The sequence below is a fragment of the Hyla sarda genome, chromosome 2 (assembly GCF_029499605.1).
Source record: "Hyla sarda isolate aHylSar1 chromosome 2, aHylSar1.hap1, whole genome shotgun sequence".
Lineage (NCBI taxonomy): Eukaryota > Metazoa > Chordata > Amphibia > Anura > Hylidae > Hyla > Hyla sarda.
Genome location: NC_079190.1, coordinates 497,350,498 through 497,422,586, shown reverse-complemented (window position 1 = coordinate 497,422,586; position 72,089 = coordinate 497,350,498). Strand labels below are relative to the sequence as shown.

Below are 72,089 nucleotides of genomic sequence, written 5' to 3'. Positions count from 1 at the left end.
TTAAGGACGGAGGGCGTATCCATACGCCCGTGGGAATTCCGGTCCCCACCGCTAGCCAGTTGGGGACCGGAGCCGGATGCCTGCTGAAATCGTTCAGCAGTCATCCCGGCATATCGCCCATGGGGGTCATTATGCCCCCCCATGTCGGCGATCGCTGCAGATCGCTGGACAATTCAGTCCAGCGATCTGCGGCGATTCTGGGTCAATCGGGTCTCCAGTGACCCTGAATTACTGGCTGTTCGGGCCAGAGCCTGCAGGGGTGAGGAGGCACTGGTGCCACCTCACTATCGCCCTGATTCGCCCTGCTGGTTGCATAACTACAACTCCCAGCATGCCCGTTGGCTGTCGGTGACTGCTGAGAGTTGTAGTTTTGCAACAGCTGAAGGCACACTGGTTGTGAAACTTGAGTTTTTTTTTTTTTACCTAACTCAGTGTTTCACGACCGGTGTGCCTCCAGCTGTTGCAAACTCCAACTCTCAGCAGTCAATGTACACCATGCTCCGTACATGCTGGGAGTTGTAGTTTTGCAACAGCTGGAGGCACACTGGTTGTGAAACACCGAGTTAGGTCACAAACTCAGTGATACATAACCAGTGAGCCTACAGCTGTTGCAAAACTAAAACTCTCAGCATGTACAGTCTGTCAGCGCATGCTGGGAGTTGTAGTTTTGCAACAGCTGGATGTCCCACCCCCCCCAATGTGAATGTACAGGGTACACTCACATGGGCGGAGGTTTACAGCAAGTATCTGGCTGCAAGTTTGAGCTGCGGCAAGTTTTCTGTCGCAGCTCAAACTGCCAGCGAGAAACTACTGTGAACCCCCGCCCGTGTGACTGTACCCTAAAAACACTACACTACACTAACAAAAAATAAAATAAAAAGTAAAAAAACACTACATATACACATACCCCTACACAGCCCCCCTCCCCAATAAAAATGAAAAACGTCTGGTACTCCACTGTTTCCAAAACGGAGCCTCCAGCTGTTGCAAAACAACAACTCCCAGTATTGTCGGACAGCCGTTGACTGTCCAGGCATGCTGGGAGTTTTGCAACAGCTGGAGGCACCCTGTTTGGGAATCACTGGCGTAGAATACCCCTATGTCCACCCCTATGCAAATCCCTAATTTAGGCCTCAAATGCGCATCGCGCTCTCACTTTGGAGATTTCAAGGCAACAGTTTAGGGTCACATATGGGGTATCGCCGTACTCGGGAGAAATTGTGTTACAAATTTTACGGGGTATTTTCTGCTTTTGCCCTTTTTAAAAATGTTAAATTTTTGGGAAAACAAGCATTTTAGGTAAAAAAAATTTTTTTTTTTTTTTTTTTTTACATATGCAAAAGTCGTGAAACACCTATGGGGTATAAAGGTTCACTTAACCCCTTGTTACGTTCCCCCAGGGGTCTAGTTTCCAAAATGGTATGCCATGTGGGTTTTTTTTTTGCTGTCCTGGCACCATAGGGGCTTCCTAAATGCGGCATGCCCCCAGAGCAAAATTTGCTTTCAGAAAGCCAAATGTGACTCCTTCTCTTCCGAGACCTGTAGTGCGCCAGCAGAGCATTTTTCACCCCCATATGGGGTGTTTTCTGAATCGGGAGAAATTGGGCTTAAAATTTTTAGGGGTATTTTCTGCTATTACCCTTTTTAAAAATGTAAAACTTTTGGGAAAACAAGCATTTTAGGTAAAAAATTTTGTTTTTTTTACATTTGCAAAAGTCGTAAAACACCTGTGGGGTATTAAGGCTCACTTTATCCCATGTTCCATTCCCCTAGGGGTCTAGTTTCCAAAATGGTATGCCATGTGTTTTTTTTTTTTTTTCTGTTCTGGCACCATAAGGGCTTCCTAAATGCAACATGCCCCCCAAAAACCATTTCAGAAAAACGTACTCTCCAAAATCCCCTTGTCGCTCCTTCCCTTCTGAGCCCTCTACTGCGCCCGCCGAACACTTTACATAGACATATGAGGTATGTCCTTACTCGAGAGAAATTGGGCTATAAATACAAGTATAAATTTTGTCCTTTTACCCCTTGTAAAAATTCATAAATTGGGTCTACAAAAACATGTGAGTGTAAAAAATGAAGATTGTGAATTTTCTCCTTCACTTTGCTGCTATTCCTGTGAAACACCTAAAGGGTTAAAACACTTATTGAATGTCATTTTGAATACTTTGAGGGGGTGTAGTTTTATAATGGGGTCTTTTATGGGGTATTTCTAATATGAAGACCCTTCAAATCCACTTCAAACCTGAACTGGTCCCTGAAAAATATCGAGTTTGAAAATTTTGTGAAAAATCGGAAAATTGCTGCGGAACTTTGAAGCCCTCTGGTGTCTTCCAAAAGTAAAAACTCATCAATTTTATGATGCAAACATAAAGTGGACATATTGTATATGTGAATAAAAAAAATGTATTCGTAATATCCATTTTCCTTACAAGCAGAGAGCTTCAAAGTTAGAAAAATGCAAAATTTTCAAATTTTTCATCAAATTTACGGATTTTTCACCAAGAAAGGATGCAAGTATCGACTAAATTTTACCACTATGTTAAAGTAGAATATGTCACGAAAAAACAATCTCGGAATCAGAATGATAACTAAAAGCATTCCAGAGTTATTAATGTTTAAAGTGACAGTGGTCAGATGTGCCAAAAACGCTCCGGTCCTTAAGGCCAAAATGGGCTCCGTCCTGAAGGGGTTAAAAGTTTGAATCATCCTCCATTAAAAAAATAAATAAATAAAAATGTGGTAAATGTCCGAACTATAAACATATACCGTTAAATAAACCGCTTGGTCAATGGTGTATATGTCCCATCAAAATAACCATCTGACTAGAGATAAAAAATGTAAAATAAAAAAATGTTATAGGGGTCAGAAGAGGACAATATTTATACGTACTAATTTTAGTGCAAAAATTTTTTACATTTTTTTAACAGAAGTAAAACAAAATAAAACCTATATAAGTTGGGTATCATTTTAATCATATGGACCTACAGAATAAGCCCTTATTTACTAAGAGTGTTGTGTAGGTTTCTTTGTGGGTTTTAATTCCCTACAATTTATTTTCCACGGTATTTACTAAGGTTTCCCTACATTTTCCACTTTCCCTACATTTTGCTTTTTTTACACCTGTTCTGATCTGTCGGGTTTTCCTCAGCTCAAATCCCCCACATTTTCTGTGGAAACCTTAGTAAATATGTTGTTTTTTTGTGAAAATGTCGGGAACACGCCCCTTTTTGGAGACTACGCCCCTTTTTCGGGGTTTCTTAGCAAAATGAAGATTTAGTCGGCTTTTTTTATATTCTAGCGCAGACAGAACTTCTGCCGCAATGCGACAGATTCTGGCGCACAACCTGACAAAACAATAGTAAATGAGGGCCATTGTGTCATTTTTACCGAAAAGTGCGCTGTGTAGAAACAGAAGCCCCCAAAAGTTACAAAATGTTTTTTTTTTTCTTTACTTTGTCCCACAAATAATGTATTTTCTTTTGTCGTAGATTTTGTGGTGAAATGATTAATGTCATTACAAAGTACAATTTGGCGCTGCAAAAAAAAAAAAAAAAACCCCATATGGGTCTGCAGGTGGGAAATTAAATGTTCTGATTTTTAGAAGGTGAGGAGGAAAAAACGAAAGTGCAAACAATTAAAAACCCTTCGTCTTTAAGGGGTTGTCACGCCCCCTTACCATAGACTTGCAGTGAGGGGGCGGGGCTATGACATCACGAGCTCCCGGCGCCGACTCCAGCATTCGGAACAGTTTGTTCCAAACGCTGAGCAACGGAGTACCCCTTTAAGCAATAGCAATTTAAAATGCAGAATGCTCTTCTTTCTGTATAACTTTGTTTCCTTCTTATTTGTTCGTAGTGAAGAGCGGGATGTGCGTCTGGCGCCAAAGGCTTCGTAAATTCTCTCCTCTCGGGTTCATTGCGTTTTTTTTTATTTTTTTAGATTTTAACTTTTGATCGGTGAATAGGAAGTTTTTTTTTTTTTTTTTTTACATATACATCTGGAATACTATCTGAGCCGACGGCAGTTTCACAGGAGTGCGATTATGGATGTATTTTTGGGTCCACTTAACAGCCCGACCGTGGATCACATGATCCCAATTAAATTAGCAGCATGATAGAGCTGTCCGGGTCACCTGACCTGCCGTCAGGCCCCAAGATGGGCACAAAAAAAAAAATGCATCTGTATTTACGCACAAACAGTTTCCCCAACCAGTGTGCCTCCAGCTGTTGCAAAACTACAACTCCCAACAGCTGTCAGGGCATGCTGGGAGTTGTGGTTTTGCACAACTATGGAGGTCCGTAGTTGAAAGACCAAACTATCTGGTGCTAAATGCCAACCTTATCATATCCCTTGGTGGCACAGCACATCAACATCACCACTTGCATCCTCCAGCCTATTGTTTCCCAACCAGGATGCCTCCAGCTGTTGCAAAACTACAACTCCCAGTATGCCTGGACAGCCTTTGGCTGGAGGTCTGGAGGTCTACAGTGTGGAGGCCACTGTGCTGCTTTAATATGATGAGTTAATCTGCTAGGGGTGGACAAAGCTGCTCGTAACCAAATGTCATCCGGGCATGCTGGCCGTTGTAGTTTTCGGGAGGTTTGGAAACACTGCTCCAGCCTGAGGCTATTCCAGGACCCATGGCGGTACCTTCACCTCTTCTTGTTGCTGATTGCCCAGAGGACTCTCATTCCTCATTTGTTGGCTGTCCAGGCATACTGGGAGTTGTAGTTTTTCAACAGCAGGAGGCATCCTGGTTAGGGACCACTGCTCCAGCCTTAGGCTATTCCAGGACCCATGGCAGTACCTTCACCTCTTCTTGTTGCTGACCGCCCAGAGGACTCTCATTTCTCATTCGTCGTCTGTCTGGGCATGCTGGGAGTTGTAGTTGTGCAACAGCTGGAGGCACAATAGTTGGGGGAACACTGCTCTCAACAGCTCAATACAACATTAAAGGAGATATTCAGGAATGGAGAATCAGGTCCTTTTTACCTCCTCATCAATTAAATTATTAATTTACATTTTTACATTGTAAGTAAATAGTAAACGGATTAGGATGTAGGGCATGATGTATGGTCAGCCTAGAAAGAACTACACAACTTCCTGTGGAGCATACAGCCGCTGATAAGTACTGGAAGGATTAAGATTTTTTATATAGAAGTAATTTACAATCTGTTTAACTTGATAGCACTAGAGATGAGCGAACTTACAGTAAATTCGATTCGTCACGAACTTCTCGGCTCGGCAGTTGATGACTTATCCTCCATAAATTAGTTCAGCTTTCAGGTGCTCCCGTGGGCTTGAAAAGGTGGATACAGTCCTAGGAGACTCTTTCCTAGGAATGTATCCACCTTTTCCAACCCACCAGGGCACCGGAAAGCTGAACTAATTTATGCAGGATAAGACATCAACTGCCGAGCCGAGAAGTTCGTGACGAATCGAATTTACTGTAAGTTCGCTCATCTCTAGATAGCACCCGTCAACACCAGCGCCTGTTTACGGGAACAGATTTTTTTTTTTCCTGAAAAATAAATATATTGAATTGGAGGCAATAACGCCATATGAGCGGAAAAAAAAAAAATGGAGAATTTGGCGGCCAGGTTCGATATCCACAGCGCTAATTAGCATATATAGAATTTATTTTTATTTTTTTCAACAATTAAAGTGGTCAGGTAATATAAGATTTTTATTGGGGACCAAGATTTCGGCAGGTCTGTGTCACAATATTTTGTTTTTAATATGACGCATGTTCAGGTGTAGATAATGTGCGTCCAAATCTCTGCATACAATCACAAAAATATTTTATTAAAAAATAATGTTTTGTGTTGCGCAAAAAATTACTCATTCTGTGCACCAAAATCTGCGTGCAACCCAATAAAAAAAAATGTATCTAGTAAATTGCTGTGCAGGACAAGAGCTGGATGTATGGACAACTAGAATAGTTAAGTAAGGGAAATTATAATTTAAAGGGGTACTCCGGCCCTAAGACCTCTTATCCCCTATCCAAAGGATAGGGGGTAAGATGTCTGACCGCGGGGCGGGACGTGACGTCACGATACTCCGACCCCGTGGTCGGCACCCAGCAGTTTGTGAGCTGGCAGCGCGGCGTGCAGCTCAAAGAGGTGGGTGCCGAATGCAAGATTGTGGGGGTCCCCCGCGGTTATACATCTTATCCCCTTGGATAGTGGATAAGATGTCTTAGGGCCGGAGTACCCCTTTAAAGGGGTACTACCGTGCTGACAACTTATCTCCTATCTAAAGGATAGGGGATAAGTTGCCTGATGGCGTGGGGTCCCGCTGCTGGGGACCCCCAGTGATCTCGCACGCAGCACCCCGCTCTCATCAGGCCCCGGAGCAAACATCTGCTCCGGGTCTGATGACTGCCGATGACGGGGCCGGAGTATCGTGACGTCACAGCTCTGCCTCCATGTGACGTGACGCTCCGCCCCCTCAATGTAAGTCTATGGCAGGGGCGAGACAGCTGTCTCGCCCCCTGCCATAGACTTACATTGAGGGGGCGGAGCTGTGACATCACGATACTCCGCCCCCGTGATCGGCAGTCATCAGACCCGGAGCAGATGTTCGCCCCGGGGCCTGATGAGAGCGGGGTGCTGCGTGCGAGATCGTGGGGGTCCCCAGCGGCTGGACCCCGTGCGATTAGGCAACTTATCTCCTAGCCTTTAGATAGGGGATAAGATGTCAGCACGGTAGTACCCCTTTAACCCCCTTTTGCCTTGTTTAATTGCAGGCAGGGTTCTATAGCCCTTCATCCTCGTAACACTGTGAAGATTTGTTGATATTCTGCCTGAAAGCGAATATAAGAGAAGGGGAGGAGTTGGCAGCTTGTTCTTACCATGCGCTGTTAAAGGGGTATTCCGGGATTTTTATTTTATTTGACTATGCTACAGGAGCTGTAAAGGTAGTGTAGTTTATAATATAGTGTCTGTGCCTGTGTTTGATGGTGGTCTCGCGATTCTGTGATTTTTGCCCCAAGGTTTATGTTTAACAGCATACAAAATGAGTGTCAAGGTTTCACTGTGGCCCGAGACATTACATCACTAGTCAGGTGTTCAGACGGAGCCTGTCTGTGCTTCAATGGGTGGAGCCACCACTGGGGGTGGGTTACATCATTCTGCAGGGAAATTGTAGTTTTGCAACAGCCAGTTCACAAAAAGCTAGTCACAGTGTTATGGTAATCTCACAACATAGCCATCTAGCCCCAAGACAAGCGCAGATCCTTCCTAAGCATGTCCATTACTGTCTGCCAGGTACGTACTAAAATCACCTTATGGTGGAGAACCCCTTTAAATATATATATATATATATATATTTTTTACTATTTCAAAACATATTGGCAATTCCTTTTCTATCCAGTCACCTTCAGTTGTGATACAAGTCACATGATCCGCAAAACACACGACCAATGACCGCCGCCCCCCCCCCCCCCCCCCCCCTCACAGTTTCTAATGACAATATCAGTGTGGAAATGTTTTGAACGTCCCTCGTATATCCTGGGCTGTCTCCTATGGTGCCGGTTGTTGGATCATACTTTGATATAACCCACTGCCTGCCTAGTATATGCAACGGACGGAACTCTCGGGCGGCCGGGGAGTGGAAAGAAATGCCATCTGCTTACCCGCTAATCACGAAGGACGGGACCTGTCAAGAGGCCGACGCCCCCTCCCATAGACTTGAATGGAGGGGACGTGGGCACACGCTCTAAACGTTCTGAACAAAATGTTCAGAGTGCTAGGACATGGGAGTACCCCTTTAGGATTACTTATATTCTTGTACATTGGAGCAGTATTATCGTAGTTTTATTATACATAGGAGGCAGTATTATAGTAGTTATATTCTTGTATATAGGAGCAGTATTATAGTAGTTATATTCTTGTATATAGGAGGAGTATTATAGTAGTTATATTCTTGTATATAGGAGGCAGTATTATAGTAGATATATTCTTGTATATAGAAGCAGTATTATAGTAGTTATATTCTTGTATATAGGAGGAGTATTATAGTAGTTATATTCTTGTATATAGGAGCAGTATTATAGTAGTTATATTCTTGTATATAGGAGACAGTATTATAGTAGTTATATTCTTGTATATAGGAGCAGTATTATAGTAGTTATATTCTTGTATATAGGAGGCAGTATTATAGTAGTTATATTCTTGTATATAGGAGGCAGTATTATAGTAGTTATCTTCTTGTATATAGGAGGCAGTATTATAGTAGTTATATTCTTGTATATAGGAGCAGTATTATAGTAGTTATATTATTGTATATATGGGGCAGTATTATAGTGGTCATATTCTTGTATATAGGAGACAGTATTATAGTAGTTATATTCTTGTATATAGGAGCAGTATTATAGGAGTTATATTCTTGTATATAGGAGCAGTATTATAGTAGTTATATTCTTGTATATAGGAGCAGTATTATAGTAGTTATATTCTTGTATATAGGGAGCAGTATTATAGTAGTTATATTCTTGTATATAGGAGCAGTATTATAGTAGTTATATTCTTGTATATAGGAGCAGTATTATAGTAGTTATATTCTTGTATATAGGGAGCAGTATTATAGTAGTTATATTCTTGTATATAGGGAGCAGTATTATAGTAGTTATATTCTTGTACATAGGAGCAGTATTATAGTAGTTGTATTTTTGTACATAGGAGCAGTATTATAGTAGTTATACTCTTGTATATAGGAGCAGTATTATAGTAGTTATATTCTTGTATATAGGAGGCAGTATTATAGTAGTTATATTCTTGTATATAGGAGCAGTATTATAGTAGTTATATTCTTGTATATAGGAGCAGTATTATAGTAGTTATATTCTTATATAGGAGGCAGTATTATAGTAGTTATATTCTTGTATATAGGAAGCATCATTATAGTAGTTATATTCTTGTATATAGGAGCAGTATTATAGTAGTTATATTCTTGTATATAGGAGCAGTATTATAGTAGTTATATTCTTGTATATAGGGAGCAGTATTATAGTAGTTATATTTTTGTACATAGGAGCAGTATTATAGTAGTTATATTTTTGTACATAGGAGCAGTATTATAGTAGTTCTATTCTTGTATATAGGAACAGTATTATAGTAGTTATATTCTTGTATATAGGAGCAGTATTATAGTAGTTATATTCTTGTATATAGGAGCAGTATTATAGTAGTTATATTCTTGTATATAGGAGGCAGTATTATAGTATTATATTCTTGTATATAGGAGCAGTATTATAGTAGTTATATTCTTGTATATAGGAGGCAGTATTATAGTAGTTATATTCTTGTATTATAGTAGTTATATTCTTGTATATAGGAGCAGTATTATAGTAGTTATATTTTTGTACATAGGAGCAGTATTATAGTAGTTATATTCTTGTATATAGGAGCAGTATTATAGTAGTTATATTCTTGTATATAGGAGGCAGTATTATAGTAGTTATATTCTTGTATATAGGAGGCAGTATTATAGTAGTTATATTCTTGTATATAGGAGCAGTATTATAGTAGTTATATTCTTGTATATAGGAGGCAGTATTATAGTAGTTATATTCTTGTATATAGGAGCAGTATTATAGTAGTTATATTCTTGTATATAGGGAGCAGTATTATAGTAGTTATATTCTTGTATATAGGAGCAGTATTATAGTAGTTATATTCTTGTATATAGGAACAGTATTATAGTAGTTATATTCTTGTATATAGGGAGCAGTATTATAGTAGTTATATTCTTGTACATAGGAGCAGTATTATAGTAGTTATATTTTTGTACATAGGAGCAGTATTATAGTAGTTATATTCTTGTACATAGGGGGCAGTATTATAGTAGTTATATTCTTGTATATAGGAGCAGTATTATAGTAGTTATATTCTTGTATATAGGAGCAGTATTATAGTAGTTATATTCTTGTATATAGAAGCAGTATTATAGTAGTTATACTCTTGTATATAGGAGCAGTATTATAGTAGTTATATTCTTGTATATAGGAGCAGTATTATAGTAGTTATATTCTTGTATATAGGAGCAGTATTATAGTAGTTATATTCTTGTATATAGGGGGCAGTATTATAGTAGTTATATTCTTGTATATAGGGGGCAGTATTATAGTAGTTATATTCTTGTACATAGGAGCAGTATTATAGTAGTTATATTTTTGTACATAGGAGCAGTATTATAGTAGTTATATTCTTGTATATAGGGAGCAGTATTATAGTAGTTATATTCTTGTATATAGGAGCAGTATTATAGTAGTTATATTCTTGTATATAGGGGGCAGTATTATAGCAGTTATATTCTTGTATATAGGGGGCAGTATTATAGTAGTTATATTCTTGTATATAGGGGGCAGTATTATAGTAGTTATATTCTTGTATATAGATAAGGTGAGGGAAGAATCCTTATCTCCCACCACCCCCCACCAGCTCCTCTCTTGTATACTCTGTGTTGCAGTTGAATCCTATATGTTGGTTGGTTGAACCCATAATTCAATTTATCCTTTATTATAAAACCTCACACAACCACAACTTGAAAAATTGAGAGATTCAGATTTTTTCTTAAAATATTACCATTTTTATTGAATTATAAAATAACACAGCTTTACTCCATTTCACAGAAGATACAGATTGTGTCCCTGATCTCATCACTAAATACTTGTCCCTGAGGATCTGAGCAGCTCAGGATCATGGGATTGGGGTACAGTTTGGAGCACTAGATGGCGCCCTATAGTAAAATACGTCACTCGCATTCATTACAAGCAGCCATTCTGTGATCTACGCCCGGCATCCAGGGGATTGAGCCTTATAAGTCATTACATCTTACTTTTGACACAAAAAAAATTCTTTAAAAAGAACAAAAAATGTTTGCCTCCCTTGAGTATAAAGTTCACTGTACCCTGGTCACCGTGCCTGATCAGACCCGCGTTCTGATACTTTTTTTCTATTGGAACATGTACCGCCAGAGTAAAGCTCCGATTGCTGCACTGTTATATGGAATGCTACAGACATTACACTTTTTTGTCAGATTGTACATATAAGATCCCTTCAATATGGCAGATCAACGAAAGGAGATATTCAAGATTGGAAAAACAGATTTTTTTTTTCAAAAAACAGCATCACCCTTGTCCTCAGGTTGTGTGTGGTACTGCAGCTCATTTCCATTAAAGTGAATGGAGCCAAGTTGTAATACCGCAGACAACCTGAGGATAGGGGTGGTGCTGTTTTTTTGGGGGGGGAAAATTGCCATCTTTCTATTCCTGGATAACCCTTTCAAGGGGTACTCCGGTGGAAAATAGATATGAGCTAACTTACAGTAAATTCGATTCGTCACAAACTTCTGGGCTCGGCAGTTGATGACTTTTTCCTGCATAAATTAGTTCAGCTTTCCGGTGCTCCGGTGGGCTGGAAAAAGTGGATACAGTCCTAGGAAAGAGTCTCCTAGGACTGTATCCACCTTTTCCAGCCCACCGGAGCACCGGAAAGCTGAACTAATTTATGCAGGAAAAGTCAGCAACCGCCGAGCTGAGAAGTTCGTGACGAATCGAATTTACTGTAAGTTCGCTCATCTCTAGTGGAAAATAATTTTTCAAATCAACTGGTGTCAGAAAGTTATACAGATTTGTAAATTACTTCTATATAAAAATCTTAACCCTTCCAGTACTTATCAGCTGCTGTATGCTCCACAGAAAGTTCTTTTCTTTTAGATTTTTTTTTCTGTCTGACCACAGTGCTCTCTGCTGACACCTCTGTCCAGGTCAGGAACTGTCCAGAGCAGGAGAGGTTTGCTATGGGGATTTGCTCCTACTCTGGACAGTTCCTGACATGGACAGAGGTGTCAGCAGAGAGCACTGTGGTCAGACAGAAAATAAATTCAAAAAGAAAAGAACTTCCTGTGGAGCATACAGCAGCTGATAAGTACTGGAAGGATTAAGATTTTTATATAGAAGTAATTTACAAATCTGTTTAACTTGATAGCACCAGTCAATTTGCAAATTGGAGTTCCCCTTTAAGGTTGTTACACAGCTGCGTATACTATATTCTGTCCAGGACTGCAGGTTCATAGTAATTACTGATACATTGTAACAAACAGCAGCTATGTGAGCGGGAGGAGGTTCAGCCTGCAAAATACAAACAGGACGGTATAAGAGAAAGTTGACGATTTTTACTTCTAAAACAACAAAAAGTTTTATTTCGATAACACTAGATCAGTGTTTCCCAACCAGGGCGCCTCCAGCTGTTGCAAAACTACAACTCCCAGCTTGCCCGGACAGCTTAAAGGGGTATTCCAGGAAAAAAACGAATATATATATATATATATATATATATATATATCTCAACTGGCTCCAGAAAGATAAACAGATTTGTAAATTACTTCTATTAAAAAAATCTTAATCCTTTCAGTACTTATGAGCTTCTGAAGTTAAGGTTGTTCTTTTCTGTCTAAGTGCTCTCTGATGACACGTGTCTCGGGAAACGCTCAGTTTAGAAGAGGTTTGCTATGGGGATTTGCTTCTAAACTGGGCGTTTCCCGAGACACGTGTCATCAGAGAGGATTTAGAAAGAAAAGAACAACCTTAACTTCAGAAGCTCATAAGTACTGAAAGGATTAAGATTTTTTTTAATAGAAGTAATTTACAAATCTGTTTAACTTTCTGAAGCCAGTTGAGAGAGATATATAGATAGATATATATATATAAGTTTTTTTTTCCTGGAATACCCCTTTAAGGCTGTCTGGGCATTCTGGGAGTTGTAGTTTTGTAAAAGCTGGGAACACATTGGTTGGGAAACACTGATCTAGATAATTCCTTTCTTGTTAGATATATTATATATGCTTAAAAAAAAGGCTGCATGGGCAGCGGAAACGTTGCATTTTTTTTTTGATGGAATAAAAGCTACTTTTTTTTTACTTGTATATGTATATGTGTATATATATATATATATATATATATATATATATATATATATATATATATATATAAAATATATCCTGAGTTACAGCTTGTGTTGTACCCTCAGAGCTGCATTTGCAATTCTCTTGGTTATTATTGAAAACAGTCATCAAAGCTTGCTGTCAGACACACACACCTCCTGACAGCATATTTATGCTCCCATAATGCAAAGGGGGCACTTACTTTCTATGTGTAGAGAAGGCGCTACAATGTAAGTCTGCGCACAGACACTGAACTGAACCTGCAGCAGTAGAAAACAGAACCATGAATAATGAGAGCCAGCCATAAAATATGTCAGTATTTCCCCAACCAGGGTGCCTCCAGCTGTTGCAAAACTACAACTCCCAGCATGCCTGGACAGCCTTCGGCTGTCCAGGCATGCTGGGAGTTGCAGTTTTGCAACAGCTGGAGGTATACAGTTTGGAGGCCGCTGTGCTGCTTTAATCTGATGAGTTAATCTGCTAGGGGAGGACAAAGCTGCTTGTAACCAAATGCAGTCAGGGCAGGCTGGGAGTTGCAGTTTTGCAACAGCTGGAGGCAACCTGTTCGGGAAACACCGATATAAGTATTTAGAAGGTAAGTGGACTTGTGTAGACTCGAACAATGAGATGGTGGGAGGTTATTCCTTGGCCCGGTCATCAGTTTCCGTTTCAATAACGTTACACAGTGTCCTATGGTCTTCTGGACTAAGAGCAAACTCTGAGAGAGCATTGAGGAACTCATCGAGGGGGCACAGCCCGGTGCTGCAGCCTTTCACCACTTGTTCCTGGAAAACAGAAAACAGGTATTTATTATCGGTCAGGGTGGACATCCAGGACCACTGACCAACAGACAAGGACACAGGGACAAAAGTACCAGGGTTCCTCCATGTTCTACCTACAGGAGCCTGAGGACAACATTCTAAATCCATAGACATTAAAGGGGTACTCCAGCCCCCGAGACATCTTATCCCCTATCCAAAGGATAGGGGATAAGATGTCTGATCGCGGGGGTCCTGCCAATGGGGACCCCAGCAATCTAGCATGCAGCACCCACCTGTAAGCACTGGAGGCTCTCAGTGTTATGCCTCCGGACCACGGGGACGGAGTGTCATGACGTCACGACTCCGCCCTCGTGTGACATCACGCCCCGCCCTGCCCCCTCAATGCAAGTCTAGATTTGCATTGAGGGGGAGGGGCGTGACGTCCCGATACTCCGTCCCCGTGGTCCGGAGGCATAACACTGAGCATCCAGCTCTTCCTGCAGTGCTTACAGGTTGGTGCTGCATGCTAGATTGCTGGGGTCCCCAGCAGCGGGACCCCCGCAATCAGACATGTTATCCCCTATCCTTTGGATAGGGTATAAGATGTCTTGGGACCGGAGTACCCCTTTAATAACTTGCAGTAGAACAGCTTCCACCTGGTGGGCGGGATATGTGTTTACATTTCAGAGCCTAAGACAATTGCAATCTAAATGAAGACTTGTCCTGAAGACGTATTTGCCGGAAGTCTCATGGAAGTCTCATGGAAGTCTCATGGAAGCCTCATGGAAGCCTCATGGAAGCCTCATGGAAGGCTCATGGAAGGCTCATGGAAGCCTCATGGAAGGCTCATGGAAGCCTCATGGAAGCCTCATGGAAGTCTCATGGAAGCCTCATGGAAGCCTCATGGAAGCCTCATGGAAGCCTCATGGAAGCCTCATGGAAGTCTTTGAGCACAATGGTCCTGGGCTCTGAAATTTAAACACATATCCTCCTACCCACCAGATCCATCATCGGAGGTACGCTTGAAGGGATAAAAGGGGTATTCCACTGGAAAACTTTTTTTATTTTATTATTTTTTTTAAATCAACTGGTGCCAGAAAGATAAACAGATTTGTAAATTACTTCTATTAAAAAATCTTTACCCTTCCAGTACTTATCAACTGCTGTTATGATCCACAGGAAGTTCTTTTCTTTTTGAATTTCCTTTCTGTCTGACCACAGTGCTCTCTGCTGACACCTCTGTCCATGTAAAGGAACTGTCTAGAATTGGAGCAAATCCCCATAGAAAACCTCTCCTGCTCTGCACAGTTCCTGACATGGACAGAGGTGTCAGCAGAAAGGAAATTCAAAAAGAGAGTGGTCAGACAGAAAGGAAATTCAAAAAGAAAATAAGCCCCTTTGCTTATCCCTCCTGTGCGTCGCGGCGTGTGTCGTCATGCTCTGCTGTTCAAAAAAACTTTATTCAGATGTGCACCTTTATTATTACTGAATATATTATAGTGCCCGCGATCCTCTTCTTTCTTGCTGTGCTGGCGACCGGAGACGCATGCTCTGTTGCTTCTATTCCCAATGTTTAGAGGCAGAGGAAGCGCGGTCCCTGCCTCTAGTACTGGGCATGAGCACTGAGGAGGTAGGCAGTGGGAGCGAGCACTTGACGACACGCCGCGGCACACACAGGGGATAAGCGAAGGGGCGCATGCGCTGGGACCTGTGTGTCAATCACACAGCGGTCCCAGCGCTGACGTGCAGGGGATAGGCGTGGCGGCGGCAGGGCATTGCCAACCTTGCGCCACGCCTATCCGACTGTGTGCGGCTTCCATCAAAACAGTTTTTTAGTGTAATAAAGGACGGCGGACAGAAGGTAAAAACACTGCCTAATACACAATCCGCACACAGTACAGAGGCTGGGTGTAGGTTATATGGCCCAGATTTGATGACAGTTGCACTTTAAGGACCAGGACAATTTTCACTTTTGCGCTTTAATTTTTTCCTCCTCTCTTACTAAAAATCATAACGCTTTCAATTTTGCACCTACAGACCCATATAAGGGGTTGTTTTTTGCACCACCAATTGTACTTTGTAATGACATCAATCATTTAATAACAAAATATACCGCAAAACCAAAAAATAAAACGCCATCTTGTAACTTTTGGGGGCTTCCGTTTCTACACAGTGCGTCTTATACGGCGAATACACCCCTATTGCGGCGGTCCCTGCGGCCATAAACGGCCGGGACCCGTGGCTAATACAGGACATCACCGATCGCGGTGATGCCCTGTATTAACCCTTCAGACGCGGCGATCAAAGCTGACCGCCGTGTCTGAAGCGAAAATAACACTAACCCGGCTGTTCGGGACCGCTGCGGTGAAATCGCGGCGTCCCGAACAGCTTACAGGACACCGGGAGGGACCTTACCTGCCTCCTCTGTGTCTGCTCCGTGCCGGGATCCCCTGCATGGCCGGCGCTCTCCTTCGTCGTCGCGCACGCCGTCCCGTCATCCAATAGGAGCGGCGTGCGTAGCGACCTCATGGCGGCGACGGAGAGCGAGGATACCGGGCAGCAGAGACGTTCCGGAGCGACGGGGACGCGGCGTCAGCGATGGAGGGCGACATCCAGGGCAGCGGTGATGGGTCCGGAGCAGCGGGGACACGTGAATATTACCTCCTATACTAGTGGTCTTCAACCTGCGGACCTCCAGATGTTGCAAAACTACAACTCCCAGCATGCCCGGACAGCCAATGGCTGTCCGGGCATGCTGGGAGTTGTAGTTTTGCAACATCTGAAGGTCCGCAGGTTGAAGATCACTGTCCTATACTTTACATTGTATTTGGTTCAGAATCTTTATTTTCTAAATTTTTATCCTATAAAATTAGGTGCGTCTTATATGGCACAAAATACGGTACTGCATCCTTATTCTGTGGGTCCATACAGTTACAAGGATACCCAATTTATGTAGGTTTTTAATCCCCTTCCCTCTTGGGCCATTTTTCATTTTTCCACTTTTGTTTTTTCCTCCTCTCCTTCTAAAAATCATAAACACTTTACATTTTGCACCTACAGACCCATATAAGGGCTCGTGTTTTGCGCCACCAGTCATTTCAATCATTTCACCACAAAATCTACAGCGAAACTAGAAAAAATATATTTGTGCGGCAAAAATAACGCCATTTTGTAACTATTGGGGGCTTCCGTTTCTACGCAGTGCACTTTTCAGTACAAATGACACCTGTTATTTATTCTGTGGGTCCATACGGTTACAAGGATACCCAATTTATATAGGTTTTATTTTATTTTACTACTTATTATAACAACATGCACCAAAATTAGTATGTTTAAAATTGTCATCTTCTGACCCCCTAAAACGTTATTTTTATTTTTCCATATATAGGGATGTATGAGGGCTTATTTTTGCGCCGTGATCTGCAGTTTTTATCGGGACCATTTTTATTTTGATGGCACCTTTTGATCGCTTTTTATTTAGTTATTTTCTAGTATATGAAGTGACCAAAAATACGCATTTCTGGACTTTGGAAATTTTTTTTTTAACGCTTGCACCTTTGACTGTGCGGTTTAATTTACATTATATTTTAATAGTTCGGACATTTACGCACGCAGCAAAACCCATGCCAGGAAGCACTGAAGACCCATGCCATGAAGCCCTCTGCGGGCACAGGAGACCCATACCATAAAGCCCTCTGCGGGCACAGGAGACCCATACCATAAAGCCCTCTGCGGGCACAGGAGACCCATACCATAAAGCCCTCTGCGGGCACAGGAGACCCATACCATAAAGCCCTCTGCGGGCACAGGTGACCCATACCATAAAGCCCTCTGCGGGCACAGGTGACCCATACCATAAAGCCCTCTGCGGGCACAGGAGACCCATACCATAAAGCCCTCTGCGGGCACAGGAGACCCATACCATGAAGCCCTCTGCGGGCACAGGAGACCCATACCATAAAGCCCTCTGCGGGCACAGGAGACCCATACCATAAAGCCCTCTGCGGGAACAGGAGACCCATACCATAAAGCCCTCTGCGGGCACAGGAGACCCATACCATAAAGCCCTCTGCGGGCACAGGAGACCCATACCATGAAGCCCTCTGCGGGCACAGGAGACCCATACCATGAAGCCCTCTGCGGGCACAGGAGACCCATACAATGAAGCCCTCTGCGGGCACAGGAGACCCATACAATGAAGCCCTCTGCGGGCACAGGAGACCCATACCATGAAGCCCTCTGCGGGCACAGGAGACCCATACCATAAAGCCCTCTGCGGGCACAGGAGACCCATACCATAAAGCCCTCTGCGGGCACAGGAGACCCATACCATGAAGCCCCCAGCAAACACAGGAGACCCATGAAATGAAGCCTCAGGCGAGCACCAGAAACCCACGCCATGAAGGTCCTAACGCACACCAGAGACCCACGCCATGAAGTGCCGGCAGGCACAGTCAGTTTGTTGATTTTAATGCCAGATGAGGTTTGGTCATGAGTTATGGAGTCAAATTTAAATGTCTAACAGAAGGATCTAGGGACTAAATAAACTATGTAATAGAATTGGTAGAATATATATATATATATATATATATATATATATATATATATATATATCGGCCAGCACATACTGATACACAACTATTGCATGGACCCGGCATACAGGTGCACGCTGCCAGGCTAAATATACACAAGCAGGAGAATACAGCAGCACACTGCTAGCACAAAGATAAATATGAAATGCTGTCTGGGCATGCTGGGAGTTGTAGTTTTGCAACAGCTGGAGGGCCACAGTTTGGAGACCAGTGATGTATAGGAAGGAAAGTCATGTGTGTCTAAATATGACAAAAATCTAACATGCCGGTAAGACGTCTTTAGAGAAGAATCGGGAACTCAGAGACCCCCGGAGATGGCGGACCCCTTTAATGGAGGCAGGAGACGACGGATGTAAAAATCATCCCCATTACATCCCCTGTGATCGCTTATTATTATGGAGGTGATACAACAAAAGGCATCTTATCTGCGCAGGACGCCTGCTGAAATGTCATCAAGTGGAGATCCTGCGCCACCTGCTGGCCATGTGTGAGAATAGCAATGAACAACAAAATAATCTTCTATTCTGGTATTAAAAAAATAAAAATCAAAAAATACAATGGATGTGGTGGTCTCTGTCTAATTAAAGGAAATGGCAAGTGGTCTCCAACCTGCGGCTCTCAACTTTTGCAGAACTACAACTCCCAGCATGCCCTGATAGCTATGTACCACCATCACAGCTGGGTGACTATTACCCCTCACATGACCTATCGACAACTTAATGCCAAAGTGATTTCCAACCTATTTCTGTTGCAAAACTACAACTTCCAGCATGCCTTCGGCTGTCAGGGCGTGCTGGGAGTTGTAGTTATGCAACAGCTGGAGAGCTACAGGTTGGGGTAACAATGTCCTAAAAGTACCTAAAAAGGAACAGTGCACTTTGAAAGCGAGAAAGAATAATGCGAAAAAAAAATTTTTATGTTGTAGAGGGGAGGTGTCGTTATGGGGGTGGAGCTTAGATCACATGGTCTTCTATTGCCATCTATAAATAGAGAAGTGGGGGACAGCTCCTGCTGCAGCCAGGTGCCATACAGATAGAGGTTAAAGGGGTATTCCAGGAAAAAACTTTATATATATATATATATATATATATATATATATATATATATATATATATAATATATATATATCTCAACTGGCTCCAGAATATTAAACAGATTTGTCAATGACTTCTATTAAAAAATATGAATCCTTCCAATAATTTTCAGCTGCTGAAGTTGAGTTTTTCTGTCAGGCAACAGTGCTCTATGCTGACACCTCTGTATGTCTCGGGAACTGCACAGAGTAGAAGAGGTTTGCTATAGGGATTTGCTTCTACTCTGGACAGTTCCCGAGACACGTGTCATCAGAGAGCACTTAGACAGAAAAGAACAACTCAACTTCAGCAGCTCAGAAGTACTGAACGGATTAAGATTTTTTTTTTAATAGAAGTAATTTACAAATCTGTTTAACTTTCTGGAGCCAGCTGAGATATATATATATATATATATATATATATATATATATATATATATATATATATGTGTGTGTGTGTGTGTGTGTGTGTGTGTGTGTAAAAAAGTTTTTTTCCTGGATAACCCATTTAAAACTAAGTTTTCTGAGAAGTAGTTGGGTGGCATTGGTGGTTCTCCAGGGAAACATAAAGAAGTGTAAAGTAATGCGGATCTCTTGGATCTTGGCTACCTCTGTATTTTTACCATGAAACGAAGGCCAAAACTGCAACATGTGAACTCAGCCTTAGTATATAAGATTATAAATACAATAAGAAAGTCTTTAGACATCAAGTTGTGGCTTAAAAAACAAACAAAAAACAAGTAGCCCCCCCCCCCCCACCCAACCATTCCTACTCTCCATAACCCAAAACATGAAAAACTGAATTTTAGGAATAAGACCGGGCTGTTTCCCCTATGGGCACTGGTGTTGAGGCTGTGGTGGTCGCCACCCAGCGTCGCGCCATTTTAAAGGGGTTATCCAGGGAAAAAAAACTTTTTTTTATATATCAACTGGCTCCAGAAAGTGAAACAGATTTGTAAATTACTTCTATTAAAAAAAAATCGTCATATTTTCAGTACTTATGAGCTGCTGAAGTTAAGTTGTTCTTTTTTGTCTAAGTGCTCTCTGATGACACCTGTCTCGGGAACCGCCCAGAGTAGAAGAAAATCCCCCATAGCAAACCTACTCTACAGTTCGCGAGACAAGCAGAGATGTCAGCAGAGAGCACTGTTGCCAGACAGAAAACTCAACTTCAGCAGCTGATAATTATTGGAAGGATTAAGATTTTTTTTTTATAGAAGTAATTTACAAATCTGTTTAACTTTCTGGAGCCAGTTGATATATATATAAAAAAAAGTTTTTTCCTGGATAACCCCTTTAAGTTAGGAACCTGCTACACACTCAGGTGACTGCGACATGGCGTGTGGGCTTGCAATTTGTTATCATAACTTACACAAAACAATATATATATATATATATATATATATATATATATATATATATATATGCTAAGAAGCTCAGGGTCTTAGATGTGCGATCATGTCTGTTTTTCTCCATTAGTGACAGAATTTTAGAAATGTGATACATCGCCGCACATCCACTATTTGTATTCTCAGCATAATTTTGATCAAAAAGTACAAGCCCACTCGCCACGTCAAGGCCACCTATTTAGAGTGGGTCCCTAATCTAACACTGGCGTAGCGCCGGGCGGTGACCACTGCCTCTGAGACACCATGCCCACAGGGGGAACAACCTAGTGGCGAGGCAGCCCCAATACTGCCCAACCAAGCCCCCGGTTTCGGGCCGCACCACCCCACAGACAAAGCATCACAGAAACAATGGCCGCCACAGAGCACCACACCAGTGTGAACACCTACCATGTGCTCCCTGCCAGAGGGCTGGAGACTGTTAGGAGGAAACCCTTATACAGTCTCCTGCTAATTAGAAACGCCTGGGCCGATGGGTGGAGCGGAGCGCTGGCCCAGGAAGAACGGAGAGACTACAAATGTACAACACAAAGAGAGGAACACAGCCGAACATCCACCATTTTAGAAATGTTTACAAATGTATTAAAAAAGGAAAAACTTACATTTCCTACAGACCAAAGTATTCAGACCCTTTACTATGACGCATAAAATGTATCCCTGGCTCCTCCCATTACTCTTGATCATCTCAGAGATGTTTCTCCATTTTGGTCGGAGTCACCTGTGGTAAATTGAAATGATTGGACAGGATTTGGGAACGACACAGTCCTGTCTATATAAGGTGCTGTCTATATAGCTGATTATGTATATCAGAGGAAAAATCAAGCCATGAGGGGGAAAGAACTGCCTGTAGAGGTCAGAGGCCGGATTGTGTGGAGGCGCGGATCTGGAGAAGGGGACAAAAATATTTCTGGCTGCATTGAAAGCTCCCGAGAGTGCAGAGGCCTCCATAATTCTTACATGGAAGAAGAAGGAACAACCAGGACTCTTCCTAGAGCTGTCGCCCCACCAAACTAAGGAATCGAGGAGAAGGGTCCTGGTAAGAGACATGACCAGGAACCTAATGGTAACTCTGACTGAGCTCCAAAGATCCTGTGTGCAGATGGGAGAAACTTCTAGAAGGTCCAGAACCATCACTGCAGCCTCCACAATCTGGGCTTTATGGCAGAAAGAAGAAAGGAGCCTCCTCAGTAATAACACATGGAAGACGACTGGAGATTACAAGAAATCACTTAGAGGATCAAACTTCCTATATCTAAAGGAAACCAGGCACTGCCCATTACCTGCCCAATACCATCCCTACAGTGATCATGGTGGGGGCAGCATCATGTCTGGAGGAAACCAGGCACTGCCCATCACCTGCCCAATACCATCCCTACAGTGATCATGGTGGGGGCAGCATCATGTCTGGGGGAAACCAGGCACTGCCCATCACCTGGCCAATACCATCCCTACAGTGAAGTATGGTGGGGGCAGCATTATGTCTGGAGGAAACCAGGCACTGCCCATCACCTGCCCAATACCATCCCTACAGTGATCATGGTGGGGACAGCATCATGTCTGGAGGAAACCAGGCACTGTCCATCACCTGCCCAATACCTTCCCTACAGTGATCATGGTGGGGGCAGCATCATGTCTGGAGGAAACCAGGCACTGCCCATCACCTGCCCAATACCATCCCTACAATGATCATGGTGGGGGCAGCATCTTGTCTGGAGGTAACCAGGCACTGCCCATCATCTGCCCAATACCATCTCTACAGTGATCATGGTGGGGGCAGCATCTTGTCTGGAGGTAACCAGGCACTGCCCATCATCTGCCCAATACCATCTCTACAGTGATCATGGTGGGGGCAGCATCATATCTGGAGGAAACCAGGCATTGCCCCTCACCTGCCCAATACCATCCCTACAGTGATCATGGTGGGGGCAGCATCATGTCTGGAGGAAACCAGGCACTGCCCATCACCTTCCCAATACCATCCCTACAGTGATCATGGTGGGGGCAGCATCATGTCTGGAGGAAACCAGGTACTGCCCATCACCTGCCCAATACCATCCCTACAGTGATCATGGTGGGGGCAGCATCATGTCTGGAGGAAACCAGGCACTGCCCATCACCTGCCCAATACCATCCCTACAGTGATCATGGTGGGGGCAGCATCATGTCTGGGGGAAACCAGGCACTGCCCATCACTCCCCAATACCATCCCTACAGTGATCATGGGGGGGGTGGGGCGCATCATGTCTGGGGGAAACCAGGCACTGCCCATCACCTGCCCAATACCATCCCTACAGTGATCATGGTGGGGGCAGCATCATATACACAGTAGATGTGGATATCCTCAGCCTTTATAGTAATACAGTGTACAGTATATATAGTCTATGTGAATATATACAGTATATACACCGGGTAGATGTGGATATCCTCATTCTTTATAGTAATACAGTGTACAGTATATATAGTAGTCTATGTGACTATATATACAGTATATACACCGGGTAGATGTGGATATCCTCAGTCTTTATAGTAATACAGTGTACAGTGTATATAGTAGTCTATGTGACTATATACAGTATATACACCGGGTAGATGTGGATATCCTCAGTCTTTATAGTAATACAGTATATATAGTCTATGTGACTATATATACAGTATATACACCAGGTAGATGTGGATATCCTCAGTCTTTATAGTAATACAGTGTACAGTATATATAGTCTATGTGACTATATATACAGTATATACACCGGGTAGATGTGGATATCCTCAGTCTTTATAGTAATACAGTGTACAGTATATATAGTCTATGTGACTATATACAGTATATACACCGGGTAGATGTGGATATCCTCAGTCTTTATAGTAATACAGTGTACAGTATATATAGTCTATGTGACTATATTTACAGTATATACACCGGGTAGATGTGGATATCCTCAGTCTTTATAGTAATACAGTGTACAGTATATATAGTCTATGTGACTGTATACAGTACATACACCGGGTAGATGTGGATATCCTCAGTCTTTATAGTAATACAGTGTACAGTATATATATAGTAGTCTATGTGACTATATACAGTATATACACCTGGTAGATGTGGATATCCTCAGTCTTTACAGTAATACAGTATATATAGTAGTCTATGTGACTATATATACAGTATATACACCGGGTAGATGTGGATATCCTCAGTCTTTATAGTAATACAGTATACAGTATATATAGTAGTCTATGTGACTATATATACAGTATATACACCGGGTAGATGTGGATATACTCAGTCTTTATAGTAATACAGTATATATGGTAGTCTATGTGACTATATACAGTATATACACCGGGTAGATGTGGATATCCTCAGTCTTTATAGTAATACAGTGTACAGTATATATAGTCTATGTGACTATATACAGTATATACACCGGGTAGATGTGGATATCCTCAGTCTTCATAGTAATACAGTGTACAGTATATATAGTCTATGTGACTATATATACAGTATATACACAGAGTAGATGTGGATATCCTCAGTCTTTATAGTAATGTAGTAGAAGACGTGGAGCCCGCAGGCCGCACGGCTCGGAGGACACAAGTGGAGTTCATTACATGTGCAGACAGAGCGGAGCGATCAGTCCTGATCTGTGCCGAGGAGCCGGAGATCTAATTCAATTCTAAAATCAATAACTAGAAGAACAAAAGATCCAGAGCTTCGCTCCCTGCATTATTACTAAGACTCCACGGCCGGGATTTACAGCTACAAAATGGCCAGAGGGCGCGTTACTAAGTACACTGGGGAACTGCTTACAGGGCAATGCCATAAACCAGTGCGACTACTACTGCAGTCCCCTCATCTGCCCTTGTGTCACTGTCATTACTGTCCCCTCATCTCCCCCTGTATAACAGTCATTAGCGTCCCCTCATCTCCCCCTGTATAACAGTCATTACTGTCCCCTCATCTCCCCCTGTATAACAGTAATTAGCGTCCCCTCATCTCCCCCTGTATAACAGTCATTACTGTCCCTTTATCTCTCTTTGTGTCACAGTCATTAGTGTCCTCTCATCACCTTGTGTCACAGTGATTCCTGTCCCCTCATCTCCCCGTTTTTGTCAATCATTATCGTCCCCTCATTTCCGTGTCACAGTCATAAGTGCCCCCTCGTCTCTCCATGTCAGTCATTAGTGTCCCTCATCTCTCCCTATGTGTCACAGTTATTACTGTCCCCTCATCACCTTTTTGTCACAGTCATTAGTGTCCCATCATCTCTGTGTCACAGTCATAAGTGTCCCCTCGTCTCTCCATGTCAGTCATTACTGTCCCCTCATCTCTCCCTGTGTCACAGTCATTAGCGTCCCCTCATCTCCCCCTGTATAACAGTCATTACTGTCCCTTTATCTCTCCTTGTGTCAGTCATTAGTGTCCTCTCATCACCTTGTGTTACAGTCATTCCTGTCCCCTCATCTCCCCGTTTGTCAATCATTACCGTCCCCTCATTTCCGTGCCACAGTCATAAGCGCCCCCTCTTCTCTCCATGTCAGTCATTAGTGTCCCTCATCTCTCCCTATGTGTCACAGTTATTACTGTCCCCTCATCAACTTGTGTCACAGTCATTTCTGTCCCCTCATCTCCCCGATTGTCAATCATTACGATCCCCTCATCCTCGTGTCACAGTCATAAGTGCCCCCTCGTCTTTCCATGTCAGTCATTAGTGTCCCTCATCTCTCCCCATGTGTCACAGTTATTACTGTCCCCTCATCTCTTTGTGTCACAGTCATTATTGTCCCTTTATGTTTTAAAAAAAAAAAAAAAAAAAAAAAAAAAAAAAAACTTTTGTTCTCAGGCCGATCCACTGTTCTGCCTCCATTGTCCAGCAGCCTTTAGTTGGCGCTTTGATGTCACCTGATCAGAGGATTTCTTCTTAGTACGGAACGTGACCGCCAAGTCCACTGATTGACTGTGGTGGTCACCTGACCTCCGCTTCTAATGTGACACTGGAGTTCCGAATGCCGATAGAACGAGAGATGTACAACCCCCATCATGCCATCAGTGTTTTTCAACCAGGGTGCCTCCAGCTGTTGCGAAACTACAACTCCCAGCATGGCCGGACAGCCAACGGCTGTCCGGCCATGCTGGGAGTTGTAGTTTTGCAACAGCTGGAGGTACCCTGGTTGGAAAACAATGTGCTTTATAGATTTGATCTTGGTCAAAGGAGTGAAATAAATAAAAAGCAAGTGTTCTACCCAAGATCGGTGCCCTCTTACCTTCCCGTTGTAGCAGAGCCGGGCGAACCATTCCTTAGAAGGCCGGTGCTGGTACAGTTCCAAGGTTATGTCCGAAGAATATGGCGGCCACTTCTGGTCAAAGACCCCGAGGGCGATGAGAAGAGGTATGAGCGTGACGTCATGGGAGGCGTAGAGGAAGAGCTTCCTGGAAGAGACACAAAGGATCATGGGAAGTATAGGATTATGAGAAGTCACCACCGCTCATTACACCTCAGCTGCTGCAGAACCTCTTCTTCCTCTTCAAAAACAATAGAACAATATCAGCCTGGATCACACCAATAAAAGGTTTCTTATATCTTTAATATCAGAAGGAATCTTGGGGTCTCCCACCAGAACGATCAGCCATAACATTAAAGGGGTACTCCGATGGAAGACTTTTAATTTTTTATTTTATTTTTTTAAATCAACTGGTGCCAGAACGTTAAACAGATTTGTAAATTACTTCTACTAAAAAAATCTTAATCCTTCCAGTACTTATTAGCTGCTGAATACTACAGAGGAATTTTTTTTCCTTTTTGGAACACAGAGCTCTCTGCTGACATCACGACCACAGTGCTCTCTGCTAACACCTCTGTCCATTTTAGGAACTGTACAGAGTAGGAGAATATCCCCATAGAAAACATCATATGCTGCTCTGGACAGTTCCTAAAATGGACAGAGATGTCAGCAGAGAGCACTGTGCTCGTGATGTCAGCAGAGAGCTCTGTGTTCCAAAAAGAAAAGAATTTCCTCTGTGGTATTCAGCAGCTAATAAGTACTGGAAGGATTAAGATTTTTTTTTAATTGAAGTAATTTACAAATCTGTTTAACTTTCTGGCACCAGTTGATTAAAAAAAAAAAAAAAAAAATACAAAATAAAAAAAAGGTTTTTTTTACCGGAGTACTCCTTTAAAACCACCGAGGCCCAGACTCCATAGCCTTGTGCTATCTGGTCCTATAAGGTGTGAGGTGCGGCCTCCATAGGTGGGACTTCAGCACATCCCACGGATGATCGATCGGATGAGATCTAGGGAATCTGGATTCCGAGTCACCACCTTCATCTCTTTGTCTGGTTCCTCCATCCTGGACACTGTTTGCAGTTTGGCCGGGGGGGCATTATCCTGCTGAAAAAGGCCACTGCCATAAGGGGGTCCCGCTGCTTTACATGAAAGAACTTGGCTTGTACAATGGTTGGGTAGATGGTAGGTGTCACAGTGACCTCCACATGATGCCATTACACAAGGTTTCCAGCAGAACATTGTCCATCACACTGCACCCGCCATCTTGTCTTCTTCCCATAATGCATCCTGGTGCCATTTCTTCCCCAGGTAAGTGACGCACGCGGCCGTCCACACGATGAAGAACGTCATCCATCAGGCCAAGCACCTTCATCCATTACTCCTTGCTTCAGTTCTGATGCCCATTGTAGACACTTTGGTGTTGGTGGTAGACAGGGGTCAACATGGATGCTCTGGTCAGCTTGGCCCCATACACAACAAGCTGTGTTGTCCTGTGTGATCGGACTCCTTTCTATCATCGACAGCAGGAACTTTTTCAGCAGTTTGCTTTTCAGCAGCTCCTCTGTGGGATCAGGCCCTGGGCATCTTGGCTTCGGTCGAGATGCCATGGCTGCCAGATACCTTGGTTAACACCTAGGTTGAAGCCAGGTGCATTTGTGGCCCTTTAGTAGCTTTGGCAAAAAGGGGCATCGAACCTGGATCCTTGCAGGTGCCTTTTGACCCGGAGGTGAAGGGTAGGTTTGGAGAAGGGCTTATCTATACCGTATCCTATCAATACTGCATCCTTTGTGCACGTTTTCTTTTAGTGTGACACGTTTGCACTTTTTCTTGCACTTTCCTCGACTCTTAACAAAATTGAGCCAGAAGGGCTAGCCTCCACCACATACACATCGATAGGGCTTTGCCCCTATGGCCATGTCCTTGGTCGCTCTTCCTTGGACCCTTTTGGTGAGTACTAACCCCTACATACCGGGGACACCCCTCAAGACCGGGCACTCTGGAGACCCATTGGTCTGCAGATCACTATTCGGCTCTTGTCACAGTGGCTCAGATCCTTACACTTGCCCCATTTTCCCTCCTATCATCAACTTCTAGAATTGACCATTTGCTGCCTGATACATCCAACCCCTGACAGACGCCATTGTCCCCAGATAATCCGTGATATTCCCCTCACTTGTCCATGGTTCTAATGTTACAGCTGATCGGTGTATATGTATGTTTCCATACAATGTAACATGTGACCTGTATACCTGGGCTGTGTGTGTAACATGTGACCTGTATACCTGGGCTGTGTGTGCAACATGTGACCTGTATACCTGGGCTGTGTGTTTCACATGTGACCTGTATACCTGGGCTGTGTGTGTGTGTGTGTAACATGTGACCTGTATACCTGGGCTGTGTGTGTAACATGTGACCTGCATACCTGGGCTGTGTGTGTCACATGTGACCTGTATACCTGGGCTGTGTGTGTAACGTGTGACCTGTATACCTGGCCTGTGTGTGTAACATGTGACCTGTATACCTGGCCTGTGTGTGTGTAACATGTGACCTGTATACCTGGCCTGTGTGTGTAACATGTGACCTGTATACCTGGGCTGTGTCACATGTGACCTGTATACCTGGGCTGTGTGTGTGTGTAACATGAGACCTGTATACCTGGGCTGTGTGTGTGTAAAATGTGACCTGTATACCTGGGCTTTGTGTGTCACATGTGACCTGTATACCTGGGCTTTGTGTGTCACATGTGACCTGTATACCTGGGCTGTGTGTGTGTGTCACATGTGACCTGTATACCTGGGATGTGTGTGTGTGTCACATGTGACCTGTATACCTGGGATGTGTGTGTCACATGTGACCTGTATACCTGGGCTGTGTGTGTGTAACATGTGACCTTTATACCTGGGCTGTGTGTGTCACATGTGACCTGTATACCTGGGCTGTGTGTGTAACGTGTGACCTGTATACCTGGGCTGTGTGTGTAACGTGTGACCTGTATACCTGGGCTGTGTGTGTCACGTGTGACCTGTATACCTGGGCTGTGTGTGTAACATGTGACCTGTATACCTGGGCTGTGTGTGTAACATGTGACCTGTATACCTGGGCTGTGTGTGTGTGTGCAACATGTGACCTGTATACCTGGGCTGTGTGTGTAACATGTGACCTGTATATCTGGGCTGTGTGTGTGTAACATGTGACCTGTATACCTGGGCTGTGTAACATGTGACCTGTACACCTGGGCTGTGTGTGTGTCACATGTGACCTGTATACCTGGGCTGTGTGTGTAACGTGTGACCTGTATACCTGGGCTGTGTGTGTAACATGTGACCTGTATACCTGGGCTGTGTGTGCAACATGTGACCTGTATACCTGGGCTGTGTGTTTCACATGTGACCTGTATACCTGGGCTGTGTGTGTAACATGTGACCTGTATACCTGGCCTGTGTGTGTGTGTGTGTGTAACATGTGACCTGTATACCTGGGCTGTGTGTGTCACATGTGACCTGTATACCTGGGCTGTGTGTGTAACGTGTGACCTGTATACCTGGCCTGTGTGTGTAACATGTGACCTGTATACCTGGGCTGTGTGTGTGTAACATGTGACCTGTATACCTGGGCTGTGTGTGTGTAACATGTGACCTGTATACCTGGCCTGTGTGTGTAACATGAGACCTGTATACCTGGGCTGTGTGTGTGTAAAATGTGACCTGTATACCTGGGCTTTGTGTGTCACATGTGACCTGTATACCTGGGCTTTGTGTGTCACATGTGACCTGTATACCTGGCCTGTGTGTGTCACATGTGACCTGTATACCTGGGCTGTGTGTGTGTAACATGTGACCTTTATACCTGGGCTGTGTGTGTCACATGTGACCTGTATACCTGGGCTGTGTGTGTAACGTGTGACCTGTATACCTGGGCTGTGTGTGTAACGTGTGACCTGTATACCTGGGCTGTGTGTGTCACGTGTGACCTGTATACCTGGGCTGTGTGTGTAACATGTGACCTGTATACCTGGGCTGTGTGTGTCACGTGTGACCTGTATACCTGGGCTGTGTGTGTGTGCGTGTAACATGTGACCTGTATACCTGGGCTGTGTGTGTGTGTGTGTAACATGTGACCTGTATACCTGGGCTGTGTGTGTCACATGTGACCTGTATACCTGGGCTTTGTGTGTCACATGTGACCTGTATACCTGGGCTGTGTGTGTAACATGTGACCTGTATAACTGGCCTGTGTGTGTGTAACATGTGACCTGTATACCTGGGCTGTGTGTGTCACATGTGACCTGTATACCTGGGCTTTGTGTGTCACATGTGACCTGTATACCTGGGCTGTGTGTGTAACATGTGACCTGTATAACTGGCCTGTGTGTGTGTAACATGTGACCTGTATACCTGGGCTGTGTGTGTCACATGTGACCTGTATACCTGGGCTGTGTGTGTAACATGTGACCTGTATACCTGGCCTGTGTGTGTAACATGTGACCTGTATACCTGGGATGTGTGTGTGTCACATGTGACCTGTATACCTGGCCTGTGTGTGTAACATGTGACCTGTATACCTGGGCTGTGTGTGTGTAATGTGTGACCTGTATACCTGGGCTGTGTGTGTCACATGTGACCTGTATACCTGGGCTGTGTGTGTGTAACGTGTGACCTGTATACCTGGCCTGTGTGTGTAACATGTGACCTGTATACCTGGGCTGTGTGTGTAATGTGTGACCTGTATACCTGGGCTGTGTGTGTGTGTAACGTGTGACCTGTATACCTGGGCTGTGTGTGTGTGTAACGTGTGACCTGTATACCTGGGCTGTGTGTGTCACGTGTGACCTGTATACCTGGGCTGTGTGTGTCACATGTGACCTGTATACCTGGGCTGTGTGTGTAAAATGTGACCTGTATACCTGGGCTGTGTGTGTGTAACATGTGACCTGTATACCCGGGCTGTGTGTGTCACTTGTGACCTGTATACCTGGGCTGTGTGTGTGTGTGTGTAACATGTGACCTGTATACCTGGGCTGTGTGTGTAACATGTGACCTGTATACCTGGGCTGTGTGTGTCACATGTGACCTGTATACCTGGGCTGTGTGTGTCACATGTGACCTGTATACCTGGGCTGTGTGTGTGTGTGTAACATGTGACCTGTATACCTGGGCTGTGTGTGTAACATGTGACCTGTATACCTGGCCTGTGTGTGTAACATGTGACCTGTATACCTGGGCTGTGTGTGTGTCACATGTGACCTGTATACCTGGGCTGTGTGTGTAACATGTGACCTGTATACCTGGGCTGTGTGTGTGTAATGTGTGACCTGTATACCTGGGCTGTGTGTGTCACATGTGACCTGTATACCTGGGCCGTGTGTGTGTAACATGTGACCTGTATACCTGGGCTGTGTGTGTGTGTGTGTGTAACATGTGACCTGTATACCTGGGCTGTGTGTGTGTCACACGTGACCTGTATATCTGGGCTGTGTGTGTAACAGGTGACCTGTATACCTGGGCTGTGTGTGTGTAATGTGTGACCTGTATACCTGGGCTGTGTGTGTGTGTAACGTGTGACCTGTATACCTGGGCTGTGTGTGTCACGTGTGACCTGTATACCTGGGCTGTGTGTGTCACATGTGACCTGTATACCTGGGCTGTGTGTGTAAAATGTGACCTGTATACCTGGGCTGTGTGTGTGTAACATGTGACCTGTATACCGGGGCTGTGTGTGTCACTTGTGACCTGTATACCTGGGCTGTGTGTGTGTGTGTGTAACATGTGACCTGTATACCTGGGCTGTGTGTGTGTGTGTAACATGTGACCTGTATACCTGGGCTGTGTGTGTAACATGTGACCTGTATACCTGGGCTGTGTGTGTCACATGTGACCTGTATACCTGGGCTGTGTGTGTCACATGTGACCTGTATACCTGGGCTGTGTGTGTAACTTGTGACCTGTATACCTGGGCTGTGTGTGTAACTTGTGACCTGTATACCTGGGCTGTGTGTGTAACATGTGACCTGTATAAATGGGCTGTGTGTGTGTAACATGTGACCTGTATACCTGGGCTGTGTGTGTGTAACATGTGACCTGTATACCTGGGCTGTGTGTGTCACATGTGACCTGTATACCTGGGCTGTGTGTGTGTAACATGTGACCTGTATACCTGGGCTGTGTGTGTGTAACATGTGATCTGTATACCTGGGCTGTGTAACATGTGACCTGTATACCTTGGCTGTGTGTGTCACTTGTGACCTGTATACCTGGGCTGTGTGTGTCACTTGTGACCTGTATACCTGGGCTGTGTGTGTAACATGTGACCTGTATACCTGGGCTGTGTGTGTAACATGTGACCTGTATACCTGGCCTGTGTGTGTCACATGTGACCTGTATACCTGGGCTGTGTGTGTGTAATGTGTGACCTGTATACCTGGCCTGTGTGTGTGTGTGTAACATGTGACCTGTATACCTGGGCTGTGTGTGTGTGTGTGTAACATGTGACCTGTATACCTGGGCTGTGTGTATAACATGTGACCTGTATACCTGGGCTGTGTAACATGTGACCTGTATACCTGGGCTGTGTCACATGTGACCTGTATACCTGGGCTGTGTGTGTAACATGTGACCTGTATACCTGGGCTGTGTGTGTAACATGTGACCTGTATACCTGGGCTGTGTGTGTCACATGTGACCTATATACCTGGGCTGTGTGTGTCACATGTGATCTGTATACCTGGGCTTTGTGTGTCACATGTGACCTGTATACCTGGGCTGTGTGTGTCACATGTGACCTGTATACCTGGGCTGTGTGTGTGTGTAACATGTGACCTGTATACCTGGGCTGTGTGTGTGTAATGTGTGACCTGTATACCTGGCCTGTGTGTGTGTGTAACATGTGACCTGTATACCTGGGCTGTGTGTATATAACATGTGACCTGTATACCTGGGCTGTGTAACATGTGACCTGTATACCTGGGCTGTGTCACATGTGACCTGTATACCTGGGCTTTGTGTGTCACATGTGACCTGTATACCTGGGCTGTGTGTGTCACATGTGACCTGTATACCTGGGCTGTGTGTGTAACATGTGACCTGTATACCTGGGCTGTGTAACATGTGACCTGTATACCTGGGCTGTGTGTGTAACATGTGACCTGTATACCTGGGCTGTGTGTGTAACATGTGACCTGTATACCTGGGCTGTGTAACATGTGACCTGTATACCTGGGCTATGTGTGTCACATGTGACCTGTATACCTGGGCTGTGTGTGTGTAACATGTGACCTGTATACCTGGGCTGTGTGTGTCACATCTGACCTGTATACCTGGCCTGTGTGTGTCACATGTGACCTGTATACATGGGCTGTGTGTGTGTAACATGTGACCTGTATACCTGGGCTGTGTGTGTAACATGTGACCTGTATACCTGGGCTGTGTGTGTGTAACATGTGACCTGTATACCTGGGCTGTGTGTGTAACATGTGACCTGTATACCTGGGCTGTGTGTGTAACATGTGACCTGTATACCTGGGCTGTGTGTGTGTAATGTGTGACCTGTATACCTGGCCTGTGTGTGTAACATGTGACCTGTATACCTGGGCTGTGTGTGTGTAACATGTGACCTGTATACCTGGGCTGTGTGTATAACATGTGACCTGTATACCTGGGCTGTGTAACATGTGACCTGTATACCTGGGCTGTGTCACATGTGACCTGTATACCTGGGCTGTGTCACATGTGACCTGTATATCTGGGCTGTGTGTGTAACATGTGACCTGTATACCTGGGCTGTGTGTGCCACATGTGACCTATATACCTGGGCTGTGTGTGTCACATGTGATCTGTATACCTGGGCTGTGTGTGTCACATGTGACCTATATACCTGGGCTGTGTGTGTAACATGTGACCTATATACCTGGGCTGTGTGTAACATGTGACCTGTATACCTGGGCTGTGTAACATGTGACCTGTATACCTGGGCTGTGTGTGTAACATGTGACCTGTATACCTGGGCTGTGTGTGTAACATGTGACCTGTATACCTGGGCTGTGTGTGTCACATGTGACCTGTATACCTGGGCTGTGTGTGTGTAACATGTGACCTGTATACCTGGGCTGTGTGTAACATGTGACCTGTATACCTGGGCTGTGTAACATGTGACCTGTATACCTGGGCTGTGTGTGTAACATGTGACCTGTATACCTGGGCTGTGTGTGTAACATGTGACCTGTATACCTGGGCTGTGTGTGTCACATGTGACCTGTATACCTGGGCTATGTGTGTGTCACATGTGACCTGTATACCTGGGCTGTGTGTGTAACATGTGACCTGTATACCTGGCCTGTGTGTGTCACATGTGACCTGTATACCTGGGCTGTGTGTGTAACATGTGACCTGTATACCTGGGCTGTGTGTGTAACATGTGACCTGTATACCTGGGCTGTGTCACATGTGACCTGTATACCTGGGCTGTGTGTGTGTAACATGTGACCTGTATACCTGGGCTGTGTGTGTCACATGTGACCTGTATACCTGGGCTGTGTGTGTAACATGTGACCTGTATACCTGGCCTGTGTGTGTCACATGTGACCTGTATACCTGGGCTGTGTGTGTAACATGTGACCTGTATACCTGGGCTGTGTGTGTAACATGTGACCTGTATACCTGGGCTGTGTAACATGTGACCTGTATACCTGGCCTGTGTGTCCTCCGCAGAACGTTTCGCCGTCTCCAGCATGTTGCTCTGTAGAGCGTACAGGAAGGGCCCGATGCTCAGCTTCAGAACATCTCTGCAAATCAAAAAACAGATATTTTGTGCAGTAAAGTTTCGCAATTCGTGCAACTGCAGTAAAATCGCGCAATTCTCCTTGGATGTCAGAAAAATCACATTAAAAAAACTGTGCAAAAATAAAAAGCAAAGTGTGAACATATCCTCGGGGTAGGAATATAACGACTACAGTAAAATCTCCAGTAGAGGACACCACCCAATAGCAGCCAGTTTTTTATTCCATGGCCAAGTCCCATAAGACTTAAAGGGGTACTCCGCCACTAGACATCCTATCCAAAGGATAGGGGACAAGATGTCTGACTGCGAGGGTCCCGCCGCTAGGACCCCCCACGATCTCGGCTGCAGCACCCTAGTCATCCGGTGCACGGAGCGAACTTGCTCCTTGCTGGATGACTATTGATGCGGCTCCGGAGGCTCGTGACGTCACGGCCCCGCCCCCCTGTGACGTCTATGGAGGGGGGCGTGGGCGTGACATCACGAGCTTCCAGCGCTGCAGCTGGGTGCTACAGGGAGATCGCAAGGGGAGGGGTTATGGGGACAAGATGTCTATGGGCAGTGTACCCCTTTAATGTATTTGCACCCTCCCAATTGGAAACAACCAGGCTAATGTGTCGGCCCTACCTTGCACACAGGGCCACCTTCGGGGGGCGGGGGTTTGGGCGGGGGGTTACAGCCAATACCCCAGCAAGGGGCCGGGCTCCCAGGAGACCTGACTCTGTACGTCAACATTATTCTGCTCACAGCCTTTCAGTGAGAGGAGCACAGAGGACGTCAGGAGAACCTAATATGCGCTAAGAGCCCCTGCCCCTGAGCCTGCTGGCCAGGTAAGAAGAACAACAGGGGCGGAGAGAAGGGGAAAAGTGATTTGGCACAAGGGGTGAGGGGAGGGATGATGTGTCAGAGGGCACATGGAGAATAAAGTGGCACAGGTAAATAAAGGGGGAATGAAATGGCACAACGGGAATTAAGTGACACAGGGGCGGATGAATTTGCACAGCAGTATACAGACAGAGCTGGGAGGGGTGGAGTCTAGGAGCTGCCCTGAGGGATCTAGTAGGTGATATTCTGTAGTTCACAGGAAGTCAGCTGAGCCAGCACCGGACAGACCACTTCCTCTGACATATTAAGCACTGTGATTTCCTTTGGGTCAGAGTGGTGAACACATAACCCAGTTACAGGGGGGGGGGGACTGCATGGATGAAGCTGTGCTGGAATAAAATAGATGGTGCTGTAGGACTAGTGATTTTGAGTGGGCATGATATGGGCAAAAAACAAACAAACACAGACTTTCTTTAATGTTTTGATATTCGTGGTTTGTGTCTGCTCTGCAGCTAGAGGGCGCTATCATATAGATCTTATATTGATTCTCACATACGTACCTGTTATCGGCTCCCATTATGTAAGACACAATATCGATGGCTCTCTGCTCGGACTGCTGCAGGTGGTTTTCATACTGTAGGGAGAACGGGAAGCCGTGTACCTGTAGGTGCGATACAGCTCTGTTACATCACTCAATCTTCTACCCCGATGTTACCCCAACCAGTGGTTCTGCCCTGTTGCAAAACTACAACCCCCAGCATGCCCTGACAGCCTTCGGCTGTCAGGGCATGCTAGGAGTTGTAGTTTTGCAACAGCTGGCGAGCCATAAGTTGGGAAATACTGCTCTGTTGGATCATTTTCCCTAAAAAAAATATCACATTTTTGCTCCACATGGTGGCGCTAGTTGACTAATTGATTACGACCACCCCCGAGCACGGCATCCTGACCTGTTCGGCCAGCAGGTTGTCCAGCAGCAGGAAGAAGTCCACATGCTTTGCGTCATCGATATTAAGCTCCTGCTGAAGTTTCTTCAGTTCATCAGTCATTCCCGGCTGAGAGGAGGCGCGAGACATCCGGCCACTAGGGGGAGCAAAGCGCCTAACGTCAGACCTGCATAGAACATGTGTGCCAGACAAACGGGGAAAGGGGGCAAAGAGGATCTACGGCGCCTCTCCTATCCATGGGCTGTGTCTGGTACTGGAGATCAAACCCATGTACTTAAATGTTGCACTACTAGACAAGGCCAATGGATAGAACCCTTTTTTGTAATCCCCCGGGCAACATCTTTCAAGATCATTTACTCTAACATCTTCCTACTGCTACAGTCCATGCACTGCAACAGCTCTTATACCGCTACAGTCCATTCACAGGACCGACCCTCATACCACTACAGTCCATTCACAGCACAAGCCCTCATACTACTACAGTCCATTCACAGGACCGACCCTCATACCACTACAGTCCATTCACAGGACGGACCCTCATACCACTACAGTCCATTCACAGTGCAGGCCCTCATACTACTACAGTCCATTCACAGGACCGACCCTCATACCGCTACAATCCATTCACAGGACGGACCCTCATACCACTACAGTCCATTCACAGGACCGACCCTCATACCGCTACAGTCCATTCACAGGACGGACCCTCATACCACTACAGTCCATTCACAGTGCAGGCCCTCATACCACTACAGTCCATTCACAGGACCGACCCTCATACCACTACAGTCCATTCACAGCACAGGCCCTCATACCACTACAGTCCATTCACAGGACCGACCCTCATACCGCTACAGTCCATTCACAGGACCGACCCTCATACCGCTACAGTCCATTCACAGGACGGACCCTCATACCGCTACAGTCCATTCACAGCGCAGGCCCTCATACCACTACAGTCCATTCACAATGCAGGCCCTCATACCACTACAGTCCATTCACAGGACGGACCCTCATACCACTACAGTCTATTCACAGTGCAGACCCTCATACTACTACAGTCCATTCACAGCACAGGCCCTCATACCACTACAGTCCATTCACAGCTCAGGCCCTCATACCACTACAGTCCATTCACAGGACGGACCCTCATACCACTACAGTCTATTCACAGTGCAGACCCTCATACTACTACAGTCCATTCACAGCACAGGCCCTCATACCACTACAGTCCATTCACAGCTCAGGCCCTCATACCACTACAGTCCATTCACAGGACCGACCCTCATACCACTACAGTCTATTCACAGTGCAGACCCTCATACTACTACAGTCCATTCACAGCACAGGCCCTCATACCACTACAGTCCATTCACAGGACGGACCCTCATACCACTGCAGTCTATTCACAGCACAGGCCCTCATACCACTACAGTCCATTCACAGGACCGACCCTCATACCACTACAGTCCATTCACAGGACGGACCCTCATACCACTACAGTCTATTCACAGTTCAGACCCTCATACTACTACAGTCCATTCACAGTGCAAGCCCTCATACCACTACAGTCCATTCACAGCTCAGGCCCTCATACCACTACAGTCCATTCACAGGACCGACCCTCATACCACTACAGTCCATTCACAGGACCGACCCTCATACCACTACAGTCTATTCACAGTGCAGGCCCTCATACTACTACAGTCTATTCACAGCGCAGGTCCTCATACCACTACAGTCCATTCACAGGACCGACCCTCATACCACTACAGTCTATTCACAGTGCAGGCCCTCATACCACTACAGTCCATTCACAGGATAGACCCTCATACCACTACAGTCCATTCACAGCGCAGGCCCTCATACCGCTACAGTCTATTTACAGGTCAGGAATAGCATGTGGTTTCTTTGTGGTCTGGAGGGCACGACTGTGGTTTCTTTGTTGCACATCATCCATCTGACAAATGATTATAGAACTATTTCCTCTTTTCTTAACTCAAAAGGAACAATAAAAAACTAATAGGGGAGAAAAAAAGACTGCAGCCCCCCCAGAGCCCTATAGGCTGCAGCCCCCCCAGAGCCCTATAGGCTGCAGCCCCCCCAGAGCCCTATAGGCTGCAGCCCCCCCAGAGCCCTATAGGCTGCAGCCCCCCCAGAGCCCTATAGGCTGCAGCCCCCCCAGAGCCCTATAGGCTGCAGCCCCCCCAGAGCCCTATAGGCTGCAGCCCCCCCAGAGCCCTATAGGCTGCAGCCCCCCCAGAGCCCTATAGGCTGCAGCCCCCCCAGAGCCCTATAGGCTGCAGCCCCCCCAGAGCCCTATAGGCCGCAGCCCCCCCAGAGCCCTATAGGCCGCAGCCCCCCCAGAGCCCTATAGGCCGCAGCCCCCCCAGAGCCCTATAGGCCGCAGCCCCCCCAGAGCCCTATAGGCCGCAGCCCCCCCAGAGCCCTATAGGCCGCAGCCCCCCCAGAGCCCTATAGGCCGCAGCCCCCCCAGAGCCCTATAGGCCGCAGCCCCCCCAGAGCCCTATAGGCCGCAGCCCCCCAGAGCCCTATAGGCCGCAGCCCCCCAGAGCCCTATAGACCGCAGCCCCCCAGAGCCCTATAGACCGCAGCCCCCCAGAGCCCTATAGGCCGCAGCCCCCCAGAGCCCTATAGACCGCAGCCCCCCAGAGCCCTATAGACCGCAGCCCCCCAGAGCCCTATAGACCGCAGCCCCCCAGAGCCCTATAGACCGCAGCCCCCCAGAGCCCTATAGACCGCAGCCCCCCAGAGCCCTATAGACCGCAGCCCCCCAGAGCCCTATAGACCGCAGCCCCCCAGAGCCCTATAGACCGCAGCCCCCCAGAGCCCTATAGACCGCAGTCCCCCAGAGCCCTATAGACCGCAGTCCCCCAGAGCCCTATAGACCGCAGTCCCCCAGAGCCCTATAGACCGCAGTCCCCCAGAGCCCTATAGACCGCAGTCCCCCAGAGCCCTATAGACCGCAGTCCCCCAGAGCCCTATAGACCGCAGTCCCCCAGAGCCCTATAGACCGCAGTCCCCCAGAGCCCTATAGACCGCAGTCCCCCAGAGCCCTATAGACCGCAGTCCCCCAGAGCCCTATAGACCGCAGTCCCCCAGAGCCCTATAGACCGCAGTCCCCCAGAGCCCTATAGACCGCAGTCCCCCAGAGCCCTATAGACCGCAGTCCCCCAGAGCCCTATAGACCGCAGTCCCCCAGAGCCCTATAGACCGCAGTCCCCCAGAGCCCTATAGACCGCAGTCCCCCAGAGCCCTATAGACCGCAGTCCCCCAGAGCCCTATAGACCGCAGTCCCCCAGAGCCCTATAGACCGCAGTCCCCCAGAGCCCTATAGACCGCAGTCCCCCAGAGCCCTATAGACCGCAGTCCCCCAGAGCCCTATAGACCGCAGTCCCCCAGAGCCCTATAGACTGCAGCCCCCCAGAGCCCTATAGACTGCAGCCCCCCCAGAGCCCTATAGACTGCAGCCCCCCAGAGCCCTATAGACTGCAGTCCCCCAGAGCCCTATAGACTGCAGTCCCCCAGAGCCCTATAGACTGCAGTCCCCCAGAGCCCTATAGACTGCAGTCCCCCAGAGCCCTATAGACTGCAGTCACCCAGAGCCCTATAGACTGCAGTCACCCAGAGCCCTATAGACTGCAGTCACCCAGAGCCCACAGACTATTAGGGCATAACATTTTTGAAGTGTGCCCCGAGCTGAAAAAGGTGGTGGGACAGGACAAAAAGGAGCATATGGGATCTAACCAGTCCTGACACTACCCATAAGTGCAGTGGTATGGCCGCCCTACACTGCCAAACATTAAACACTGCTGTATTGGTGTAGACGGCCATGATTTTGTGTTCAGGCTTTAAAGCAACATAGTGGGTCAAGGTGCACACATTACCCTTTAAACTGTCTATATAGGAGCGGTGTAATGGGAGTGATCTATCAGCATTCACCAGACGGCTGCCATGATAAGCAGAGCTGTTCTTATTCCTCCATGCCACATACACTGCATCGCTTCAACTCATACGGGCATTTATCAAGCCTAATGCCCCTGCTTCTCACCATACCCTCCTGCTGAACGCTGTTACATTGCTCTTATAGGACTGTTTAATCCTATGGACACAGACTGCAAGAGGATGCCGTGGACTACTTGATCTGTATCAAACAGTGTTTCACAACCAGGGTGCCTCCAGCTGTTGCAAAACTACAACTCCCAGCATGCCCGGACAGCCAACGGCTGTCCGGGCATGCTGTGAGTTGTAGTTTTGCAACAGCTGGAGGCACCCTGGTATAAAGTAAGGTCTGTCTAGTGATGTGTACATTTCTTGCTTTACATCGCGTCAATGAACAATAAACTCTGATTTCTATTACTAGGAGGATAAGTTAGCTACATCCTCTAGTAGTGAAACCACCAATGACCTGAACTTCTATTCATTTCTATTACTAGGAGGATAAGTTAGCTACATCCTCTAGTAGTGAAACCACCAATGACTTGAACTTCCATTGATTTCTATTACAAGGAGGAGAAGTTAGCTACATCCTCTAGTAGTGAAACCACCAATGACCTGAACTTCTATTCATTTCTATTACAAGAGAGAGAAGTTAGCTACATCCTCTAGTAGTGAAACCACCAATGACCTGAACTTCTATTCATTTCTATTACAAGGGGGATAAGTTAGCTACATCCTCTAGTAGTGAAACCACCAATGACCTGAACTTCTATTCATTTCTATTACAAGGAGGAGAAGTTAGCTACATCCTCTAGTAGTGAAACCACCAATGACCTGAACTTCTATTCATTTCTATTACAAGAGAGAGAAGTTAGCTACATCCTCTAGTAGTGAAACCACCAATGACCTGAACTTCTATTCATTTCTATTACAAGGGGGATAAGTTAGCTACATCCTCTAGTAGTGAAACCCCCAATGACCTGAACTTCTATTCATTTCTATTACAAGGAGGAGAAGTTAGCTACATCCTCTAGTAGTGAAACCACCAATGACCTGAACTTCTATTCATTTCTATTACAAGGAGGAGAAGTTAGCTACATCCTCTAGTAGTGAAACCACCAATGACCTGAACTTCTATTCATTTCTATTACAAGGAGGATAAGTTAGCTACATCCTCTAGTAGTGAAACCACCAATGACCTGAACTTCTATTCATTTCTATTACAAGGGGGATAAGTTAGCTACATCCTCTAGTAGTGAAACCACCAATGACCTGAACTTCTATTCATTTCTATTACAAGGAGGAGAAGTTAGCTACATCCTCTAGTAGTGAAACCACCAATGACCTGAACTTCCATTGATTTCTATTACTAGGAGGAGAAGTTAGCTACATCCTCTAGTAGTGAAACCACCAATGACCTGAACTTCTATTCATTTCTATTACAAGGGGGATAAGTTAGCTACATCCTCTAGTACTGAAACCCCCCAATGACCTGAACTTCCATTGATTGCTATTACAAGGAGGAGAAGTTAGCTACATCCTCTAGTACTGAAACCCCCCAATGACCTGAACTTCCATTGATTGCTATTACAAGGAGAAGTTAGCTACATCCTCTAGTACTGAAACTGTTAATGAACTGAAATGCCATTGATTCCTACTGCTCGGGGGTAGAAGTTAGCTACGTCCTTCTGTTTTGAAACCACCAATAGACTGCATGTCTGCTGTTTTTCATTGCTAGAAGAAGTTAGCTACATCCTCTAATAGTGAAACTGAAAATGAACTGAACTTATATTAATCTCTATTACTAAGAGAAGTTAGCTACATCGTCTGGTACTGAAACGGTCTATGAACTGAAATTTCCATTCATTGATGTACAAGTTTGTCATAGTAGTTAAAAAAAAATAATAATAATTATATATATATATTTATTAATGATGATAATATTTATAAAATACAATATAAAATGACCAGTGGATGCTGGGGAAAAGAAGAGATCCTGGTATAGTCAGTATTTGATAGGACTACTAGAATCAGAACAAAGGGTGTGTGAACAGAATAGCTGTATGTCGCTGCTATATATACAAGAAAAATGCCAAGTGCCAAATGCCAATCAAATATATAAAAGAATATATCTCTCTATGGAGAGACCCACACAGTAAAAAGTGCATACAAATAGAGAATATCTCCCTTAATAGTGCACACAGGCATATCAATAAATGCAAAACATAAAAAAAATATATAAATATAAAAAAATTTATAAAATATGACCAGTGGAAAAATAAAGTGAACTAAGCATAGCAGCAACAGGTGGTATCCCCGAGTGCCCAGGACTCACCCCAGCACCACAACAAACCTCCAACGCATTTCACTTACAGAGGGCTTCATTTAGGAGTTGTTGCTGTTGCTGCTATACTTGGTTCACTTTATTTTTCCACTGGTCACACACACACACATATTTTTTTATTTTATTCTGTTTTGCATTTATTGATATGCTTGTGTGCACTATTAAGGGAGATATTATCTATTTGTATGCACTTTTTACTGTGTGGGTCTCTCCACAGAAATATATATTATTTTATATATTTGGTTGGCATTTGGCATATATATATATATATATAGGGAAAAGAAGAGATCCTGGTATAGTCAGTATTTGATAGGACTACTAGAATCAGAACAAAGGGTGTGTGAACAGAATAGCTGTATGTCACTGCTATATATATAATATATAGATATATATATATATATATAGCAGCGACATACAGCTATTCTGTTCACACACCCTTTGTTCTGATTCTAGTAGTCCTATCAAATGCTGACTATACCAGGATCTCTTCTTTTCCCCAGCATCCACTGGTTATTTTATATTGTATTTTATAAATAATATTATCATTAATATATATATTTTTTTATTACTATGACAAACTTATACATTTTTATTCCATCTATATGTATGCTTTATATTCTTTCATATAAATTTTAAATAATAAAAATATCCAATATTTACATACTTTATTCCTTGAATCATTTTTGGTGTTGGGGTTATATAGTGGTATGCCTTTGGCGTTTGTAGGTAGAAACAGCTGGAGGCTCCCTGGTTGGGAAACACTGATATTATATAAAAATATTTTTATATCTAATACACACAATTACTTGTATGAAAAAAAATACATATGTGTGTATGGATGTATTTTTAGTCACGTGTGTGACCTTTGCGCAGCCGCATTTCCATTGTTTACAAGCGGAAAGGACGGAGCGTGGATCTATTGCGATCACATCAATTACTGTTAGTTATAAGTCATCAGAGACCTGCACTGTATAGAGTCCCCCCTTGTCTGCCCCTCCAATTGGTCTAGATTTAACACACTGTATTTATGTCATATTTTGAATGTTTTTATACTTGACAGCTCTTATGTCACATGACCACTGTCTAAACCTATTGAATTTGGAGGGTTGGCTTAATGAATAATGCTGCTCTATGTGCACCTGTATTTCCATCTATCACGTATATTTGTTACTTCTATAAGATTGTTGTATTTATGTATGTATTATGCTTGAGAAAGGCTCACTAGCCGAAATGTTGCATTTGTATGCTGATGCAATAGTTTTTTAGCCTGCGCTTAAAGGGGTATTCCGGGCAAAAACATTTTATCCCCTATCTAAAGGATAGGGGATAAGATGTCTGATCGCGGGGTGGGGGTGGGGGGCTGCTGCTGATACCCCCCGTGATCTTCGTTCCACACTCGCATTCTATGCGGGTGCTGAATCTCCGGTTTCTGAAACTTTCGGGTTTCCGGGACTGGGGACGTGGCGTCACGCCACACCACCTCCATTCATGTCTATGGGTGGGAGGGGGCGTTACATGAATGGAGGGGGCGTGGCGTGACATCACGTCCCCAGTCCCGGAGGTTTACGAAACCGGAGATTCAGCACCCGCAGCAGGGAGATCGCAGGCGGGTCTCAGCAGCGGGCCCCCCGCGATCAGACATCTTATCCCCTATCATTTGGATAGGGGAAAAAATGTTTTTTTGCCTGGAATAACCCTTTAACCGGACCTCGTGATTGGTGCTCTATCCTGGAATGGGGGACTTTGTATTTGATACTATGTAGCAGTGTTTCCCAAAAAGGGTGTCTTTAGCTGTTTAAAAACTTTAAAACTTCAACTCCAGAAGATGGACTGACTTTTTGGGAATGCTGGGAGTTGTAGTTTTGCACCCATTTTATGAATCATTTCTATATAGTACAGCAGATGAAATCAGGATGGGAATGGTTGCTTAGTAACATTCCGAGCGTTGGGGCTGGTCAGGTGACTGGGGCAGAAAAGGAGGTCAGGTGACTGGGGCAGGTAGGAGGAAGTGAGCCCAGAGCGACAGCAAAGAATGCTGGGACCTGTAGTTTATAGACAGTGGCCCTCATTTACTATTGCAAACCCGACATGTTTTGTCGGGTTGTGCGCCAGATTCTGTCACATTGCACCAGAAATTCTGTCTGCGCCAGAATTTGCGCCAGAATTGAAAAAACCCAAACTAACTCTCCATTTTGCTAAGAAACCCCTAAAAAAAAAAGGGCGTGGCCGCTGGGGAAGGGGGCGTGGTCTCCGAAAAGGGCCGTGTTCCCGACATTTTCCCAAAAAAAAACCAACATATTTACTAAGGTTTCCACATAAAATGTGGTGGATTTGAGCTGAGTAAAACCCGACAGATCAGAACATGGGTAAAAAAAAAAAGCAAAATGTAGGGAAAGTGGAAAATGTAGGGAAACCTTAGTAAATACCGTGGAAAATAAATTGTAGGGAATTAAAACCCACAAAGAAACCTACACAACACTCTTAGTAAATAAGGGCCAATGTGCGGGGAAGGGAAAAAGTGGGAGGGCAAAAAGGTTTATTGGAGCCACGTACAGGTGATACAAAGGTCACAGTAGATAATAGATGAAGGTTAATGTCCTATGCTTATCTGAGTTTGTTTTTTTCCGTTTGTTGGAGAACCCCTTTAAACCACCAATGAATTGCACTTCCATTGATTTACTATGAGGAGAAGTGATCTACATCCTAAAGTACTGCTGACAAGTGCGATCTCATATAGAGAGCAGGATATCTGGAGCACTAGGATAAGAACTGATCAGAAGTCATTTGTAAAGACAATGGGGGAGATTTATCACAACCCGTCCAGAGGAAAAGTTGCCGAGTTGCCCATATCAACCAATCAGATCACTACTTTCATTTTTAACAAGGCCTCTGCAAAATGAAAGACGCGATCTGATTGGTTGCTATGGGCAACTTTTCCTCTGGACGGGTTTTGATAAATCTTCCCCCAGGTCTCTGAACATACACAACAGTTCCAATGTCACCTACAATGTATCATGGGACATCACCTGGTCAGATGTTTTAGCCCCTTGCAGCCTTGATAGTTGGGGTAGAGGATTTCACTTTCAGCATCAGATGTTACTATAGTGACAGGTCCTATGAGAAAAGTCATTACAGTCATTACTGATACTGAATTATACTCCAGAGCTGCACTCACTATTCTGCTGGTGAGGTCACTGTGTACATACATTACATTACTTATCCTGTACTGATCCTGAGTTATATCCTGTATTATACTCCAGAGCTGTACTCACTATTCTGCTGGTGGGGTCACTGTGTACATACATTACATTACTTATCCTGCACTGATCCTAAGTTATATCCTGTATTATACTCCAGAGCTGCACTCACTATTCTGCTGGTGGGGTCACTGTGTACATACATTACATTACTTATCCTGTACTGATCCTGAGTTATATCCTGTATTATACTCCAGAGCTGTACTCACTATTCTGCTGGTGAGATCACTGTGTACATACATTACTTATCCTGTATGGATCCTGAGTTATATCCTGTATTATACTCCAGAGCTGTACTCACTATTCTGCTGGTGAGGTCACTGTGTACATTACTTATCCTGTATTGATCCTGAGTTATATCCTGTATTATACTCTAAAGCTGTACTCACTATTCTGCTGGTGAGGTCACTGTGTACATACATTACATTACTGATCCTGAGTTATATCCTGTATTATACTCCAGAACTGTACTCACTATTCTGCTGGTGAGATCACTGTGTACATACATTACATTACTTATCCTGTACTGATCCTGATTTATATCCTGTATTATACTCCAGAGCTGTACTCACTATTCTGCTGGTGAGATCACTGTGTACATACATTACATTACTTATCCTGTACTGATCCTGAGTTATATCCTGTATTATACTCCAGAGCTGCACTCACTATTCTGCCCTCACCTTCTTGTTGCTGCTGGTACAGTCCGGCCAGTAAACACCTTGTTGACTCCAGATTACGAACTATGTTAGTGGAGCGGACGCTGAAATATAAAGAGAATATTTATCAGATCCCTGATATATACAGGATACAAAATCCCTCCATGATGTACAATCTTTGGACACTTACTAGACCTCGGATGGCTGAAAAACCGGTGAGAGAAATTTGCGCTCTTCCACGTAGTCCCTCCGCATCCTGGCCCCGAGGGAGAACATCTGCTGCATCCCTACAGTGGTGAGCTGCCCAGGAAAGGTGCCACCCTGGAGAGAAGAAGGTGTGAGCACAGGGTGCCGACATGGCGGGGGGCACGCGCATACACGTATTTACCTTCAGCTGGTGAGATCTGTATCGCTCCTCAAACGGGGAGGGGGGTTTGGGTCCTCCAACCAGATCTGTCACCGTGTAAGTAAAGTTGGTGTGTTCTGGGGTCACCAGGAGAGTTGGCGACCACTCTACCTGTAAAGTAAAAGACATTGTGTGAGGTGGGTGTCCAATTGTTGCAAAACTACAACTCCCAGCATGCCCTGACAGCCGAAGGCTGTCAGGACATGCTGGGAGTTGTAGTTTTACAACTGCTGGGGAGACATCCTACCATACCTGTTCATTGTGAGGGATGGGCTTCAGGGGGGTCCGGGCTCCGTGACGATAGACAACCTGTACCAGCTTCAGCTCATAGTCCCGGTCCTCCGTGCCCAGCTGCCCAGCACCCCTTCCGAGCTCAGCAAGTGCCGTCCTCTTCTTGTGTAAGTAGTAAGAGATGGAGCCCACGAGTCCAGCGCGAGCCCAGATGTTCATTGTGTGCACCGAGTGGCGGTGTGTTCTGGGGGGGGGGGGGGGGGAAATGACACAAATAATAATTATATATATACATACACACACACACACACATTATAAACAGGGCTGCCATCAGGAATTCTGAGGCCTCTTACACAGCTCAAGGCCTGGGCGCCCTCCCCCGCCCGCCACCAAGTCCACCCCCAGGGCCTGCCCACTATCTCCACCATTGTGAAAATATTTTAAAACAGGACAAGCGCCCTTTAGTTCAATGAGGAAGGAGGAGTATTATCACCATACATATTACCATTATACTGTTACTGACCAAATCCTGTATACAGAGACCAAAACCAATAATATCAGTATACAAGGAGAAATATTATCACCATACATATTACCATTACACTGTTACTGATTAAATCCTGAATACTGAGACCAATACAAATAATACCAGTATACAAGGAGGAATATTATCACCATACATATTACCATCATACTGTTACTGACTAAATCCTGCATACTGAGACCAATATTACCAATAATACCAGTATAGAAGGAGAAATATTATCACCATCATACTGTTACTGACCAAATCCTGTATACTGAGACCAATATTACCAATAATACCAGTACACAAGTAGAAATATTATCACCATCATATTGTTACTGACCAAATCCTGTATACTAAGACCAATATTACCAATGATACCAGTATACAAGGAGGAATATTATCACCATACATATTACCGCCATACTGTTACTGACCAAATCCTGTGTACTGAGACCAATATTACTAATAATACTGCCACACCATGACAAATACCATTACCACCACATAGTGACTGGATTAAAACCACTGAACCATAGACCGATATCCCCCCCCCCCCCATACGAGGCCCCAAAAAATCCAAGTTGCACAGGCATTCGCTGCCACCTACGCGGTGGTATATAAAATGTACATGGAGTTTATGATGGTAGGTGATATTATATGCAGATGCATGGTGTTATGAGGGTATTGTGATAAGGATCCTGGAATTATAAGGGTGAAGGACATGTTGTGGATCCCAGGTCATAATGTGTGACAGGTCTATAGGAGAGGATTGTAGATCCATTACTAAGTCTATTACTTTTCTGTCTGTGGATCCTCAGAGTTAAAGGGGTACTCGGGTGGAAAACGTTTTTTTTTTTTTAAATGAACTGGTGCCAGAAAGTTAAAGGAGAACTCCGGAATAGGAAAGTTATCCTCCATACTGCCGGCAGTAAAAAAATAAATAGATACATACATTCCCTCGCTCCCCTGGTGCCTCCGGTAACCCACTCCGGTCTCTGCCACGATCCTCTTCCTGGCTGCCGGTGGTCGGCGAGTCATACTGCGCTCAGCCAATCACCGGCCGCAGCGAAGTCCCGACTCGGCCGGCGATAGGCTGAGCGGCAGTGTGACTCGCCGACCACCGGCAGCCAGGAAGAGGATCGCGGCGGAGGCCGGAGCCGTTACCAGAGGCACCGGGGGAACGAAGGTAGGTATGTACCTGTTTATTATTATTTTTTTTACTGCCGGCAGTATGGACGATAATTTTCCTATTCCGGAGTTCTCCTTTAAACAGATTTGTAAATTACTTCTATTAAAAAATATTGACCCTTCCAGTACATTTTAGCAGCTGTTTGCTACAGAGGAAAATCTTTATTATTTGAATTTCTTTTTTGTCCACAGTGCTCTCTGCTGACACCTCTGTACGTGTCAGGAACTGTCAAATCCCCATAGCAAACCTATGCTGCTCTGGACAGTTCCTGACATGGACAGAGGTGTCAGCAGAGAGCACTGTGGTCAAGACAAAAAAGAAATTCAAAAAGAAAAGATTTTTCTCTGTAGCATACAGCTGCTAAAAAATAATAAAAGGATTAAGATTTTTTAATAGAAGTCATTTACAAATCTGTTTAACTTTCTGGCACCAGTTCATTTAAAAAAAAATAAATAAAGTTTTTCACCGGAGTACCCCTTTAACCATATATCCATATAGTGTTATCAAGTCATTACAGAAAAAAGACATTTAAATGAATGGGCTCTGTGTAGGCCATGTTCCTAAGACTAGCTGGGAGTAGTTACTACAACTCCCAGCTAGTCTTAGGAAAGTGTTCTCCAACTAGTAGCTCTCCATCTGTTGCTACTACTACTACTCCTAGCATGTCCTAGGCCAGTTGTCTTCAACCTGCGGACCTCCAGATGTTGCAAAACTACAACTCCCAGCATGCCCGGACAGCCGTTGGCTGTCCGGCCATGCTGGGAGTTGTAGTTTCGCAACAGCTGGAGGCACCCTGGTTGAAAAACACTGATGGCGTGATGGGGGTTGTACATCTCTCGTTCTATCGGCATTCGGAACTACGGTGTCACATTAGAATCAGTGGACTTGGCGGTCACGTTCCGTACATGCTGGGAGTTGTAGTTTTGCAACATCTGGAGGTCTGCAGGTTGGAGACCACTGGCCTAGGCCATTGTTCCCCAACCATCTTTTGTTGTTACAACTCTCAGCATGTCCTAGATCATTGTGGGAGTTGTAGTTTAGCTGCAATTCAAGAGCCATTAGATGTAGAACTTTGTCCTAGAGCAACTGGGTGAAAGTTTTGCTGATGCTAATCGATAGTGCATCTAGTGCCAGGTTATAGTGCATCTAGTGCCAGGTTATAGTGTATCTAGTGCCAGGTTATAGTGTATCTAGTGCCAGGTTATAGTGTATCTAGTGCCAGGTTATAGTGCATCTAGTGCCAGGTTATAGTGCATCTAGTGCCAGGTTATAGTGCATCTAGTGCCAGGTTATAGTGCATCTAGTGCCAGGTTATAGTGCCTCTAGTGCCAGGTTATAGTGCATCTAGTGCCAGGTTATAGTGCATCTAGTGCCAGGTTATAGTGCATCTAGTGCCAGGTTATAGTGCATCTAGTGCCAGGTTATAGTGCATCTAGTGCCAGGTTATAGTGCATCTAGTGCCAGGTTATAGTGCCTCTAGTGCCAGGTTATAGTGCCTCTAGTGCCAGGTTATAGTGCATCTAGTGCCAGGTTATAATGCATCTAGTGCCAGGTTATAGTGCATCTAGTGCCAGGTTATAGTGCATCTAGTGCCAGGTTATAGTGCATCTAGTGCCAGGTTATAGTGCATCTAGTGCCAGGTTATAGTGCATCTAGTGCCAGGTTATAGTGCATCTAGTGCCAGGTTATAGTGCATCTAGTGCCAGGTTATAGTGCATCTAGTGCCAGGTTATAGTGCATCTAGTGCCAGGTTATAGTGCATCTAGTGCCAGGTTATAGTGCATCTAGTGCCAGGTTATAGTGCATCTAGTGCCAGGTTATAATGTATCTAGTGCCAGGTTATAGTGCATCTAGTGCCAGGTTATAGTGCATCTAGTGCCAGGTTATAATGCATCTAGTGCCAGGTTATAATGCATCTAGTGCCAGGTTATAATGCATCTAGTGCCAGGTTATAATGCATCTAGTGCCAGGTTATAGTGTATCTAGTGCCAGGTTATAGTGTATCTAGTGCCAGGTTATAGTGCATCTAGTGCCAGGTTATAGTGCATCTAGTGCCAGGTTATAGTGTATCTAGTGCCAGGTTATAGTGCATCTAGTGCCAGGTTATAGTGCATCTAGTGCCAGGTTATAGTGCATCTAGTGCCAGGTTATAATGCATCTAGTGCCAGGTTATAATGCATCTAGTGCCAGGTTATAGTGCATCTAGTGCCAGGTTATAGTGCATCTAGTGCCAGGTTATAGTGCATCTAGTGCCAGGTTATAGTGCATCTAGTGCCAGGTTATAATGCATCTAGTGCCAGGTTATAATGCATCTAGTGCCAGGTTATAATGCATCTAGTGCCAGGTTATAGTGTATCTAGTGCCAGGTTATAATGCATCTAGTGCCAGGTTATAATGCATCTAGTGCCAGGTTATAGTGCATCTAGTGCCAGGTTATAATGCATCTAGTGCCAGGTTATAATGCATCTAGTGCCAGGTTATAATGCATCTAGTGCCAGGTTATAATGCATCTAGTGCCAGGTTATAATGCATCTAGTGCCAGGTTATAATGTATCTAGTGCCAGGTTATAATGCATCTAGTGCCAGGTTATAATGCATCTAGTGCCAGGTTATAATGCATCTAGTGCCAGGTTATAATGCATCTAGTGCCAGGTTATAGTGCATCTAGTGCCAGGTTATAGTGCATCTAGTGCCAGGTTATAGTGCATCTAGTGCCAGGTTATAGTGCATCTAGTGCCAGGTTATAGTGCATCTAGTGCCAGGTTATAGTGCATCTAGTGCCAGGTTATAGTGCATCTAGTGCCAGGTTATAATGCATCTAGTGCCAGGTTATAATGCATCTAGTGCCAGGTTATAATGCATCTAGTGCCAGGTTATAATGCATCTAGTGCCAGGTTATAATGCATCTAGTGCCAGGTTATAATGTATCTAGTGCCAGGTTATAATGCATCTAGTGCCAGGTTATAATGCATCTAGTGCCAGGTTATAATGTATCTAGTGCCAGGTTATAGTGTATCTAGTGCCAGGTTATAATGTATCTAGTGCCAGGTTATAGTGTATCTAGTGCCAGGTTATAATGTATCTAGTGCCAGGTTATAGTGCATCTAGTGCCAGGTTATAGTGCATCTAGTGCCAGGTTATAGTGCATCTAGTGCCAGGTTATAGTGTATCTAGTGCCAGGTTATAATGTATCTAGTGCCAGGTTATAGTGCATCTAGTGCCAGGTTATAGTGCATCTAGTGCCAGGTTATAATGTATCTAGTGCCAGGTTATAGTGTATCTAGTGCCAGGTTATAGTGTATCTAGTGCCAGGTTATAATGCATCTAGTGCCAGGTTATAATGTATCTAGTGCCAGGTTATAATGTATCTAGTGCCAGGTTATAATGCATCTAGTGCCAGGTTATAATGCATCTAGTGCCAGGTTATAATGCATCTAGTGCCAGGTTATAATGCATCTAGTGCCAGGTTATAATGCATCTAGTGCCAGGTTATAATGCATCTAGTGCCAGGTTGTAGAACACTGCCCTAGGTTGTATTTGGAGTTGTAGTAATAAGAGCTGTAGAGCCACAGATTAGAGACCACTTCCTCAGGACATGCTGAGAGTTGTAGTAACAGACACAGAAAGGGGTAATGAGCATCAGGTGGTGCTGTCCTGGAAGTGGCTCCATAAATGTCCCTGCTGGCCCATTATACCTTATATCAGGTGTCCTCTCACCGTGGAGCTGCTTGAACCACCAGCACCTTGGCGTACTGCATTAGGTTAAAGGGGTACTCCGGTGGAAAACTTTTTTTGTTTTGTTTTTTAAATCAACTGGCGCCAGAAAGTTAAACAGATTTGTAAATGACTTCTATAAAAAAAAAAAACTTTACCCTTCCAGTACTTTTTAGCAGCTGTATGCTACAGAGGAAATTCTATACTTTTTGAATTTCTCTTTTTTCTAGTCCACAGTGCTCTCTGCTGACAACTGCTGCCCATATCAGGAACTGTCCAGAGCAGGAGAAAATCCCCATAGCAAACCTATGCTGCTCTGGACAGTTCCAGATACGGGCATCAGGTGTCAGCAGAGAGCACAAGTGGAAAAAGACAAAAAAGAAATTCAAAAAGTATAGAATTTTTTCTGTAGCATACAGCTGCTAAAAAGTACTGGAAGGGTAAAAGATTTTTTAATAGAAGTCATTTACAAATCTGTTTAACTTTCTGGCACCAGTTGATTTAAAAAAAATAAAAATAAAATAAAAAAATAAAAAGTTTTCCACCGGAGTACCCCATTAATGAAGGCTGCAGGTAGAGGAGCAGGAGGACGAGGATAGAGATGCCAGCTTCTCCTAAAGTAGAACTAGCTCCTGTCTCTGCAATCAGGGCTGCGCGGGATGATGGAGAATGGTAAGGGTCAGATCTGTTTTGCAGCCTTTGCAACCCCCATGCAATCCCAGCCTGTGTACAGAAGCAGGAGACTACTGCAGCGGTCTCCAGCTTCTGTGCTGGGGCTGCTGCAGGGGGGTGCAGCCGAGGCCCGGGCCTCCCTGGAAGCCCGGGCCCCTCACGAGGGTACTGGATGCACCCTCCTGATGGAGGCCCTGTAATTAATATATATATATATATATATATATAAAAAATTTCAAGAGAAGCAGCACAACCTTCTTAGTAAGCTGTAGTAGGTGCACGCTATATGGGTGCCTGGGTTAGGGCTCCACTTGTAATAGTACTCCAGAGAACAGCAGCACACAAAAAATTGTGAAAAAATGTGGATTTATTGCATTATTCCAGTGCAAAAATCAGGAGGGCAACGTTTCCGATGCCTGATTTTTGCACTGGAATAATGCAATAAATCCACATTTTTTAAAAATTTTGTGTGTGCCGCTGTTCTCTGGAGTACTGTGTATATATATATATATATATATATATATATATACTTGCCACAGCAGCTTGCCACTGTGTATATATATATACTTGCCACAGCAGCGTGCACCCGTGTATTGGGTTTAGGTGCTGGCTACATTTTCAGTTTTTTTTTTTTTTTTCTTTGCTGTGCAAATTTGGGGGGAGTGGCTCCCTCTGTAGCCGTGCATCCCCTCCCCTATTTTCACAGGAGGTGGTTTGGATCGTTAGTGGATCCAACATGTCACCCAGCCTGAGGTAGGTGAGTGTTTGGGGACCATCCGATAAGAGGCCACCTCCGCGTGGTGGATGGGGGACACGTTTTGATCAAAAAGTGCGCTAAGAGCCTCCATTTTGTTGACCAAGTGTGCTGCTGCCATTTTCTTTATATATATATATATATATATAGTAAATTTGAGCAGCCGTATTAGTCGGGTGATGCAGATGCAAATCAAAAAATGTTGCCGTATTTTGTAATACCTTTTTATTGGACTAACAGGATTTTGACAAGCTTTCGGGATTACTCCCTATATCAAGATTTGCTTTGGACTTGATAAATGGAGGATTCCCAAAATCCTGTTAGTCCAATAAAAAAGGTATTACAAAATACGGCAACATTTTTTGATTTGCATCTGCATCACCCGACTAATACGGCTTCTCAAATTTAATATATATATATATATATATACATATATATATATATATATATATATATATATATATATATATATATATATATATATAGTACTCCAGAGAACAGCAGCACACCAAAAATTGTGACAAAATGTGGATTTATTGCATTATATATTAATCATATCAAATTAATAGGCATTTATATATATATTTATTAAAGGAAAACTGTCAGATATTTTCTCTCTCACTATCCACACTACTGGTGGATAGTGCGGGAGACGCTGATTAAAACGAGCCCCTACCTCGCCCGGATCCGCCCGGCCGTTCGCCTGCAATTGTAGTTTTATTCTATGGGGGAGATTTATCAAAACCTGTGCAGAGGAAGAGTGGTGCAGTTGCCCATAGCAACCAATCAGATCGCTTCTTTCATTTTCCACAGGCCTCTAAAGAGGCCTGTGGAAAATGAAAGAAGCGATCTGATTGGTTGCTATGGGCAACTGCACCACTCTTCCTCTGCACAGGTTTTGATAAATCTCCCCCTATGTGTATATCTTGCTGTAACTGGCATGGGCGGGGCTTCTGCAGGTTAACTGGCACTGACGTCAGCGCCACTTAGGAATATCCATAAGGGGATGAATATTCATAAGCGGCGCTAACGTCAGTGCCAGTTAGCTGCAGAAGCCTCGCCCGTGCCAGTTACAGCAAGATATATACATAGAATAAAACTACAATTGCGGGTTGAACGGTCGGGCGGATCCGGCACTGTGGATATTGCGGGAGAAAATATCTGATAGTTTTCCTTTAATAGGCAATACATTTTACCTGCACTGATACACTGTAACAAACTACTATGGCCCATTGTTTTCGATAGGATTCTGCCACTCTGTGCGCACTATTCGGATGCTTAGTTCCACGGTAAAATTAGGTGCAAAATAACCACCAATTCCAGGCCACACTGAATTTCTATATGGGCCCAAAGTTGCTGTTGATGTGTTTAAAGGGGTATTCCAGGAAAAAAACTACTTTTTTTTTTATATATCAACTGGCTCCAGAAAGTTAAACAGATTTGTAAATTACTTCTATTAAAAAAATCTTAATCCTTTTAGTACTTATGAGCTTCTGAAGTTAAGGTTGTTCTTTTCTGTCTAAGTGCTCTCTGATGACACGTGTCTCGGGAACCGCCCAGTTTAGAAGCAAATCCCCATAGCAAACCTCTTCTAAACTGGGTGTTTCCCGAGACACGTGTCATCAGAGAGCACTTAGACAGAAAAGAACAACTCAACTTCAGAAGCTCAAAAGTACTGAAAGGATTACGTTTTTCTAATAGAAGTCATTTACAAATCTGTTTAACTTTCTGGAGCCATTCGATTTATATATACATTAAAAAAAAAAGTTCTTGCCTGGAATACCCCTTTAACCCCTTAAGGACGCAGGACGTAAATGTACGTCCTGGTGAGGTGGTACTTAACGCACCAGGACGTACATTTACGTCCTGTGCATAACCGCGGGCATCGGAGCGATGCCCGTGTCATGCACGGCTGATCCCGACTGCTGATCGCAGCCAGGGACCCGCCGGCAATGGCCGACGCCCGCGATCTCGCGGGCATCCGCCATTAACCCCTCAGGTGCCGGGATCAATACAGATCCCGGCATCTGCGGCAGTGCGCAATTTGAATGAATGATCGGATCGCCCGCAGCGCTGCTGCGGGGATCCGATCATTCATAACGCCGCACGGAGGTCCCCTCTCCTTCCTCCATCCGGCTCCCGGCGTCTCCTGCTCTGGTCTGTGATCGAGCAGACCAGAGCAGAAGATCACCGAAAACACTGATCTGTTCTATGTCCTATACATAGAACAGATCAGTATTAGCAATCATGGTATTGCTATGAATAGTCCCCTATGGGGACTATTCAAGTGTAAAAAAAAAATGTAAAAAAATGTAAAAGTAAAAAAAAAGTGAAAAATCCCCTCCCCCAATAAAAAAGTAAAACGTCTGTTTTTTCCTATTTTACCCCCAAAAAGCGTAAAAAAATTTTTAATAGACATATTTGGTATCGCCGCGTGCGTAAATGTCCGAACTATTAAAATAAAATGTTAATGATCCCGTACGGTGAACGGCGTGAACGAAAAAAAAAAATCCAAAATTCCTACTTTTTTAATACATTTTATTTAAAAAAAAATTATCAAAAATTAATTAAAAGTTTTTTATATGCAAATGTGGTATCAAAAAAAGTACAGATCATGGCGCAAAAAATGAGCCCCAATACCGCCACTTATACGGAAAAATAAAAAAGTTAGAGGTCATCAAAATAAAGGGATTATAAACGTACTAATTTGGTTAAAAAGTTTGTGATTTTTTTTAAGCACATCAATAATATAAAAGTATGTAATAATGGGTATCATTTTAATCGTATTGACCCTCAGAATAAAGAACACACGTCACTTTTACCATAAATTGTACGGCGTGAAAACGAAACCTTCCAAAATTAACAAAATTGCGTTTTTCGTTTTAATTTCCCCACAAAAATAGTGTTTTTTGGTTGCGCCATACATTTTATGATATAATGAGTGATGTCATTACAAAGGACAACTGGTCGCGCAAAAAACAAGCCCTCATACTAGTCTGTGGATGAAAATATAAAAGAGTTATGATTTTTAGAAGGCGAGGAGGAAAAAATGAAAACGTAAAAATTAAATTGTCTGAGTCCTTAAGGCCAAAATGGGCTGAGTCCTTAAGGGGTTAACTTACAGGAGAATCACCGTCACGCCCCCTCCCATAGACTTGCATTGAGGGGGCGGGACGTGATGCTATGAGGGGGCGGGGCTATGACGTCACAAAGCTCCCGGCGCCGGCTCCAGCGTTAGGAAGTTTGTTCCAAACGCTGAGCGGTGGAGTACTCCTTTAAAATCGAATGTTATTATCTTACTTTAAAGAAAAAAAAAATTACAGATTCAAAGCCTGAGGCTGCACTACTGAGGTCCTGATGACATTGTCCCCTTCCGATTCCGGTCAGGTGCAGGGTTGACACGGAGAAGCTGAGTGGATCCAGATATCCAAATACATCAATGTCTTTACACATGACTAAGACAAACAGGATGTTAATATAGATGTAGGATGTGACTACTGATGTGGATGACATTAGGGGGCGCTCTCAGTAGTGCAGCCTTAGGCCTTGAGCCTGTGGTTTACAAGTGATCAGATCTCAGTCTAGAAAATGGGATTTTACTATGTAGTTTTTACGTTGTCATGGAGACCTTGTGTGGATCCTCCATTAAAGGGGTACTCCCCTGGAAAACATTTGTTTTTAAATCAACTGGTGCCAGAAAGTTAAACAGATTTGTAAATGACTTCTATTAAAAAAATCTTAACCCTTCCTGTACTTATCAGCTGCTGTATTCTTTAGAGGAATTTATTTTCTTTTTGAATTTCCTTTCTGTCTGACCACAGTGCTCTCTGCTGACACCTCTGGCCATTTAAGGAACTGTCCAGAGTAGGAGCAAATCCCCATATAAAACATATCTTGCTCTGGACAGTTCCTGAATTGGACAGAGGTGTCAGCAGAGAGCACTGTGGTCAGACAGAAAGGAAATTCAAAAAGAAAATAACTTCCTCTGTAGCATACAGCAACTGGTAAGTACTGGAAGGGTTAAGATTTTTAAATAGAAGTGATCAAAATAAAGCCTATTCAAGCCAGCTAGCCTAGGGTGGAGAAAAATGTAAATAAAAAGCAAAGGTTTATGAAAGTGGAACAAAAAAGTAAACACTATTTTCTACAATAACAAAAGTTCCCATTATTAATAATTCAGATTCAAACACTTCCTTACTGCGGCAAGAAGAGGTTAATGGGTTGTCACCTGTCACATGACCTATGGTTGGTGGTAACTATCATGTGTTAGAGGTGTGTTCTTTAACTTTTACCCTCCCCCTAATGGTTGCAAAACTACAACGCCCAGCATGTCCTGAGCAACACGACAACTCCCAGCATGTCCTGAGCAACACTACAACTTCCTTCCAGCATGACCTGAGCAACACTACAACTCCCAGCATGTCCTGAGCAATAGTGCAACTCCAAGCATGCCGATAGCAACAATACAACTCCCAGCAAAACTACAACTCCCAGCATGAGCCGAGCAAAACTATAACCCCCTGCATGTCCTGACCAACACTACAACTCCAAGCATGACCCGAGCAACACTACGACTCCCAGCATGACCCGAGCAACACTACGACTCCCAGCATGACCCGAGCAACACTACGACTCCCAGCATGACCCGAGCAACACTACGACTCCCAGCATGACCCGAGCAACACTACGACTCCCAGCATGACCCGAGCAACACTACACCTCCCAGCATGACCCGAGCAACACTACAACTCCCAGCATGACCCGAGCAACACTACACCTCCCAGCATGACCCGAGCAACACTACGACTCCCAGCATGACCCGAGCAACACTACGACTCCCAGCATGACCCGAGCAACACTACGACTCCCAGCATGACCCGAGCAACACTACAACTCCCAGCATGACCCGAGCAACACTACGACTCCCAGCATGACCCGAGCAACACGACGACTCCCAGCATGACCCGAGCAACACGACGACTCCCAGCATGACCCGAGCAACACTACGACTCCCAGCATGACCCGAGCAACACTACACCTCCCAGCATGACCCGAGCAACACTACACCTCCCAGCATGACCCGAGCAACACTACGACTCCCAGCATGACCCGAGCAACACTACGACTCCCAGCATGACCCGAGCAACACTACGACTCCCAGCATGACCCGAGCAACACTACGACTCCCAGCATGACCCGAGCAACACTACGACTCCCAGCATGACCCGAGCAACACTACGACTCCCAGCATGACCTGAGCAACGCTACGACTCCCAGCATGACCCGAGCAACACTACGACTCCCAGCATGACCCGAGCAACACTACGACTCCCAGCATGACCCGAGCAACGCTACACCTCCCAGCATGACCCGAGCAACGCTACAACTCCCAGCAAACCCTTTGCTAAACTACAACTCCCAGCATACCCTTTGCAAAACTACAACTCCCAGCATACCCTTTGCAAAACTACAACTCCCAGCATACCCTTTGCAAAACTACAACTCCCAGCATACCCTTTGCAAAACTACAACTCCCAGCATACCCTTTGCAAAACTACAACTCCCAACTACAACTCCCAGTATACCTTTGCAAAACTACAACTCCCAGTATACCTTTGCAAAACTACAACTCCCAGCATGCCGTGAGCAAAACTACAACTCCCAGCATGCCGTGAGCAAAACTACAACTCCCAGCATGCCGTGAGCAAAACTACAACTCCCAGCATGCTTGGAGTTGTAGTTTTGCAGCCACAGTTTGTGGTGGACTTGTATTCCGGTGATATAAGAATAGATGGTGAAGGGGCAGGTCAGTGTATAGCAGACAGGGGGCAGCAGGAGAGGATAGAAGGGGGTTTGCAGCACTTACAGGGGCAGCTCACCCTCACTTGACGGCAGTCCTAGTGGGGGCTTCCTGTAGGGGGATTACCGGCTCCTGGCGCTGTCACTTTCTTTTCTCCCTGTGTTACACCATCAGCACTGCACTCCAGTATAGACGGGTTAACTCTCTGGTGACTTGTGGGAGTTGTAGTCTCCACTTCCCAGAAGTATTACGACGACTGTTCCCGGGCGGACTACAATGACCGTGATGCAAAGCGCCGAAGAAGCGCAAGCCAAGACGGGAGTGAGCGGAAGAGGTTCACGTGGTAGGACATAAGGGGCGGAGCTTAATATTAATGCGGCTCTCTATGAAGAGCATAGAAACTACAACTCCCATCATGCCCAGCAGAGACAATGCAGCAGTTGGCTGCCTGGACATGCTGGAAGTTGTAGTTGTAGAGGCAGAGGGGATATATACAGGGGTGTGAAAATGTTATAAAAAAAAAACCTACGAAAACGGAGCAAAATCTCCTTGTCCCTCATGACGATCCTCTTTTCCGGGACAATTGTCGCTTTTACGCTCTCATTTATTCCTCCTCGCCCTATAATAGCCAGAACTACCTACTATAATGATACTTTGTAATTTTTCGATAACATATTCTCCGAAACAAAAACAAAAAAATATTGGTGAATTGAAATTAAAATTGTAAAATATAATTTTGCAGATTTGGTGTTTTTTCTTTTCTGCGCCATTTACCTTGTGGTCAGATAACATGTTATTTTGATACTTTAAGCCGCCTGGTTACAGCGATACCGGATTTGTATAGTGTCCGTCATGTTTTACTAATTTACCAAGAAATTCTGAACTTTTTCGAAAATTTTAATTTTTTTTATTGCCATTTTTAGACCCCTGTAGCTTTTTTTTTTTTTTTCACATACCAGGCTGTATCAGGGCAATTTTTTTTTGTGCCATAATCAGTTTTTTGTATCGGTACCATTTTGGCTTTGATCTGACTTTTTAATCGCTTTTAATTTTATAAAAATTGCAATTCTGTGGTTTGGTATTTATGTATTTTTTTACATTTACATAATTTACCGTACGGGATACATAATGTTATATTTTAATAGTTCGTAAATTACGCACGCAGCGATACTAAATATGTTAATTATTATTATGCTTACATGTTTTTATATAGGAAAAGGGGGTGATTTGAACTTTTAATATGGAATGGGTTAATGTGTGTCTTTTAAACTTATGAAAAAATTATTTTTGTTTTACACTTTTTTAGACTTTTAGGAGGAATTTTAAGATTCCTCATACAGATCAATAGAGTTCTATTGAACTCCATTGATCTGTGAGCTCTGTGATCCATTGATAGAGCCTAGTCCAGCCGGGATCTATCAATGACAGAGCCACAGGACAGCAGGGAACAGAGGTAAGCCCTCTGGCTACCTCTATAGTGGATCGCCCCCCAGCGATTTGTGCTGCGGGGGGGTTGGGGAATCCACCCACTAGCCCACCAGGGAGCATTCACATGTCCCTTTTGATAGCGGCGATCTGAAGGGTTAATAGCCAGCTGCCGCTATCGCATGCTGTCTTTTAGCGGCGGCCCCTGGCTACTGAAAACAGCTGGGGGGCTGCAGAGTATGGATCGGGCTCGAGACCGGAGCATGGGCATGCTGGGAATTGTAGTTTTGCAACAGCTGGAGGCACCCTGGATGGAAAACACTGGGATAGGGGATTAGTGGCTGACCACTGGGACCCCCTGCCCTTTTCTGTACAGGGTCCAACTTCTTTAATTTAAATTTTTTTTTTTTTTTACTGCACATAGATTTGAAAGCGATTTATATTTTTTGTGTTTTTTGTGCCAATTTTTTATGTCATTTTTATACAATTTTACTTTATTGTAATATTGGGGATTAAAGGAGTACTCCAGTAAAATGAAAATGATCCTATATCCAAAGGATAGGGCATAAGTTTTAGATCGCGAGGGTCTGACCACTGGGACACCCCGCAATGTCCTGCAGGGGACCCCGGCAGTCTGCTGGAAGGGGGCGTGCCTACCCCACATAAAAACTAAACAGTAATAAGTGTCTGTGTTTTTTTTAAATTAAGTTAAAGGGGTACTCCTCTGCCCTAGCGCTCGGGACATTTTGTTCCAAACGCTGGCTGCGGGGATCGTGACTTAATGCCGCACCCCCTCAATGCAAGTCTATGGGAGGGGGCGTGGCAGTCGCCACGCCCCCTCCCATAGACTTGCATTGAGGGGGTGTGGTCATGACGTCACGATACCCGCAGCCTGCACCCAGCGTTCGGAACAAAATGTAGTGGAGTACCCCTTTAATAGCACAAAAGTTCTGCTAATATATTTTTAAAATGTCCCCTTTTCTGTTGAAGAGGTACTCGGTGGAAAAATATATATAAAAAAAAAAACCTTCCAGTACTTATCAGCTGCTGTATGCTCCAGGGGAAGTTGTGTAGTTCTTTCGAGTCTGACCATGAATTGCTATTTATGCAGTTCCCTGATGTTCTCGCTGTTGTCAGCCACAGAGCGGTGCAGCTGTTCCCCGCAGATCGTTTACTGATCAGGGGGTCCGGCAGGGACATAGAGGGAGATTCATCAAAACTTGTGCAGAGGAAAAGTCCACCAGTTGCCCATAGCAACCAATCAGATCACTGCTTTCATTTTTAAAAAAGGCCTCTGAAAAATAAAAGAAGCGATCTGATTGGTTGCTATGGGCAACTGGTCAACTTTTCCTCCACACAAGTCTTGAGGAGTCGCCCCATTATGTAAATATTTGACTAGGCCAAAGTGTCAGGATTGCTGCTCCGGCGCCCGCAGTTTACGCCTCGCTGAGTCAGGATTTATCTCCGGGAGGAAACAGTAAGGAGCATTGTACAGTGATACGAAGTCAGGCCCTCCCGACACTGAACCGTCCACACAAATACATGGCAGCCATATTTGTTATGCTCTCCAGTTTTATTCTAGTAGTTGTGTGAACAAAGGTACTGCTACACATAGTACCTACCTACCCTATCCTCTTATTGGTACTGCTATGGGCTCCATGTAGTACCTACCTACCCTATCCTTTTATTGGTACTGCTATGGACTCCATATAGTACCTACCTACCCACCCCATTCTCTTATTGGTACTGCTATGGGCTCCACATAGTACCTACCTACCCTATCCTCTTATTGGTACTGCTATGGACTCCACATAGTACCTACCTACCCTATCCTCTTATTGGTACTGCTATGGGCTCCACATAGTACCTACATACCCTATCCTCTTATTGGTACTGCTATGGGCTCCACATAGTGCCTACCTACCCTATCCTCTTATTGGTACTGCTATGGGCTCCACATAGTACCTACCTACCCACCCCATTGTCTTATTGGTAATGCTATGGGCTCCACATAGTACCTACCTACCCTATTCTCTTATTGGTACTGTTATGGGTTCCACATAGTACCTACCTACTCTATCCTCTTATTGGTAATGTTATGGGTTCCACATAGTACTTACCTACCCTATCCTCTTATTGGTACTGCTATGGGTTCCACATAGTACCTACCTGTCCTATCCTCTTATTGTTACTGCTATGGGCTCCAAATAGTACCTACCTACCCTATCTTCTTATTGGTACTGTTATGGGTTCCACATAGTACCTACCTACCCTATCCTCATATTGGTACTGTTATGGGCTCCACATAGTATCTACCTAGCCTATCCTCTTATTGGTACTGTTATGGGTTCCACATAGTACTTACCTACCCTATCCTCTTATTGGTACTTCTATGGGTTCCACATAGTACCAACCTACCCTATTCTCATATTGGTATTGTTATGGGTTCCACATAGTACCTACCTACCCTATCCTCTTATTTGTACTGTTATGGATTCCACATAGTACCTACCTACCCTATTCTCTTATTGGTACTGTTATGGGCTCCACGTAGTATTTACCTACCCTATCCTCTTATTGGTACTGCTATGGGCTCCACATAGGAGCTACCTACCCTAACCTCTTATTGGTACTGTTATGGGTTCCACATAGTACCTACCTACCCTATTCTCATATTGGTATTGTTATGGGTTCCACATAGTACCTACCTACCCTATCCTCTTATTTGTACTGTTATGGGTTCCACATAGTACCTACCCTATCCTCTTATTGGTACTGTTATGGGTTCCACATAGTACCTACCTAACCTATCCTCTTATTGGTACTGTTATGGGTTCCACATAGTACCTACCTACCCTATTATCTTATTGGTACTGTTATGGATTCCACATAGTACCTCCCTACCATATCTTCTTATAAGCACTGCTATGGGCACCAGTCAAAAGATTTTTCACCCAGAATTCCAATCAAAAGGTAACAAATCGTTCCTTTTTTCTCCGCAAAGCAGAATAGTCCACACAATATAAACAGCAACACATATTTTATATTAAAATGAATGGGAGGCATTTTGTGGGAAGATTTCACGGACAGAATTACGCACCAAAATCTACATAAAAAAGACTGCGTGAACGTGCACATATTTTGAAAGATGTTCTGGAACTGAAAGAAAGGCCTCACAGTGAAGGGTTATCAGGTCATCTACTTAGCTTTGATACCAAAAAAAATTGTAATATGGCCACAGGGGAGAGGTAATAGACTTTTTAAATAGTCTCTGCCAAAATGGCTGCCATCCCCGATCATGGAGACAGGGAAGCCCACGCTGTGTCCTTGCTCTAGTGCCAGGACTTCTGGATTTTGCTCTGTTTGGTTATAAAATAAAGACCTTTGCATTGTGATGTAATGACCTGTAACATAATACAGGAGCCTGCAGCACGGATAAGGGTGTGACCAACATGTCTTCACACCACAGGAATGCAAGAGGCTTTATGTCGACTGAAATTTGAGGGCCATGTTGCTTTGCTGCAACTGTAGTTTTGTAACAACTGGAGGGTCTTAGAGGGTCTCCTAACTATGTTTTGTACTAGCAGTACCTATAGGAAGATGGTAGGTACACACGGTGTAGTTCCCATAGCAGTACCTATGAGAAGAAGATTGATAGATACTGTGTGGTGCCCATAGCAGTACCTATAAGTAGAGGGTACAAGCAAAAGGTAGAAGACAGCACTGGACCAATCCACCGTGCCTGTGGTCAACTAGAGGGCCACTCCAGTATCCCAATACAAACAAAAGTCCAAGGCCACAGCACAAAATGAAGGAAGACTCCATTTCTTTATGTGAAGAGCTGTGATTTATTGGTTTCCCACATGCAACGCTTCGGCTAGATGTAAGCCTTATTCAAGCATGGAAGAAACACATTTTGTGCTGTGGCCTTGGGTAGGTACAGTGTGATTCCTTTAGCAGTACCTATGAGAAGAGGGTAGGTATAGTGTGGAGTCTTTAGCAGAACTTATAAGAAGATATAGTAGGTAGGAACTATGTGGTGTCTATAGCAGTACCTATGTGAAGAGGGTAGGCAAATACTGTGCTGTGCCCATAGCAGTACGCATGAGAAGAGTGTAGGTACAGTGTGGTGCCTTTAGCAGTACCTATGAGAAGATAGAGTAGATAGGTACTAAATGGTGCCTATAGCAGTACCTATATGAAGAGGGTAGGTAGATACTGTTTGGTGCCCATAGCAGTACCTTTGAGAAGAGGGTAGGTAGGTGTTGCAAAACTACAGTTGCAGGAAAGCAACATGGCCCTCAAATTTCAGTCGACATCATCTTGCATTCCTGTGGTTTGAAGACATGTCGGTCACACATTGATCCGTGCTGTGTGGTTCCCATAGCAGTACCTAGGTAGGTTCTGGTTTAGTCAACGCATTACACAGGGCACTGTAATAACTTTCTACAGATTTGTATATGCCTCTGTGTAATCCATACTGACTTTATGATCAATGGAGGTCTGACCACAACTTCTAAGTTTCCTTTGGGAATGCAATGGTGACCACACGTAGACGTTAGATCCCCACCGATCATATAGGTAGGCCATTGCTGAATAAGATGGAACTACACTTTAAAACCATATAAAATTGTCTGGACTGGATTCAAATGTCACAAATCCTCAGCGGTAAGAAGTAAAAGGTCTGTACAGTTCTCAGCCTCTCAATGTAATCATTTCACTGATAGCAAGCAGAGATATTGAACATGCTAGAGAAAAAAAGGGCTTAAAGTGTACCTGTCATAGTGCAAAAAAAAAAAAAGTGATATGTTACTCAGTACCTAAACCTGATCATGTACCTATCATTTTTATGTGTCTAGGACCTATATATTTCTTACAAATAGCATTTATCTGTTGCTCACTTGCTTTGTCTTCTTGCCTTATGGAGGGGGCGTGTCCATCTCCAAGGGTGTGGGAATTTTAAATAAAACCACTTGTCCAAGGGACTAAAAACGGAGCACAATCTACTTGTCCCTCATGACGATCCACTTGTCCTGGTATACAAAATAATTAAGTATGATGGTCTTTATTAGTTTATTTAGTTTTTGCTCTTTCATTATCTCCTCCTCGCCATATAATAGCCAAATTTTTTCATCTACAGAGCCAGTGTTTTTTGTGGCACCGATTGTACTTTGTAATGACACCTTTCAATTTTCCATAATATATGCTCCAAAAAATTTTGCTAATTTTTTTTTTTTAACGCCATTCACCGTGTGGTCCAACTTGAATGTTATTTGATACATTTAGGTCGACCTGATTACAGCAATACCAGATTTGTTAGGTTTCCGCTATGTTTTACTAATTTAGAAAAATTCTAAAATGTTTAGAATTTTTTTTTAAATTGTCATTTTCTGATGCCTATACCAGTTAAATTTTTCTGTATACTGGGCTGTGTGAGGGCTAATTTTTTTGCGCCATAATCTGCTGTTTGTATCGGTACCATTTTGGTATTGATGGGACTTTTTGATCACTTTTTTTACTTTATTTTTTTCTGTTATGAAAAAAAAACAAAATTTTAAGTTTGGTATTTTTTTAACGCCATTGACTTTGCGGGATATTTAATGTTATATTTTAATAGTTCGGACAATTACACACGCGCCAATACCACATATGTTTATTTCTATCATGTTTTTATATGAAAAATGGGGGAAAGGGGGGGGGATGATGTGATTTTTCAATATGGAAGGGGTATTGATATTAATATGGAAGAGGAATGTATGTGTGTTTAAACTTTTATTTATTTTTTATTTATTTTTTTACACTTTATTGGTCCCTTAGGGGACTTTGAGAAGGAATCATTAGATTCCTCATACAGATCCATACAGTTCCATAGAACTCCATTGATCTGTGTGACCTGTGCTCATTTCGTTGAGCCTGCTCAAGGGAGGCTCAATCAAATACAGATCCACAGAGCCATGGGATGAGAGGTAAGCCCTCCGGCTACCTCCATAGTGGATTGTCCCCCCCCCCCCCCCCCCCGTGATTCCATTGCGGGGGGCAATCCATCCCACAAGACCACCAGGGATAAGTGATAAGATCCCTTTAGATCGCCGCTGTCAAAGCTGACAGCGGCGATCTAAAGGGTTAATAGCCAGCCGCGGCGATCACCACAGCCGGGCTATTAGCGGTGCCCCCAGCTCAACAATCAGCTGGTGGCTCTGGGTATGGAGCGGGCACGAGTCAGGAGCCTGCTCCAAACACCATGAGCATCGCGGTTTTAAAATTAGAGGTCCGGTGTGAGGTGCGAACTGCATCCATTCTGCACCTCACCGGCCTTGCTTGCCCGATGCAGGGATAAACGCATTAAAAATTTACCTGCATGTCCCGGGCGTCGGGCGATAGGGTTTCCACATCCCTGCCATCCCTCACTGTGGATGACTCTGGGAGCAGCCTGGCAGTCTGCAAGTCACTGCACTTTAGTTTATATGCATACATTTTCTATCTGTTCCTAGTAAAGCTGGATCCTAATCAACATAACTGTCACTTTATCTGTCATTCAGCTTTCACAGACTCCTGAATGTCTTATCAGATTCTTTGTCATTCAGGAGTCAGAGAAAGCTTTGGCTGTTCAAGCATGCTGGGAGTTGTAGATTTGCAACAGCTGGAGCTGCAGCGTTTATAAACCACTGTGTTGGAGCAGTGTTGCCTTTAGCGTTTGCAAAGCTACAACTCCCAGCATGCCCACACATCCTTTGTAGTTTTGCAAGAGCTGGAGGCACACAGCTGGAGAATACACAGCTCTAAAAGACAGTTTTACAAAGATTGTACCCCAGCTGTTGCAAAACTACAACTCCCATCATGGGAGTTGTAGTTTAGGAACAGCTAAAGGCTGTAGTGGTGCAATGGTGATCTCCTATACTGGATACCAACACACTTTATGGCCGATATCCAGTATGCTGCAAAATACAGAGTAGTCTTTCTGCATAAAGATAGATGACCCCTAGTGGTGGCTATTTTGTTTTTAGATTTTTTAGTAAAACATTTTTTTTTTTTTAAATAAATGTATGAGTCGTCTTATCAGTAGTACTACAGAATAACCTCTTTATGTATGCCAATTTTGGTTAAAGTGGTACTACAGTGGAAAACTTTTTTTTTTTAATCAGCTGGTGCCAGAAAGTTAAACAGATTTGTAAATGACTTCTATTGAAAAATCTTAATCCTTCCAGTACTTATTAGCTGCTGAATACTACAGAAGAAATTATTTTCTTTTTGGAACACAGAGCTCTCTGCTGACATCACGAGCACAGTGCTCTCTGCTGACATCTCTGTCCATTTTAAGAACTATCCAGGATAGGAGAAAATCCCCATAGCAAACATATGCTGCTCTGGACAGTTCCTAAAATGGACAGAGATGTCAGCAGAGAGCTCTGTGTTCCAAAAAGAAAAGAATTTCCTCTGTAGTATTTAGCAGCTAATAAATACTGGAAGGATTAAGATTTTTTTTTTTTAAATAGAAGTAATTTACAAATCTGTTTAACTTTCTGGAGCCAGTTGATTTAAAAAAATTAAAATAAAAGTTTTCCACCGGAGTACCCCTTTAATAACAGAATGTAAGTGTAACAAACCCTCAGCTGTGAGAACTAATATAAAGATTTTCTGGGATATTCCAGTTTACTTACAGCAACCAGAGGTGTACTGTTTATAAGTATATAGCAGTGGTTTCCAAACTGTGGTCCTCCAGCTGTTGCAAAACTACAACTCCCAACATATTCGGATATGTGCAGGTTCTCGCTGTTGTCAGCCACTCCAGGGTGCAGCTGTTCTCCGCAGAATATTTACTGATGCGGGGGGTCCGGCAGGGACATTATGTAAATATTTGACTAGGCCAAAGTGACGTCTCTGCTAAGTGTCAGGATTGCAGCCCCAGTGTCTGCAGATTACACCTCGCTGAGTCAGGATTTATCCAGGAATTTTTATCTGCGAAGAGCATTGTACGGTGACACAAAGTAACGATCATCCAGCTGCGCAGCAGCCTCCTGACACTGAGCCCTCCACACACGTTACATGGCAGCCATGTTTCTTATGCTTTCCTTCCAGTTTTATACTATATACAGTTGTGTGAACAGTGACCTCACTCCGTTCAGATCCGTAATGTATGGAGTCAGGAGCTCAGTTATTCCTGGCCATTCACCATTAAAGGGGTACTCCGGCGGAAAACTTAATTTTTTATTATTTTTTTTAAATCAACTGGTGCCAGAAAGTTAAACAGATTTGTAAATTACTTCTATTAAAAAATTGTAATCCTTCCAGTATTTATTAGCTGCTGAATACTACAGAGGAAATTATTTTCTTTTCGGAACACAGAGCTCTCTGCTGACATCACGAGCACAGTGCTCTCTGCTGACATCTCTGTCCATTTTAGGAACTGTCCAGAGCAGCATATGTTTTCTATGGGGATTTTCTCCTACTCTAGACAGTTCTTAAAATGAACAGAGATGTCAGCAGAGAGCACTGTGGTCATGATGTCAGCAGAGAGCTCTGTGTTCCAAAAAGAAAAGAATTTCTACTGTAGTATTCAGCAGCTAATAAGTACTGGAAGCAGGATTAAGATTTTTTATTTTAATAGAAGTAATTTACAAATCTGTTTAACTTTCTGGCACCAGTTGATTTAAAAAAGTTTTCCAGTGGAGTACCCCTTTAACCATTTCTCTCTCTCGGGCGGCTTTCACAAGATGTTTTTAGGACATTTTGTTTTCTCATTTGTTGGGGTCTACGTGTCCTTTCTTCTTTCCTTTCTTCAGCTCCTCTTGACGCACATTTTACGGGACTCCTTTTTTGTTGGAGACATTGTTTCCCTCTCTAACCTCCTAACTTTCTCTTAGGGCGCGTTCACACTGAGTAATTCAAGAGGAATTTACTCAATTAATTGCTCTTGAATCTGCTTTGCCATTGACTTCAATGTATTTTTCTCTGCACTGTTCACATTTCGCTGCAGAATTCCGTTGCGCTAGAAGAAAGAACATGTTCATTCTTCTTGCGGAATATGCGAGCAGAAGTCTATTGAAGTCAATGGTAAAAAAAATTTCCGCTTGAAATCATTTCCGCACGGAATTAGTGCGGAATTTGCGCAAAATTCGTGAGGAAATTCCGCATGAAAAAATATAAAATAAATAAAAAGGGAAATTCCAATTGGTGGTTGTAGTTCAGGAAAAAAAAACAAAAAAACAGTTTCCTCCTATATTCCGTGCGTAATTCTCCATGAAACCCCCCCCCCTAAATTTCGCGGCAGAATTCTTACTTCCTCTACTATTCCTCAGTGTGAACGCACCCTTCGGCAGGGCTCCACAAATCCCAGGCGCCAGGTTACCATGGCTACTAGGTGTTTGCCAACCTGAGCTTAGGCTGTGATGGCATAAAGTAATTAAATACACTCGGTGGTTGATGTATCCCCTTTTAATCTAACGCTGAACCACCTGTGCCGAGAAATTCGTGTGGAAATTCCGCATGAAAAAAATTAAAAAGGGAAATTCCAATTGGTGGTTGTAGTCCAGCAAAAAAAAAAAAAAAAAATAAACAGTTTCCTCCTATATTCCGCATTAATTGCGCGTGATCTTCAAGCAAATTTCATGTGAAAAGAACTCCATAAATTCTGCAGCGGAATTTTTACGCAAGGATTCTTCTCCTATTCCTCAGTGTGAACACACCCTTAGGCAGGGCTGCACATATCCCAGGCGCCAGGTCACCATGGCTACTAGGTGTTTGTCAACCTGAACTTAGGCTGTGATGGCATAAAGCAATTAAATACACCTGGCGGTTGATGTATTCCCTTCTAGTGCTGAACCACCAGTGCTGAGAAGGACGCTGCTCTGTGCTGCCCCTGGTGGTGGATGGCAGTAACTTCTCCTGTCCTTCTCTTTTAGAGGTTCCTGTGCCACCTCCTGAATGCACAAGTCTGTCAAGTTGTGCAGCCGGAGAGGCGCCGTATCTTAGTGTGTGTCCTGGCCTCAGGCTCTCAGAGCAACGGAGACAGAGAGGTGGCGGCTGGAGGAGACCACCCTGCATTGTCGCCACCAAGCAGGTTGGTGCTGGGGGCACTGCCATGTGTGGGAGTGGGGAGGACTGTACATTTGGGCCCTGTCCTGCAGCATGCTCCTGCCCAGGCCTTGCTACATCACCTGTCTCCCTTCCTCCTGCTGCACCTTCTGTCACCCTCCCTCCAGCTGCACCTCCTGTCACCCTCCCTCCTGCTGCACCTCCTGTCACCCTCCCTCCAGCTGCACCTCCTTTCACCCTCCCTCCTGCTGCACCTCCTGTCACCCTCCCTCCAGCTGCACCTCCTGTCACCCTCCCTCCTGCTGCACCTCCTGTCACCCTCCCTCTAGCTGCACCTCCTGTCACCCTCCCACCTGCTGCACCTCCTGTCACCCTCCCTCCAGCTGCACCGCCTGTCACCCTCCCTCCTGCTGCACCTCCTGAATAATGGATCGATCCAATGATCTGTCCTAGCTGTCTCTTAGCTAAATGTGGACCGAACCAATGCACAGTCACTAACTCTAATAATGGACTGATCC

General features: G+C 44.3%; 1 protein-coding gene across 5 annotated transcripts; it reads right to left on the bottom strand.

The window, feature by feature from the left end:
• Positions 1-12,996: 12,996 nt before the first annotated feature.
• Positions 12,997-62,773, bottom strand: ACP6 (acid phosphatase 6, lysophosphatidic). 5 transcript variants are annotated; one of them, XM_056559755.1, is made up of 11 exons: positions 62,567-62,773; positions 47,478-47,700; positions 47,208-47,336; positions 47,010-47,140; positions 46,844-46,923; positions 45,930-46,017; positions 36,603-36,735; positions 36,216-36,316; positions 34,742-34,837; positions 26,042-26,207; positions 12,997-13,733 (listed from the first exon to the last, which is right to left on the bottom strand). In XM_056559755.1, the coding sequence occupies exons 1-11, from the start codon at positions 62,737-62,739 to the stop codon at positions 13,587-13,589; spliced, it is 1,467 nt and encodes a 488-aa protein (XP_056415730.1). In that variant the 5' UTR covers positions 62,740-62,773; the 3' UTR covers positions 12,997-13,586. The 5 variants fall into 5 exon arrangements, with proteins under 5 accessions (XP_056415730.1, XP_056415731.1, XP_056415732.1 ...); XM_056559756.1 differs by having other exon boundaries at positions 62,577-62,773; XM_056559757.1 differs by lacking the exon at positions 62,567-62,773 and adding an exon at positions 60,181-60,410.
• Positions 62,774-72,089: the final 9,316 nt, after the last annotated feature.

What these genes read in the sequence shown, in the direction of transcription:
- ACP6 (XM_056559755.1), bottom strand. Translation starts at nt 62,739, where the DNA reads ATGTCCCTGCCGGACCCCCTGATCAGTAAACGATCTGCGGGGAACAGC. An exon ending in CCATCCCTCACAATGAACAG is followed by an intron (nt 47,337 to 47,477) that starts GTATGGTAGGAT and finishes TTTACTTTACAG; the next exon opens with GTAGAGTGGTCGCCAACTCT. An exon ending in TTTCAGCCATCCGAGGTCTA is followed by an intron (nt 46,924 to 47,009) that starts GTAAGTGTCCAA and finishes TTTATATTTCAG; the next exon opens with CGTCCGCTCCACTAACATAG.